Source organism: Cryptomeria japonica, chromosome 10, assembly GCF_030272615.1.
Source record: "Cryptomeria japonica chromosome 10, Sugi_1.0, whole genome shotgun sequence".
NCBI classification, from domain to species: Eukaryota; Viridiplantae; Streptophyta; class Pinopsida; order Cupressales; family Cupressaceae; genus Cryptomeria; species Cryptomeria japonica.
This window is the reverse complement of record NC_081414.1, coordinates 630,182,557-630,254,645: the sequence shown is the minus strand read 5'-3', so window position 1 is coordinate 630,254,645 and position 72,089 is coordinate 630,182,557. Positions and strand designations below refer to the sequence as shown.

At 37.7% G+C, this 72,089-nt stretch overlaps 1 protein-coding gene across 2 annotated transcripts; it reads left to right on the top strand.

Annotated features, from left to right (window-relative positions):
* The first annotated feature begins 36,258 nt into the window (after nt 1–36,258).
* LOC131036166 (F-box protein SKIP24) lies at nt 36,259–59,726 on the top strand. Of its 2 annotated transcripts, XM_057967985.1 has the most exons (5): nt 36,259–36,366; nt 36,586–36,793; nt 58,573–58,746; nt 59,058–59,220; nt 59,350–59,726. In XM_057967985.1, exons 2-5 carry the CDS (start codon nt 36,597–36,599, stop codon nt 59,521–59,523), a joined length of 708 nt encoding a protein of 235 aa, XP_057823968.1. In that variant the 5' UTR covers nt 36,259–36,366; nt 36,586–36,596; the 3' UTR covers nt 59,524–59,726. The 2 variants fall into 2 exon arrangements, with proteins under 2 accessions (XP_057823968.1, XP_057823967.1); XM_057967984.2 differs by lacking the exon at nt 36,259–36,366 and having other exon boundaries at nt 36,387–36,793.
* Nucleotides 59,727–72,089: the final 12,363 nt, after the last annotated feature.

Genomic DNA, 72,089 nt, shown 5'->3' with positions numbered 1-72,089 from the left:
TACGCCATACATCCTTTAAGGTAATGGATGCCTCACAAGTCGGAAGATGAAAAGAACAAGTCTCAGAATGTCGCCGCTCTATCAAAGTTGTAATCATGGCGCTGTTGGTCGTAACCTCTGGCAAGTGTAAAACATGATATAGACCAAGTTGTTGGATATGCTCAATCTCCTCATCAAGTAAGTCAGCTCGAAGATCAAGTCCATTGGGTCTGCTTTCTCGACAGTATAACACTCCAATGTTCTCTTGCAATGAGAAAATGTTGAAAATATCAGATATTGGATCTCGAAAAACAAAAATATTTCAAAACGCATGACAAAAAAATTACATTTACGACGAATGCGTGATAGTTATGACTAATATGGTACAATTATGGCTCTTGTGTGACGTTTAAAGTTAATGCATAATGATATGAGCTCTTGCATAACAATAAACACTTATGCATAATGATATACACGAATGCGGCATGTTTAATACTAATGTGTGACATTTAGGATGCATGTGTAATAGTTAAAGCATTTGTGGTACAGTTAACACTAATGCGTAAACATTGACAAGTGATTGTGTGACACAGTACAAAAATTGATCATGGAAATTTTTTTGGAAAATAGCATAAAATAGGCATAAAATCGGGAAAATTTTGGAAAAATACCATGCCGCCAATCCCAGGAGGTCTTTGATATGAATGTACTCGGTCACACAGGTGCTTTCGAGCTCTATAACCAGCCATGGCGATCAAATACTTAGAAAAAAGCACATAAACTACAGAGAAAACCAAGGAATTATCAAATTGCAAATGAGCAAATGAAAACCTAAAAATCTCTATTTATAGCTCAAAATTAGGGTTTTTTGACACCTCGACACCAGTGGTCCCCGCCAGCTTCAAATACCTTGTAGCCTACTCAAACGATCTCGAAATCGCACGAAATTTCACCAATTGCTCGTTAAACTGATATCGAAAACATGGTCTCAATTTTGGGAATTTTTCGACCACCTTTTCCGAGGGGGCATATTTACACTATACAACAGTACCGAGGCATACTGGGGCAGAATTTTTCCTTTTCTTTGAAACAATGTCGTTCTAACTTTGTCTCAAAGAGGGGCAAATGTAGACACCTAAAAATGTCTCATTGATCATGTACTAATTATTCCTTTAATTGATTAAATAATTCTTTAATTATTTAATTGAGTTAATTAATCTTATTCTTCTAATTTCATATTTCCTCATAATCTTACTAATTATTCTATTTCCTATTCTATCATCATTTAATCATTTTAACCATTTTCTAATGTTAATTAAATATTTATTGTTTAATTAATTCTTATTAATTCCCCAATTTAAATAATCTTTATTATTTAAATAAAATTACTAATTAATTCTCAATTTCTATCTCCAATCATCTAATCATCAACCCTCTTCTAAATATTAATTAAATATTTATTATTTAATTAATTATGATTTAATCCTTTTAATTTAAATACTCTTTATTATTTAATTAAATTCTATTTCTACATAATTAAATAGTTTCTTTAAATTATTTAATTAACTAATTAATTCTTTCATTTCCAAATCCCCAAATTCTAATTTCTTCCAAATTCAAATACATGTGCATGATTTCAAAAACTAAATTGAAAATCAAAGTCAAGTTCTAAATATATTCAAATGCTAAATTGAATTAAATAAATTCAATTATTTGAATTAAATATCATGCAAAGATTAAATTGAAAATCTAAATCTAAATGCAAGCACATGCTAAATTAATTAATTAATTAAATCATTTATCTCTTCAACTTCTATTTCCATCTTTCAGTTAGCTTTTTTCTAAATTAATCTTTCTTTGTCATCCTCTTTATTTCCTCCAATCATTCTTTTTCTTCCTTCAATCAGCTTTTTCTCAATCAGTTGACTCAATTAATCTATTCAATCTATTGAGTTTCACTCCTCCAAATCAGCAGTTCAACTATCAATCTTCATTTGAGCTCACGAGTTCCACCTCTTGATCAATTTGTTCCACCTTTCAATCAATCTTCTCCAATTTTCTATAAATTGAAGATTCAATCTCCATTTTCAAGAATCACGAACTTCGAATCTTTGCGTCACTTGCAGGTTACCAGCGCAATATCTGAGAGCCATGATACCACAGAGAAGAGAAGAGCAATGGAAGCGACATGCAATCTTGGAATAGGGAGTTTCATTGAATTATTATAATTCTTATTTCTTGATATTTGCATTATTTCATTGTTTTGTTTGTTAGATTCTTTGATTAGATAGGGATTCATGATTTCCCTTTATTTCTAATTAATTGATATTGTTATTAAGAAGAATTTTACATGCATATACAGGAAACATGCCTAAACACATTAGTAGCATGGTCCCCAACAAACTTGTCTAACTCCCTTGTTGTTTTGATTGTCAAGACATTAAATTTAATGATTCAAACCAACACATAAACTATGCCTCACTGGACTCACATAATAATTATTAAAGCATTGATTAAAATATATTAATTTTTTTTATATACTTATTTCATTTAACTAGTAGTTTATTTAAAATAAAATATAAAATTTAGTGTAGAATAGAACATTAGTTCTGATTAATATGAAAAATAGGTTTTAAGGACCTGAAACCTTTAACATAAGAGCAAAAGATAGTTCAGCAGAGAACAACAAGACCAGCAATGAAACAACATACAAAAGATTGGCAAGAAGGCCTGTAAACCAAATGGACAACAAAAGAAAGGAACAACAAAGTGAATAAAACCAGATAAAAGGCCTAGACAGCTAACAACAACTACAGAGACTTAAGAAGATCAGCCGCCTTGATGACCAACTAGTCATAATTTGCCGAAGCAACTTTGAGCTCTTCGATTTCCTTGTTTGGTTTTTTCTCCTTCTTCTTGCCTCTAGTCCTCGTTCTTGGTCCTTGCACATCTCCCATGCCTTCCATGATAGGTTCCTGCTCCAGGGATTCCTTCTCATTCTCCAGCTTACTGATCAGGACTTTGGTGTTGTCAGCCGAGGCCTTCAGAATGTTATGGCTTTGTTCAAGAATGCTTCTGAGACAGGTTTCAATTTTGTTGAGTTTGTTGTCAATGTCCACCATTCTCTGGTCTGTAGCATTATCATTGGTTTTTATCTCCTCCGGGGCCTTCTCCACTTGCTCAAACCTTGGGTAGAATAGAACATTAGTTAAATATTAATATATTTTATATTGTAATATAATTTATATAATTTTAGATTATATTATGTTTTATTTTATAATAAAATTTATACAAATTTAAATTATATTAGATTATATTTATATTTATTTTATTTTTTATTTAAATTAAGGATACATATTATTTTGTTAATGAATTTATAATCATTTTCTTACATAATAATATAGGTCACATTTTTAAAATTGCAACACTTGTAACACTACCTTCATGAAATTGAAAATTGACTGTTAGAAATATGTGGATTTTTTTTTTGATCAATCACAATCATGTGTGTGGGACACATGGGCCTCGAGTAGACTTGAACCCAAGATCTCCCATGTAGGAGGCTTGCAGCTAACCGCTGCATTGTGGGATCATCCCCAGAAATATGTGGAATATTAAATGAACAAAATTACAAAATTAAATTTGTTATTTAACTTAAATATATTTATTTATTATTGTATGATAATTTTATTTTTATTTTTTTTGTATCAAGTATCATAAAATATCATTACAAAATTCAACAGACTAGGCTAGAAAACACACAGCCAGCTAGCAGATAGATCTCATAGTGACAAAAAAAAACCATGGCAGGAAGGTCAACGAGCCATATCATCTGAGCATTTTACACAGGTTGCGGCTGAATCACAAAATTATAGAGTTGGATGTCCCATATACAAAATATATCATAGAGGAAAGATGTTGTCAACTAACTAAAGAGGAAGGAGGAGTCAGGATCAATATTATCTCCCAAGGGGGGGAGCCACATAGTCCATCCTAACTCTCCCTTGCACCACACCAGTACATTTCCTTCAGAGAACTGGTCTCTATAGGGGTGGGTAGGCAGTCCTTCCAGTTTCATCTCAATGAAATCCTCTCTTTGTTGTCTTGCCTCCATCTCCTGCATAAATCTCATTAGCGCCTACTCAAAGTGTGACTTGTTGCTTCCCATTAGGTCCCAAGTGAACCCATGGGACAATTCTTAGATGAAGACGTGTTCTATCATTCATCCATCTGTCAAATTTGTCCTCATCAATTCGTAGAACAACAGTGACTTGCATAGCAACAAGGTAACAAATGAGTCTCCTAAGAGACTCAGTGAGGTATCTACCCTTTCCAATCAACACATCATCATTCCTAGATTTTCAAATGATCCAAAGAATTTCCAAAGAGAGAACAGACCAAAAGAGATTAGCATATTTATTGCCACCTTTAATATAACCAAGTACCACCTCATCAATAGAAAGACATTTATTATCAACTGAAAAACCAAACAATTTCCACACCTCTTTGGCAAAATGACATTCAAAAAAAATATGTAGCACGGACTCAAGGAGACGACATAATTTACACAATAGGGGGTTTCCATTATTGTCCCTAAGAGGGAGCTTGTGAAGCAAAATTTTCCAAGCAAATAACTTATTTTTTGGTTCAGTCGGAGCAGACCAGAATCTCAAGAGATTAGAGTGCCACATTTTAGAATCCCAGGTGAGGTTCCAGATATTGTTGAGATGGGTTAGGATATATTTGGAGTCATCAAGGGAAGAGTAGATCATTTTGGCCTTCATTAGAAGGAGGGGAGAGCCATCGCCCCAACAGAGGGAGGAGATTGGGGAGAGCGAAGAAGGGGCAGGTGAGGAGAGGATGGGTTCAAGTGTAGTCTATTACTACTTACTAAGTTGCCATTAGTTTTATGTCCAAAGTCATTCTATATACTCTAGTCGGTTACTACTACCAAAATATTCAGTCGGTAAGCATAGAGCAGTCGGTTATAGAAGAAAGTAGTCACAGAGCCTAGTATACACTGAGTTGTCTATCGAGTTGTCTACCGAGTATCACTAATGTGTCTACCGAGCATCAAAAATGATATACCGCGTTAACACACACTGAGTGAAATGTGTTACCAAATTCATTGAACCTGAACCTAGACACACATGGGAAACGTGTTACAAGATCGAGGAACAAAGAATCATTATCACATTGGAAATTGCACTTAAAGATTTTGTATAATCTTGAGGTCATCTATCCAATGAAATATCTTGTATGGTTATTCATTCGATAAATCATGTTTGTAAGAACAAAGCAATGAACCAGATCACCAAAATAAGAGATCTATTTATACAGCATGAATTGGGATCAGTTAAAGGGATATATGAAGCAAGACATGTGTGATAGATAAGGAAGCACTGAGTATTGTGACTGTCAGAGACACAGAGGTCACCGAGAAGGATTTCAGAGAACAGTCAAGGAATAGAGTAAACAGAAGGGTTTACCAAGTTACTTTATGGATTACTGAGGTATGCTATAAGCAAGGTAATCTCATTTTGAGCACATAGAATCTTCTATAACATTTCAGATGTGAAGTTGCAGATATTTGTAAAGATTTCATTGTAATATTTTGAGTTGTAAGAGAAACCTTTAATAGGGTAAAAGACTCTAACAAACTCTATAAATTGTAAAGCCTTTAACCAGGTGCAGCATTTAGAATAAGTGTTGTAAAATCCTTTAGCAAGGTAGATCCAATGATCTTGATACTCCTAACAGGGTAAGCTATCAGAAATAGTTGAACATGTAGCTCTAACCGAGCAACCTTTATTATTGCAGTAGTGAAGATGTGGGTGCCATCCCCACCGTAGTTTTTCTCTCTAACCAAGAGTTTCTGCGTAACCAAAATATATGTGTTATGGAGTGAATCATGTATGATTATTATTTATTTGTTTTAGCATTATATTATGTTACAACAATTTTTGGTTTATGCATAACAGTAAAGTTATTGTTGAAAGAAGGATTTGAAGTACTGGTTCACCCCTCCCCTCTCAATACATTAGCTTTCCATATTGGGCCTAACAATTGGTATCAGAGCTTCAATCTTTGGAAAAGGGTTTAACAGCCTAAAGAGAAAGATATTATCAATGGAAGGCTACAGACAATCTCGGAGAATTGCGAATCTTCAAAATGAATTGGATCATGCTAATCAAGTGATTGCTGACATGCAGGAACAAATGCAAAAATCTCTAAAAGTTAGAAGAATATTATCTGATGATTTACAGGACTCTCAAGAGTTAGTGGAACAAATTGAAACATCATTTGAGAACAGTATATCTAAAGAGACTGAAGAAATGGTTGAAGAACTGAAGGAAAAGAACAAAGCACTGACTAATCAACTAAAAGCAATGAAAAGAGGACATGAACATTTCAGCACATAGATGACTGAAAATCTGGATGCATTGAGGACAACCGAGGATAAAGTAAGAGATCTAGAAAGAGAAAAACAACAGCTTGAAGCATTAGTATCTGAACAGAATGATGAAATCACAAGGTTGACTAGGATTCAACAAAATCTGTCAGATCAATTGGGTTATGCACATCATGAAGCAAATCTGAAAGATGATGAGAATCAAGCATTGAAACTTGAAGTATCAAGGTTGACCGATGAACTTGAAATAGAGAAGAAATCCAAAGAAACACTGAAAAAGAGTTATGAAGCATCAAAGATGTTGGATGAGCAACTGAATACAAAAAGACCCAACAAAGTTGCAGGACTCAGTTACAAAGGAAAAGACTCTACCGAAAAGGGAATCCACACTACTGAGAGAGGAGAATCATCAAAGCAAGCTGGAAACAAGAAGAACATCAAAGGAAAGAAGCCTATTTGCAACTACTGTGGAAAACAAGGACATACTGCTAATATGTGCCAAATCAGAAAAGGTAAGCAACCGAATGTCACTAGGTCTAATGGTTATTGTCACAATTGCAATAAATATGGTCACACATCTAACCAATGTAGGACAAAGTCTGCTAGCAATTATTAGAAGGCAAAATTCAAAGGATTTTGTAAAAACTGCAATAGATATGGACATAGTACCGAGAAGTGTTGGTTTAAGCAAAAGAACTATATGTGGTCTGCACATCGAGCAAATACTAGAGGCTACCGAACTCACACAAATCCTAACCAATAGTATTCTGCAGTACCATGGGATTGCAATAAAAGGATATGGTGTGAATGTTGTGGAAGATATGGACATATAAGTGCCAATTGCTTTATAAGGTTTGGAATGAACAACTGAAGATCATGGAGAAATCCTGGTATGGCATGTTTTCACTGTCACAAAGTTGGACACTTAGCTAGAGATTGCAGAGATCAACCTAGAGGAGACACTGAGGAAATAAAAGGCAAATTACAGATGATTTGGAAAAAGAAGGAAATTGTGTCAAATGAAGAAAGCACCTTATCTATCGAGTTAGGTGCACCTATTCCAAATTAATCAATGAAGGTATGAAGGGACTACATTCTCTCAAAGGCTAAATCTTAACAATTCCTATTTTATCATGTACCTAATTCAAAATCTGCATAACTAAAGATGCATTAGGAAATTTGAAATTTTTTATCAAGTCTTTTGGAAGCCTGTCTAGTTGGTAAATACATGAAGTCTGGCTACTCGGTGAAAGCATAAAAATGAAGTGGTACCGAGTGCATTTAATGTTTTCTTACCTAACTGCACAGAGCCTGATAAGGTAAAATTGTGTACTTAAAGCTTTTGCACGGTCATTTTACACTTACCAAGTTTTCAGAGAGCAAAGCAAAGCGATTCAAAGGCGATCAAACATCCTCCGAAATGAAATTCAAGATATTTAGATCAATCGCAACGCATTGTTAAGCAACTTTACCGATCATATCAGTTGTGAATACCTGTTAAGTGGAAAGCGTCTGTCATTTAAAAGTCTTCAAACCCTAAGAATCTTTTGTTAGTATTTATCCAAAATTTGCAATGGCACCTAAGATCCAGAAGCCCGTTGTTGTTGAGATCATTGAAAAGCCCTCACTGAAATACTCTCTAACTCCCAAAGTAGCATCTGAACCGGATGATAAAACTGCATTTTCACTCATTCCGAATAGGGTTTTACTAGTTGATGATGTCAGATTCTTCACTAAGTGTCGTGTTGAGGAACTAGGTCATGTTGAGATCAAGGACACATATGATGAATTGTGTACTGATGGGAAATTGGTTAGCAAGTATGAACACATTAAAATCAAGGGATTGACCGAAGGCCTAACCTATCCCCATGTCTTCAAACCCCAATGGGTCAGGTTTGTTCTGAGCAGAGTTCATGATGATTTCATGTGGTTAGAGGAGCAACCATTCAAAATCACCAAGGAAATCATCCATTTGATCACCGGTTACCCTATTTTTGATCATGCCCGAGCTCAGAAAATGATATCACAAAAGGAATTGATCACTTTAACTGGAGTTGAATCTGATTGCAGAGGACTAAAACTGAACAATGTCACAGATGCAGAGCTGAAGTTTGCAATTAGAGTCATAGGTTATTGTTTCTTTCAATCGGCAAGGGAAAATAGTGTACCCTATGTAGCAGTCGATTTACATATAAAATTGTGAAGAAAGGAATGAAAATTGATCTATGTGAAGTATTGTTGAAAAACTTGTTTGAGAATCTAAACACCATAAGGAAGCCAAAGAAGAACAACTCAGCTAACACACTGAAGTTTGGATCACTTTTGGTATGCATGTTTTTCTATTTTGAGAAATTCTTTCCATCAATCGGTAATGTAGTTTGGGAGCTACACCGACCAATCACACATCAAATCAATGACTTCATCAAATGGCTAGGTGATAACTTTAATGATATTATGGATGATTACTTTAGCAAGTTTCAGGAAAAGATGCATAACAGGTATAGAATTCCACCCCAGTTAGTAGAGAAATACAAGGATGACATATGCTTTGAAGTAGACACCGACTACTGCTATGTCAATGCTAAGGAACCAAGAACTCAATCTTTGCTACCTATGGGTTATGAGATTTATTTTGACATCACACAACAACAGATAGATGCCTTTCTTACATTACCAAGGCATGCTACCGAGCTGAGATATGGTACATATAAAGAAGTTAAAGAGAAAGTTAAGATGAGTATTGTAGTACCCAAGGCTACAAGGAAAGCAACAAAAATGATCAAGGCATTAACGAAGAACTTTGGAGAAGGTTCTTCCTCCACACCTATCAAGGGCACTCTAGTCATCACCGAGGAGGAATCTGAAGCCCAAGAGGCAGCTATTACATTGAGCACCGAGTTGCCTAAAGGGAAAGTTTTGAAAAGGAAGAAATAGGATACATCAAAGGTATCACCGATTCCTTCAGTAAAGCGCCCAAACACAAGATCATCTGCAGCGTCACCGAGTAAGAAACCAAAGGTAACAAAAACTTATAAGAAATCTACTCAGAGACTCATTTTGACTAAAGAGTCTAGTGACACCGAATCTGAAGACAAAAGTAAATTTCAGATTGTCAAGAGTAAAAAGGAAGATGTACATAGTGTTGATAATTTTTGTGCAAATCTGAAACAATATGGTGGATTTGGATCATTTAGATATGTTAAGTATGAATCCAGAAATGATGATGAAAAGAGACAAATAGAAGAAGTTGTCATCTGCACACTTCTAAAATTCTGATTGGTCCCATTGGAAGTATCTAATTCTCTTCCAAAAGAGTTGTATTTGCATATTGATAACAGGTGGAAGTATGCTATGGACTTAGAGAAATAGATGAGAGAAAGAAGTCGGGTACATCTCTTCTCAGACATGTCGGTAGATGAGATCAATGAACATCTGAAAAACTACCACACAAACTTCCTAGTCAAGCAAATAGCCTTGAAATTGATGAATGGCCTTTATTTGGATGTAGAGAATGAAACCAAAGAAAAGTGGCAGGAAATCTTTCGAATCAAGAATGTTGGTGAGTAAGTTGAAATTGAAATAGTTGATGTCACCGAGCAAGACCCTGCTGACACTATACAAATTGATGAGGATATCATGGACACCGAGGCACAAGAACAGGAAATGATAGAAGGGAATGCATATGCAAAACTGGTATCCAATGAGTCAGTTTTGGAACAAGTTCATCCCTATCCTCCGGTCACTCAGCCTGTTTCAAATGAGGCCCCTCAGGATACTGAACAAGGAACAGAGGGTCACAACTCTACAGAAGGAGAAGCTACTTCTCAGGCCACTGAGGAACAGACTTCTCAAGCTCCTTCTAGCACTGAAAATGTTACAACTGAGACCCCGAGCAAGGATTCACTGAAGGCTACATCAGAGGTTCAAGAAATTGACAAAAGTGTTGCCTCTACCGAGCAACCTACCGAGAGTCAACAAGCCTCCCAAGCCATTGTATTAGTTCAACCGGTGAAAGCTAAAGAAAAGAAAATGAAAAAGCATAGTTTCAAATTAGATTTGTCAAAACCAATAGTTTTGCCAAATGTAGACATATCCAAATTAAAAGGGCAAGCACTCATTGAATCTGGTGAACTATGCAAAGCCAAAGCAGAATAGGAAAAACAAATGGCTATTCAAAAGAAAAATAGAGTACTTCAGAAGGTGAAAGCACTATTAACAAATATGCTACCTGAAGCTAAAGTGACAAAAGATGTAGCCATCCATATTCAACTGGATGAACTCCTAACTAAAATAGAGACATCTGGAGTAGACGCATCTGAATATTTGAGCAAATTGAAGGACAAAGAGCTTACTGCTAAAATGATTGAAGAGGTACAGAAAGCCATTGCTATTGGAAAAGTAAAACTTGTCAAATTTATTGTTGAGTTGTCCCCTCAACTCAAGCATATTCTTTATTTATTTCAGAAACTCTGTACATTCTCTTTATTCATTAAAAATATCAAAAATAAAATAGAAGTGATTGAGAAAGAGATCACCGATCTCTCAAATAAGTTGACCACTAAGCCAAATTATATTCAGCATTTCTATACAAAGTTACAAAAGCTCATGGCTCAACAATTGGAACTTAGGAATGAAGAGCACCAAATCAGGATGGACATTATGACTCTTCAAACCTTATTCATTCCACACTTGTCCTCCATCCAAGAGCAGATCAACAAGGCTACCTCCCTATCCACTCAGCCAGAGGGAAGCACCTTAGATGGACTAATTTCACTGTTAGCTGACATTACAGCTCAGAATTCACTCATGGATAGTGTCAAGGATGCCCTCTCTGCCACTCTCACTGATGCAAGGACAAAGTATAAATCCATTTTTGATCAATTACCTCCACCAAATGGTAACTAAGTTTTGATGTTTGTCAAAAAGGGGGAGTATATAGTGTATATAAGATAATTTTGACAGGGGGAGTAGTGAACTGAGCAGTGAACCGAATAGTGACAACCGAGCAGTTAATATAGAATATTGATCACAGCACATGCATAATTAGAGTTTTGTATAGTATATTGATAAGGGGAGTATATCTGAATATACTATTTATTGACAAATGTATATACTATCTGATTAGTCAAATTTTGTAAGTATATAGATTTTTGAGTTATGACTTTGAAAGAAGTTTTGTCAAACATCTCAACTAATGTCAAAAGGGGAGATTGTTACTACTTACTAAGTTGCCATTAGTTTTATGTCCAAAGTCATTATATATACTCTAGTTAGTTACTACTACCAAAATATTCAATCAGTAAGCACAGAGCAGTCAGTTATAGAAGAAAGTAGTCATAAAGCCTAGTATACACTGAGCTGTCTACCGAGTATCACTAATGTGTCTACCAAGCAGCAAAAATGATATACCGAGTTAACACACACCGAGTGAAACGTGTTACCAGATTCATTGAACCTAGACACACATGGGAAACGTGTTACAAGATCGAGGAACAAAGAACCGTTACCACATTGGAAATTGCACTTAAAGATTCTGTATAATCTTGAGGTCATCTATCCAATGAAATATCTTGTATGGTTATTCATTCGATAAATCATGTTTGTAAGATCGAAGCAATGAACCAGATCACCGAAATAAGAGATTTGTTTATACAGCATGAATTGGGATCAGATAAAGGGATATATGAAGCAAGACATGTGTGATAGATAAGGAAGCACTGAGTATTGTGACTGTCAGAGACACAGAGGTCACCGAGAAGGATTTCAGAGAACAGTCAAGGAACAGAGTAAACAGAAGGGTTTACCGAGTTACTTTATGGATTACCGAGGTATGCTATAAGCAAGGTAATCTCATTTTGAGCACATAGAATCTGCTATAACATTTTAGATGTGAAATTGCAGATATTTGTAAAGATTTCATTGTAATATTTTGAGTTGTAAGAGAAACCTTTAACAGGGTAAAAGACTCTAACAAAGTCTATAAATTGTAAAGCCTTTAACTAGGTGCGGCATTTAGAATAAGTGTTGTAAAATCCTTTAGCAAGGTAGATCCAACGATCTTGATACTCCTAACAGGGTAAGCTATCAGAAATAGCTGAACATGTAGCTCTAACCGAGCAACCTTTATTATTGCAATAGTGAAGTTGTGGGTGCCATCCCCACCGCAGTTTTTATCTCTAACCAAGAGTTTATGCGTAACCAAAATATATGTGTTATGGAGTGAATCATGTATGATTATTATTTATTTATTTTAGCATTATATTATGTTACAACAGTTTTTGGTTTATGCATAACAGTAAATTTATTGTTGAAGAAAGGATTTGAAGTACTGATTCACCCCTCCCCTCTCAGTACATTAGCTTTATTGTTGAGATGGGTTAGGATATCTTTAGAGTCAGCAAGGGCAGAGTAGATCAGTTTGGCCTTCATTAGAGGGAGGGGAGATTCATTGCCCCAACAGAGGGAAGAGATTGGGGAGAGCGAAGAAGGGGAAGGTGAGGAGAGGATGGGTTCAAGTGCAGTCTTGAGGACATTGTAGGTTCTGGCTTGGGAAACGGGGAGGTTGAATTTTGAGCTAAGGGCATCCCAAGAGATCAGGGAATCATCTTTCAATATGTGTTCAAAAGTAACCAGTCCTAAGTTGTGCCACTTCAAGGTAGAGCATCCTTGAAGGCAGACCAACTGCTTTCCATTATGTAAAGTATTTGATGGGGTACACCTAGGTTGCTCAACACTTCACCTAGTTGGTGTTGCTCAATTTCGCCAACTCACCAGGCCTAGTTTCTCTCTATACCTTAAATTCCTTCTCAACCTCTTTTAGGGATTGTTTCTTATTCTTTCTAAGGTGTTTGCCTCAAGTGTTTTGGCTAGGAACCCCACCAATTTGCAGTGCTTCTTAGGGTGCTCAATTATGGCTTCTTGGATTCAAGTTGTCAAAATGACCTCCCATCATTGTAAGATGTTGCAAAGGTGTGGAGGTGTCTACTAACATGTTTTGTATGCATTTTGGGTCCATTAGTAGCTTGCAATCATTAGGTTTCTTACTGATTCCAAAATCTTGCCTAGAAAAGGGCTACAAGGAATTAGCCCTAATTAGGCCTCCAAATCCAGTTTTCTAGGGCTTGAAGGAAAATGATTTAAAGGACCACCAAATAAGTTTGGATTTTCTTCAAAGTTACACCTATCCCTAAAGGATTTTTGTGGTTTTGGCCCCTAGTTTCACCGTCCAATGCATGAACTCCAAAATGAGGGTTTTGAAGGGTTTAGAAGGCCCTTAACCGGTAGTGAATGAACAAGTTGGGGTTTTGGTATCAAAAGGCTTTGTCAAAGCTTCTCCCTACATAGACAAGTCTACTCGAACTCCATGAACCCCTCCAAACTCTTAATTGGTGATTTGGCACACACCCCTGCACTTAACACTTCATTTTCACCTTATTTCCTCTAGCCGGGTTGCTCCTAAACTCGCTTAGAATAAGGTGACAGTCATACTTAAAATCCTCTCCAACACTTGAACCTACATATGTACACTATATAGAGTGTTTCCCATCATGTCCCAACAAGCTGTGATGGCAACACATGTGGAACTCATGGGGCAACCATATTTACAAGAAAATTGTTATTTACAAGCCAAAACTGGCTGTTTGCAAACTTGAACAAGAAAACACCAATGAACAGTATTTACAAGACTCTAAAATGAAGCAAAAAATCAATAACACATAGGATTAATTCAATCCATTACTGGATCAATGGATTCAATCCATATTCAATTGCAAAATGAGTAAAATCAAGCCAAAATGTTGCCAACAAGACTGAAAATGAGTAGTTTCAACTGTTGAACTTGCATCTCACACTTCTCCAACCTTGGTAAATGTGAAAGAGATGGTATATATATGTTTCCCACATGTGGAGTCATCCTAGGGTGTTAAACAATCCCTAACTCCAACGCTAACCAATTCAGGACAAAAGTTGTCATGACAACTTTTTGCAACTTTGCAACTTTTGCACTTTTGGTCTTTCCAACCTACAAGACTCATTCCAAGTCATCACGAATGAGTTTTAAAACTTTCCTCATACCAATTTAGCCCTCCGTAATTCTTATACCAAGTTTTGACACTTTTGACCATCAAAGAGGTCGATTGGCTACTCAAACTCACTATTTACACAAAAATGCAAACCTAAGAAGAATGAACTCAACCTAGGCCTACATTGACACAAAATACTAACTCTTGGACCCTCCTGGAGTCCTTATTCACCACTGACTTGGCTAGGGTCAGTACAAGCCAAAATTGTGAAAGCTAATTTGCCTAAGTCCTAGGTGCTCCTGCACCATTCTCCCAAACAAAAGAAGATCATGTCACCTCTTTAGGAATCAGATTCTAATCAATCCCAAGCTTCTTAAACTTTGTCTCCATCACCCATGTAGCTTCAAAATCATCCATACCCTGCCATTTGATTAGGTGCTCCCAATAGGCTTGATGCCTTGTCCTCTTGGCGATCCTTGAACTCAACACCTTCTCGGCCTTTGGATTTGGTTTGGCTAGTAACTAAAGGTTATTGACATCAACTGAAACCTCTGAGTGACTACAATCTGAACCTTGAACTAGTCCCTTATATGCAACTAAGTCTGCTATATTGAAAATCGGTGATAGGCCTATGTCACTAGGTAGATCCACCTTGTAGGCATTTTCTCCATACTTGGCTAGAATGGCACATGGACCTATCCTTCTAATTTATAACTTGTTTGGCACTCCTTGTTGTAGCCTTGCTTTGTTTAGGCGCACCATGACAAGATCTCCGACTTGAAATTGTAGGTTCTTCCTCTTTTCATCAACTTTTTGTTTGAGCTTTCTTGTGTTCTCCATCAATGCTTGTTTAACTGAATCATGGACCTCTTTCATTGATTGAGAAAAGTCCTATGCATATCCACTTCTTGTTTCTACACTTCCTAAGTCTCTCAACTCCAAAATGCCTCTTGGGTGCACACCATAGACCACTTTAAAATGGCTCTTGCTGGTAGTCCTGTTTATGGTGTCATTATATGCATATTCACCTTGTGAGAGTACTTGATCCCATGTTTGACCATCTTCCTTACTAAGGCACCTTAACAAGTTTCCCAAACTTCTATTCACCACTTCCGTCTCCCCATCTGTTTGAGGATGGTAGGCTGATCCAAAAGAGAGTTTGGTGCCAAGCTTTTGCCATAGTGTCTTCCAAAAGTGACTCAATAACTTGGAGTCCCTATCCAAAACAATGCTCATGGGTAAACCATGTATCCTCACCTCCTCTTTGAAGAACAATTGAGCAATTTGGCATGCATCATGAGTAGTCTTGCAAGGCACAAAGTGGGCCATTTTGCTAAATCTGTGCATAATGACATAAATGTTGCCATATCCATGCTTTGTCCTTGGTAAACCTACTACAAAATCCATGCTAATGCATTCCCAATGTCTATTTGGTATGGGAAGAGGTTGGTATAAACCGACATTTGTAGAAGTACCCTTGGCCTTTTGGCAAACTATGCAAGTCTCCACATATTTCTTCACATCTTGATTCATCCTTGGCCAATAATAGTATCATTGAACCAACTCTTGAGTCTTATTGACTCCAAAATATCCACTAAGGCTACCATTATACTTCTCTTGAATAAGGTTTTAACTCATTGAGCCTCTAGGCACACAAAGTTGCCCACCTTTGAACAATAGTTCATTTTACAAAGTAAAATCAGAATACTCACTATGGAAGTGATTTTGGTACTCCTTACACACCTTGTAGGCACTTTAGAAGTCTTCATCCTCTGGGTACAAGTCTCTAAAACTGTCCATACTTATGCTTCTCATTTGGATTTCTTGGACTGTCAAAAGTCTTCTACTCAATGCATCAGCTACCCAGTTTAACTTCCCTTTCTTGTGCTTAATGGTGAATGTATAGGCCTGCATATACTCCACCCATTTCATGTGTTTATGACTGAGTTTATCTTGTGAGTTTAGGAAACTCAATGCTTGGTTGTCCGTATAGACTACAAATTATTTAGGGAGGAGATAGTGTCTCCACTTCCTCAATGCCTGCACTCAAGCATATAACTCAAGATCATAAGAGGAGTACTTCCTCTTGGCATCACTTAGCTTCTCACTATGGAAAGCTACTGGTCTTTCTTCTTGGCTTAGGACAACACCTACTGCAACATTGCTTGCATCACATTCTACAATGAAAAGTTTCTCAAAACTAGGCAACACTAGTATCAGTTGGGTAGCTATCTTCTCCTTCGAGGTTTCAAAACCTTTGTTTTCTGCTTCACCCCATTGAAACTTTGCCTTTACTCCACCTCTAATGGTGTCTAACATTGGTGCACATATATCACTGAACTGCCTAATGAACTTCCTGTAGCACTGAGCTAGTCCATGGAAGCTTCTCACCTCTGTTGTTGTCTTAGGAGTAGGGCAATTTACAATGGCTTCAACTTGCTTGGATCCATCTTGAGGTTTCCTTGAGACAACACAAACCCAAGGTAAACCAACTCCTACTTGACAAACTCACACTTATCCAAATTCATGGTTATCTTTTCATCATACAATCTTTGTAATACATCTTGCAAATGATTAATGTGATCTGCCCTATCCTTACTGAAAATGAGAATATCATCAAGATATAATACCATAAATTTACCTATGAAGTCCTTCATCACCTCATTCATGAGTTTCATGAAGGTTCTTGGAGCATTGGATAAGCCAAATGGCATTACAAGCTACTCATAAAGACCCTCGGTAGTCTTAAATGCAATTTTCCATTCATCACCCTCCTTAATCATAATTTGATGATAGCCACTCTTAAGGTCAATCTTGTTAAAGTACTTGGCTTCCCCTAAATAATCCATTAGGTCTTATATTCTAGGAATAGGGAACCTATATCTAATGGTGATCCTATTTATGGCTCTAGAATCAGTACACAATCTCCAAGTACCACCTTTTTTTGGTGCTAACATGGTAGGGACAACACAAGGGCTAATACTTTTCCTAATTAGGCCTTGGTCTAAGAGCTCTTGGATTTGCTTGGCAATTTCAACATTTTGTTGAGGAGTCATTTTATAGCCTACCTTATTAGGCAAGGATGCTTTGGGAATGAATTCTATTTGATGGCTTATGGTTCTTTTAGGAGGTAAGGTGGTTGGTTGTCCTTCACTTACTATACCTTTGAATTTCTTCAACAAATCTTGCACCTCTAATGGCAAATCTTGCTGCTCTTTCTTGTCTTCTTCTCTGGGCTTCATCATAAGTGCAAACCCTATACCTTCACCTTCCTCAAGTGTCTTTAAGAACTATTTTGAACTCATCAAAAGAACATTAGGACATGTTACCCTCTTTTCTCCTTCCTCAAGGATAGACTGAATCTTGAATGTGACTCCATCTTTCTTGATTGAGTATGCATTCTTGGCTCCATCGTGGATAGCTTGTCTATCAAATTTCCATGGTCTTCCAAATAGAAGATGGCATGCACCCAAGGGTAATACATTGCATAACACCTTATCCTCATACCTTCCAATGGTAAAATCCACCCATGCTTGCTCATTGACTAGGACATGTTGGCCTTTGTTCAACCAAGTGACTCTATAAGGATTGTTGTGAGGTATCCTTTGTAATTTGAGCTTACTCACTACCTCTTTTGACACAATGTTGTCTATAGACCCTGAATCAATGATCACTTTGCACACTTTATTCATAATCTTGCATTTGATCCTAAATAAGGACCTTCGTTGGCTTGGCTCTTCCCTAGCCGGTTCTTTGATCAATGTTCTCCTTATCATCAAGTTGTGACCTACCTCTGACTCTAAGGAAACTTCTAAAGTTTTTCTGCTTGAAGACACTTCTTGGAGATAACTCACTCTTCTTTCACCACCATGTGATGATGATCCCTTCTCTGGACACCTGTATGCTGGATGACCAAGTCGGTTGCAAAGGTAACACTTCATTATTGCAAAGTATGAGGAACCTCTACCTTGGCTACTAGTTCTTCCTCTAAAACCACTATTGGATCCCCTTCCTCTATAGAATCCTCCTTTACTGTTGCCACTATCTTGTTGCTCAGTGAGTTTAGACTCTCCTTGTGTCCTTTGTTCAGAACTTCTTCCACCAAAGCCTCTTTTATGGCCTCTATTGTCTTTTCCTCTACCCCTGCCCCTATTGTTGCTTGAGTCATGTCTTCTTTTCAGTTTTTCCTCCACCTTAAGGGCAAGTTGATAGGTTTGATGGAATTTTTTTGGGCTCATTAGACTAATTTCTTCTTGGATGTTCCACCGTAGACCATTTAGGTACCTAGCAACCTTGAGACTCTCTTCTTCCACCACATGAGATCTAAGGCTAAGTTTATGAAACTCCTCCGTATAGCTACTGACATCAAGATCTTTTTGTCTTAAGTTTTGCCTCTTCCTATGAATTTGTACTTAATAGTAATCAGGGAGATAGACTTCTTTGATTTTGACTAACATCCCTTTCCAAGAAGAGATGGGTGCTTTGCCCATTTTCTTCCTTTCATCTTGCACAAATTTCCACCATGTGAGAGGAGCTCCTCTCATTCTTGACTTGGCTACCTTGACTCTTTGGGCTTCAGTTATGCCTTCACATTCAAAATGGTTCTCCATGCCTTCTATCCATTCTAGAACTACTTCTGCCTCCATCTTACCAGTGAACAATGGCAATCCTTCTAGTGATTTTCCACTCAAGGCCTTCAATGCCTTCAAGAAAGGTTCTTTCTCTAGGATAGGATCAGGTTCACATATCTTGTCTATCTCTGACACTTCTTTACCCTTCCCATCGGCTCCTTCCATCTTTACCAACACTTCATCTGCCTTGGTTTCCACCTCTCCAAGCTTACTCTCCAATTCTAGCAACTTCTCCTTCAGGAGTCTATTCTCTTCCTCCTGATCATCCACTTTCTTTGCCAACTCTACATTGGTCACCATGTTGTTGTCTCCTATAGATTCCACTGAGGACATCTACTCACTTAGCCCAAATCTTATAGGCTCTGATACCAATTTGATGGGGTTCACCTAGGTTGCTCAACACTTCACCTAGCTGGTGTTGCTCAATTTCACCAACTCACCAGGCCTAGTTTCTCTCTAGACCTTCAAGTAATTCTCAACCTCTTCTAGGGCTTGATTCTTATTCTTTCTAAGGTGTTTGCTTCAAGTGTTTTAGCTAGGAACCCTACCAATTCACAGTGCTTCTCAGGTGCTCAATTATGGCTTCTTGGCTTCAAGTTATCAAAATGACCTCCCATCATTTTAAGATGTTACAGAGGTGTGGAGGTGTCTACTAACATGTTTTGTATGCATTTGGGGTCCATTAGTGGCTTGCAATCATTAGGTTTCTTACTGATTCCAAAATCTTGCCTAGAAAAGGGCTACAAGGAATTAGCCCTAATTAGGCCTCCAAATCCGGTTCTAGGGCTTGAAGGAAAACGATTCAAAGGACCCCCAAATAAGTTTGGATTTTCTTCAAAGTTACACCTATCCCTAAAGTATTTTTGTGGTTTTGGCCCCTGGTTTCACCGTTCAATGCATGAACCCCAAAATGAGGGTTTTGAAGGGTTTACAAGGCCCTTAACTGGCAGTGAATGAACAAGTTGGGGTTTTGGTATCAAAAGGCTTTGTAAAAGCTTCTCCATGCATAGACAAGTATTCCCCAACTCCATGAACCCCTCCAAACTCTTAATTGGTGATTTGGCACACACCCCTGCACTTAGCACTTCATTTTCACCTTATTTCCTCTAGCTGGGTTGCTCTTGGACTCGCCTATAATAAGGTGACAGTCATACTTAAACTCCTCTCCAACACTTGAACCTGCATATGTACACTATACAGAGGGTTTCCCATCATTTACCAACAAGCCGTGATGGCAGCACGTGTGGAACTCATGGGGCAACCATATTTACAAGAAAATTGCTATTTACAAGCCAAAACTGGTTGTTTGCAAACTTGAACAAGAAAACACCAATGAACAGTATTTACAAGACTCTAAAATGAACCAAAAACTCAATAACATAAAGGAGTAACTCAATCCATTGCTGGATCAATGGATTCAATCCATATCCAATTGCAAAATGAGTAAAACCAAGCCAAAATGTTGCCAACGAGACTAAAAATGAGTAGTTTCAACTGTTGAACTTAAATCACACACTTCTCCAACCTTGGTAAACATTCAAGAGAGGGTATATATAGGTTTCCCATGTGTGGAGTCATCTTAGGGCATTAAACAATCCCTAACTCCAACGCTAACCAATTCAGGACAAAAGTTGTCATGACAACTTTATGCAACTTTGCAACTTTTGCACTTTTGGTCTTTCCAACCTACAAGGCCTATTCCAAGTCATCACAAATGAATTTTAAAACTTTCCTCATAACAATTTAGCCCTCCCTAATTCTTATACCAAGTTTTGACACTTTTGACCATCAAAAAGGTCAATTAGCTACTCAAACTCACTATTTACACAAAAATGCAAACCTAAGAAGAATGAACTCAACCTAGGCCTACATTGACACAAAATACCAACTCTTGGACCCTCATGGAGTCCTTATTCACTACTGACTTGGCTAGGGCCAGTACAAGCCAAAATTGTGAAAGCTAATTTGCCTAAGTCCTAGGTGCTCCTGCACCAGTATTCATCAGTAACAGGGGTGTTGTTGATAATAAGGGTTCTCTCAACTTGGACAGATCTATATGGTGGAATACCCAAGCCCTCCATATAGACTTGAAGACTTCTAATCCCGCAGGAGAGATCTCAAAATTACCAGCAATCAGGTCCCACATAGGCAAGTTTTTCCAATTCTTTGCCTTTTTAGGGGTGGAGCGTTGTATATTTTGTCTGATTAGAACTTTCCAAGGTTCATTGCCATCAAGGGCTTTAAAAATCCACTTGGCGGCCAAGGCAATGCCCTGAATTTTGAGTTCTTTGAGGCCCATACCCCCCTGCATCTTAGATCTAACACACCACTCCCATTTTACAACATGCTGCTTCTTGTTCCCCTTCCCATCCGACCATAGAAATTTCCTAATTTGTTTTTGAAGATAATTGAACTGGTAATTACTGAATAGATAGTCTGAGGAGCAATAGATGTTATACGATGACAAGATTTTTTGACAGACCTAAAAACGACCTGCTAGGGAGAGGAAGTTCCTGTTCCATTTGGTGAGTTTTTTATCCACCTTATTCCTGAACCACTCCCAAATTTCTTTCAGATTCGAGGAGACAGAGAAAGGAACACCCAGATATCTAGTGATCATGTTCGGTCCTCCCCATTTCAAGTCAAATTTTGTCATCCAGTTAGGAGGGGAATCAGTCCATCCTAGCAAGGTAGATTTATGGAGAGCAATTTCGCTACTTGAGGCCTTACAAAAGATTTCAATATTGTACAATAGAGAGGATAAATTCTTCTTGGAGCGCTAAGTTAAATCAAAACATGGTCATTATGCATTGTAAACCATGCCCCAAATTTGGGCGCTAAAATAAAATATAAAATTGTATCCTAGCTGACTTGAAGGAAATGTAAAAGATGATTTATATAACAAGATTCATCTTAGATCTCAATTCATTCATTCGTCACTCAAGCAAAAATCTCTTAAATAGCGAATTCTGGTTATGCAACACAGCAAGATACTTTGCTCTTCAAGGTCAGCGAATTGTCTTCATCGAAGAGGTCTTCCAAGTGTAGTGAATTGATCTTCAATCTAGCAATTCAAGTCCTTAAGGTTGGCGATGTGATTCTTAAGGCCACCGAACATCTTTCTTGAAGGCAACAAATATTTCTGAGTGGTAGCAGTCATCATTTAAGATCAACGAATCATCCTTGAAGGCTGCCAACATCACTCTAAGATCAATGAACCTCATTCCTATGACAACAACAGTTGTATTTTAGATAAGTTCATCACTTCAGCTTGCCCTAGGTTAATCACTGTGATTAGGTTGTTGTCAAACAATAAATCTCATTGTAAAAGTTATATTGGTGTTACATAATAAAGATTTGAGATTAGTGGTTGGGTTTTTCACCTCTAAGAGGGAGGTTTTCCTAGGGTATCTGCGTGATTTGTGTTTGTTCTTCATTGCATTCTAATCTTTGTTGTTTATTGTTTAATCTGATTGCTAAAATCAACATGGTATAAGAGCTTTAGGTTTATTATAAAGTAATCAGATTATCAGTTATCCTTCACTTTCAGTTTGTTGTTTTAGTTTTGCAAGATGGTTATAGGACTGAAGGTAGAGGACAGACTTGATGGTGCTCTCAACTTTATTTCTTGGAAAGTTCGTGTTCTTCTTGCCCTTGAAGAGGTTGAGCTGTTACAGTTTGTGGAAGACAAGGATCTGCCTGAACCCTCAGATCCAGATGAGTTAAAACAGTTCAAGAAGAATGCTCTTAAGGCAAAGACGTTTCTAATTGATTATGTAAAGGATCATCTTGTTCCAGTAATCTCCAAGTTATCTTCAGCCAAGGAGATGTTCAAACACCTAGAAGGAATTTATGAAATCAATAATATCAACCGGGCTCTTACTCTGAGGATAGATTTTTGAAGATAATTGAACTAGTAATTACTAAATAGTTAGTCTGAGGAGCAATAGATGTTATACGACAACAAGATTTTTTGACAAACCTAAAAACGACCTGCCAGGGAGAGGAAGTTCTTGTTCCATTTGGTGAGTTTTTTATCCACCTTATTCCTGAACCACTCCCACATTTCTTTCAAATTCGAGGAGACAGAGAAAGGAACACCTAGATATCCAGTGATCATGTTCGGTCCTCCCCATTTCAAGTCAAATTTTGTCATCCAGTTAGGAGGGGACTCAGTCCATCCTAGCAAGGTAGATTTATGGAGAGCAATTTCGCTGCTTGAGGCCTTACAAAAGATTTCAATATTGTACAATAGAGAGGATAAATTCTCCTCTTCCAAGGTTAACAAAATAGTTGTATCATCAACAAACTGAACATTGATGATTTCCTCTTTATTAGGGAGAGAGAGATGCCTTTGACCCTGGGGGTTATATTGCAATCCTTAAGAACATAGTGCATAACATCAACAACCAACACAAATAAGGTCGAGGCAATTGGACAACCCTATTTTATTGACCTAGAAAGAACAATATTACCAGATCTGTTTCCATTTACATCAACAACAACATTGGCCTCATAAAGTAATGTTTGAACTATCCTATAGAATGTCTCCGGAAACCCCAAACTTACTAACATCTGAATTATGAAGCTCCACTCTATCCTATCATATGCCTTTTCAAAGTCAATCAACAACATGGCCCCGTTCTATCCTGAGTCCTTAGCCCACTCGAGAGATTCCTAGCAGGTTACCAAATTTTCTAGGATATATCTGCCTTTAACAAATCCTGTTTGGGTGGGGCTGATTGTCTTTGGAAGGATTTTAATCAGCCTATTAGCCACCACTTTGGCCAATATCTTATAGGAGACATTTAGTAGTGTGATAGGCCTCCAATTCTTTAGCAATGTCTTGTCCCCCTCCTTAGGGATGAGCTTGATGACCCCTTGGTTGATTTCTTTGCCCAGGGTTCCTTTATTAATAGCTTCCAGATATAGGTTGTGGAGGTCACCAACAATCCACCTAATGTTCTTCTTGTAAAATTCCACCGGAAAGCCGTCCGGTCCAGGGGATCTATCATTGCCCATTGAGGAGATGACCTTTTCAATTTCCTCTTTTGAGATGGGTTTCCCTACAAACTCATAATCCTCCGCATTAAGCTTAGGTGGGATCAATTCCTTAATGAGCACCCTAGCAGCCCTATGTTCATCATTTAACTCTTCTGCAATGAATAAATTTTGGTAGAACTGGGTGAAGCACTTTAGGATCTCCTCTGAGTCTGCAATATAGGTATTATTATCCCAGATAGCACTGATGTTCTCTTTTGCCTCTTTGACCTTAAGCAATTGGAAGAAAAATTTTGAGCCCTTGTCTCCCAATTCCAGCCAATTTAATTTGGTCCTGGTTTTCAACCCTCTAATTTTCTCAGTCTGGATCTTCCTAAGGTGGTTTTTGATTGACACCAGGGAGTTAGTAAGGCTTTCATCATTAGGTGAGTTCTGAAGAATCATCTATGCATTACAAAGATCTTCCTGAAGCATCCTTTCAACCCGCCTAACATCCTTGGCTTTCTTTTTCCCTACTATTTGGCAGAGGGTGGTCCAACTTTTAATGTTCAGGTTCCATTTATCAATATTAGAGAGTTGGTTCTACTCTTTCATATTAAAAAGTCTGATGAAGGCCAGGGCAGAGCAGAGATCCTCATCCTCCAAGAGCCTAGTGTTTAAGGTGAAGGAAGGAGGTCTTGAAGAGGGGGGGTGACCAGAGGGGGAGAGGTCTATTCCCATTAGTATGGGGTGGTGGTCTGACAGTGTGTATGGGGAGACAGAGTAGTGATCTCCATTAGCTCCTTTACCAATACCAAAGTGGTTTTTATTGAAGTAAAGTCTATCCAGCCTGCAATAGATTCTCTTATTCAACTGCTAGTAATTACACCAGGTGAACCATATAGTGTCCAGTTGGCCTTTCCTTCCAACAATTGGGTTTACAAGATGTAGTTTATTGATCATTCTGTCCCATTGCAACCTTTCCATACCCTTCCATTCAAACTTGTTGCCTCCTTTTTTTTTTATCATTGGCAGATTCAATCATATTTAAGTGCCCCCCGACAATCCAAGGGATGTCTTCCAGTCCTGCTAGGCAGTGCCACAGTTGCCCCCTCTCTCTATAGTCATTAGGGGCATACACAGAGAAGTATCGAAACTTCTGGTCTTCCAGTTGAATAGAAATCCAAATAGCCTTGGCATAGGGGGATTGCCCCTAGTTGATCACTTTGCTAGCCCATCTAGGACTAAGTAATATGGTTGTACCACCTTTACCCTTGGTACGATTAGTATGAAAGGATGTAGCCTCCCTCCAAATACACTTAAGATCGATTTGCAGGGTGAAGCCAACAACTTTTAGCTCTTGAAGAAGGAGGCAATCCATGTCCTTATGTCCATTAAGGAATCTTTTGATGATATATTTCCTATCAGGAGCCTCAAGGCCCTTGATGTTCCAAGAGATTGTTTTCAACATGGCTCACTTTGTTGGGAAGGGTCCGTTTGGGATTTAAATCCCTCAAAACATTTAGGCCACTCCTCTTTATTTGTGATATTGCTAGCATCAAATGCAATAGAGGAGCAAGGTCTACCTCTCTTTTTCCTTGCCTCGGATATCTGTTCAGGGCCAAGGGATTCCTTCCAAGAGGCGCTATCTTTACTATTCTTGGGGGATCTCTTCCTTCTAGACTTCCTGTGTTTGACCATAGTAAACCCTTCCTGTGCATCTATCAATCCTTGTTCAAAATTAGTGTATCTAGGAGTGAAGGGGTCCATGTTGATCCCCTTGTCTTGTGTAACAGTTTGCTCTGCATTCAAGGCATCAATAGGTTCTACTACCAGGGTCTTGCCTAGAGGCCTATGAGCCATTGGATGCACCTAGAGGATCTACTAAGATCTCATCCATAGTAAGGTTAGGTCCACCAGTTTTCACATCGAGGGTAGGAATCTCATCAGTTTTAATTTCAGTAGGACCCCTATATGCAGACAATTCAAGGCCCTGATTAGAGGCCTTGCTAATGGTATCTATTATAAGTGGAGCACCCCTATCCATGTCCTCTAGGCTAGGTATCTGCCACGAGGAGGCTTCAATTTCCAACTTATGCTTATGAAGGTCTTTCTCAAGAACCTTCCTAGCTTCAACAACTCTTCTCAATGTTTCCAACACAAGTTGTTGAGCGTTCTGGGCTCTCAGACCCGAGTGAAGTTCGAGGTTATCAACAAATTTAGAGGGGTTGAAAAGTGGGGGATGGGCGGTAGAAAGGGCACCTTTAATAGCGTTACTATAGTTCATGATAGAGATAGCCATCAAGGGGGCTGAGGAGGAGGGGGGGGGACGGATGGGTGAGGGGTAGTCGATGGTGGGGGGGAAAAGTCAGATGGGGGGGAGTGGGGGAAATATCTTGAGCAGGGACAGTCGGAGGAGGTTCAGAGGGAGAAGCTCGGGGCTCGGAGGGTAGAGGACCGGAATAGAGGTTTTTGACCCTACTAGAGTTTTTATTCAATAAAGGGCATTTGCTTCTAAAGTGACCACTTACTTTACAATAATGGCAGGCATCTACACCACCCATGTACTCAATTGGACAACATAAGGTTTTATTATCAAGGGATATAACAATTTCGGTGGGGTATACAATACCCGGTTTGAGGGCTATGAGTAACCTAGCATCGAGATGTGGAAGAACCGAGGGGGAGGAGTCAATTTTTACAATTTTTCCCAAGGGTTCGACAATTCTATCTATACAAGACCAGAGAAAAGGGGGAATATTTTTAATGGTTATCCATTTTGGACAAGAAAGGGAAATAATTTCATCATTACAAGCCTCAGGGTCCCAACGTATAGCCCTGAAAGATGAATTTCCTACAGACCAGAACTGTTTGTTGACAATCTTGCTTTGGCTTTCTTTATTATAAAAAAAAATTAAGAACAGGCCCTTTTGAATCATTCTACAAAATGAAAAATGAAACCCTAGCTTATTGACCCACACATCTTGCAACCATTTGTTCATGTATTGAAGATATGGTACATTATTTATATCAAAAGCGACAAAAAAATAGCTAAGTCCCTAAGCCTCGAAATCTCAGAAGAAATAGCAGAAAGCACTGAACCATTGGGTTTAATGATGATGCGCTTGGAGGGGGAAACCTCACCTTCTTCTCGCGCGAGATGGGTATCATGCTGCATCGCAGTCTCAAATCTTACATCAACCGGGAATAGAATCTACTTGCCCTCCACTGCCTGGCTGAAGGTCTTCTGTCTCGCATGCTCATTCTCGGTGGCATGGAGAATGGGTAGTTTCACCTTGCTTTGGACATCCTTATTGGCCTCCATTAGTTACGGTAGGCTAGCAGTTATTGCTTGAGGGCTGCCCAACGAAGCCAGGGAGCCCTCGCACGCGGTGGCGGCCTTCAACCAACGACACCCTCAAAAATTGTGCCCTAGTTGTAGAGCACCCTACCTACATAATATTTTAAAAAGTCCTTATTGTTATTTTTTTTTTTTTTGAACTTTATTGAAAATCAGACACAAGAATTACAAAGAGAACTAGAGCCCCAAGGCCCCAAAAATGAACCACAAACCCAACCCAAGATCAACTAGCTTCATAACTATCCATGTCCTCAGCAAAAATCTTTTGCAAGTCCTGACAGTAATCCGAGGAGAGATGCTCCCAACCTTCAACTTTCCAATCATTACCATGTTCCGAGGCCCACTTAGCCAAACAATCAGCTGCTCTATTCCATTCACGAGGAATGTGGATGAAAGACACCTACTCCATTAAAGAACTAATTTAAAGAATCTGATGAACAATCCCTACCATCTGCCAATGAATCCCACTCACCTTCTGCTCTATCAATAGGTTAACAATAATTTGTGAATTTGACTCACAGATAACCTTCCTTCGTCCCAACTCCCAAGCATGCTCCAAGGCATAGAGAATAGCAAATCCCTCCATAAAATTATTAGATTGTTACCCTTTATACACCGAAAAGAAGAAAACCACCTCCCCCATACAATTCCTACCAACACAACCAACCCCAGCAGGGCCTGAGTTACCCCTAGAGGAGCCATCAATGTTAATCTTGATAAACTCATCCTGAGGGGTATCCACCTTCCCACCCTTTGAACCTTCTTCACAGCACGTCTACCTCTCCTAACACAAGCTGAGGCAGGAGACAACTCCTGCAAACCAAACCTACTCACAATATCCGCCTCATCTCTATCCAAAAGAAAATTCACCTCACATTTAGCTTCCATCGTCTCCTGAATCATAACAATGATTCTATTCCACACTTGCTGAACTAACAATTTGACCTCATGAAAGATCCTCATGTTCCTCTCGAGCCAGATCTGCCAAAGTATGAAAATGGGCCCAATATACCAAACAGTCTGGAGGAAGGAGGAGAAGATAAGAGGTCTGCCCAAACTGCTCTAAAACCCCCCAAGGATGCTAACACAAGGATACTTCCACACCCCCCACTAGTAATGCCAAATAAGCAAAGAGAAGGGATATATGAAGAACAGGTGTGAGGAATCTTTCTCCCCATTACCACACAAAGCACAAATAGAAGGCCCCAAGCATACCCACTTGTGAATATTGTCCCAAGTTAGGCATCTATTCAATGCCAAAGTCCAAGCGAAGCAGTTACACTTTGGCCAAGAAAAACTATTCCCCACCTGTTTCCACCAATGCATCTCTCTTGTCCCCAGTCTTCGGTTCAACAGTTCCTGGTATCCACTAGCCATAGTAAAGATGCCCTTAGGATTCATAAACCAAGCAAGTCCATCCCTACCCTTGAGGGAACTATAATGTCTACTCGCCAGAAAGCCATGCAACTCAACACACTCTTCCTCCATCCCAACAACCTATCACTCATTAGGAGCCTTCCACCGCTCCAACTCCAGCCACCCACACCTATAAATAGCCTTGAAGTCACTCACCCTTGACCACCCTACCTCCAAAAACCTTAGGTAAAGATTCCCAAGGTTAGGAAACTGATCAAGGATGGGGGGTATCCATCCCAAGAGTCATTCCAGAAAAGGACCTCTTCCCCCCTCTTGCAAATCCAAAAGAGTCCTTCCTTATTGAGAGAATCCCCCTTCTTGAGAGTATACCAAATTGTTGAGCCCTTTCCCTCAAGTGGATATCTTGGAATTTCCTCTATCGGGATCCTCTGCATATATTTGTAGGCCAAAATCCTAGCCTAGCCTCTATCCTGCTCAACACACCACCTCCAATACAATTTAGCTGCCAGAGCCTCCCTAAATAAAATAGATTGCCTTAAATCAAGCCCCCCTGACTGCTTCATGCTACACACTAAGTCCCAATTGACAAGACTCCATTTGGATGAGGATAGATTGCCTGCCCATAAGAATTGCCTTGCCAGAGAGTCCAATCCCTTCAAGAACCACTTAGGAGCCACTTGTAGTATACATCGATAAATCAGAAGAGCCTGAACCATCGATTGAATCAGTTGAACCCTCCCAACAAAGGATAACCATTTGTGTGTCTAGTGTTCAACCTTCATGCGAAATTTATCCAAGATACCCTACCATGACTCCCTAGGAGGGTTACCAGGAGAAATAGGAATACCCAAATAATTCAAGGGCAGAGAGCCAACTTGGAATCTCAAGATAAGAGCAATCCTCCTTTGAATAGTTCTAGGAGTGTTGAAGAAGAGGATAGAAGATTTATCCTCATTGATCAATTGGCCCAAGGCCGCAAGATAAACATCCAAAACCTTATGTAGATTAGTAGCTTCTCTAATCCGAGCAAGTCCCATCAGGTTCGTGTCATCAACAAACTGCAAATGAGACTACAGCTGCAAGTCATTACCCCAAATCCAACCCTGAATAATACCTAGACCCACATTATGCTTAATCGGCCTCCCCAGACCCTCAGCCAAAAGAATGAATAAGGGGAAAGGGGGTCCCCCTGGCAAAGACCCCTAGAAGCACCAAACAACTCAATATGATCTCCATTGATTGGCACAGAGAAAGAGGTAGACGTAACACAACTCATAACCCATTCGATCCATTCAGCAGCAAAGCCAAAAGCCTTGAGGATCTTCTGGAGGAAGGACCAACGAACTCTATCGTAAGCCTTAGCCATATCCAGCTTGATAAACATAGCTTTTTCCTTGGAGGTTGCCATAGAATGAATGGTCTCTGTAGCAATGACCACACCATCCAATATTTGACGCCCTTCCACAAACCCACTCTGCTCCTTAGAGATAACATCCCCCAGACACTTATTCAACCTATCCGCTATTAGCTTATAAATGATCTTATAAATCACATTGCAGAGAGAGATAGGGCAAAACTGGCCTAACCAGTCGACCCCATCACACTTGGGGATTAGAGCAATGAAAGTTGCATTCAAAGCCTGAAGCATCTGCTTATTCCTTTGGGACTCTTGGACTACTTCTAGTAAGTCCAGTGTGATAATATCCTAGAAATCTTGAAAGAATTCAACCGAGAACCCATCCAGTCTAGGAGCTTTTCCCTTCCTCATGTGAAAAACAATCCTCTCGAGTTCTTCCAGCAAAATAGGACACATAAGGTGCTCATTCATCTTCCCAATAATAAGAGAAGGAATGCAAGCAAGAACTTGATTCTCCTCCACCGATTCCCCCTGAGATGCCTCACTAAAGAGGGACCGGAAATACTGTAAAGACTCCCTAGAGATCTCTTGCAAGGATAAAAACTGATCACCTCTATCATTGACCAGAACAAGAATGGAATTTCCATGTCTTCTTGCTTTCACTGAGTTGAAGAAGAAAGCAGTATTCTTATCCCCCACTCGAAGCCAATCAATACGAGCTCTCTATTTCCAGTATATTTCTTCCCTAAGCTCCCATTCCTCTAAAGCCTTGACAACCCTATCCCCCTCCCTAAGCAAGGCTTCAAACAAACCATGCTCTCTGATTTCACTGGTGATGCCATTCAACACTATTTGAGCAGCTTTCGTAGCATGAAATATGCTCCCAAAACCCTGACAGTTCCATTGCTTGGCAAAAGTGTACATAGCAATGCCAAAGGCCAGCCTCCCCTTCCGCCACCACTCCGCTGCAAGATCCTGCAAAGCAGGATCCCAAAGCCACATAAATTGGAATTTGAACGAAGGAGAGCAAGTGACCCAAGCAGAAGAAGAAACCAACTTGATGGGCCAGTGGTCTGACCCTCTCCAGTCAAGAATCTCAGAACTTGTGGACTACCCCCCTCCAACCCAAAAACTAGAAACCAAATATCGATCCCTCTCCGCAATCCAATACTCCCCCACCCTCCTATTGTTCCAAGTGAACAAACCATTACCAGGCTTAATGTCAACAAGATTCAACAATGATATACTATCCCGAAAAAGGAAAGAAGAAGGTTCCAATCACATAACACCCCCCTTCTTCTCACTCAACTCAAGGATGGCATTGAAATCTCCCGCCATAATCCAAGGATGAAAAGGGACCAGCCTTCGCATATAAGAAATACGAGACCATAATTTCTGCTTACCCTGAAGATTAGTGGGGGCATAGATGCTAGTAAACAAGATATAATCCCCAGTCTCAAGACTAGAGACAACCCCGAATAATGAAGATCTGGAGGCAACCCACTATATAGGACGAATCCTTAAAGGGTTCCAAAGACAGGCCACCCCTCCAGAGGAACCAACTGCCCCAATACACTGACACTCGCCTCGCCCCAAGAGCTTCGACACCAGACCCATCATACTCTCCACTGAAAGTTTAGTTTCTTGCAAGAACAAGGCATCAGGTGAATGATTCCTAATCAACTCCCAAACCACTTTTTGTCTAGGGCCATTGTTCAAGCCCCTCACATTCCATGAAAGCACAATCATTTTGGAGGATTGGAAAAGTGAGAATTCAGAGTCTTTACTGACCCTGACTCAACCAAATTCTCCCCCATCAATTTGATCTTATCCAAATCCTTCTTTTTGCCAACCTTTGAGTTCTTCTCCGAAGCACTTTTCTTAATATATTTCTGATGCAGACCTAGGTGAACGAAGGACTTATTATTTTTAACCCCAGCTGGTTCCAATTTCAGAGCTGTTAGAGAACCCTCCCCCCTAACCAAATTCATCTCCGAACCAGGAGTGAGTCCCAACTGGACCCCTACTAGCTGGTCCATCTCCATTTGTTGGCTTCCAACCATTTGCAGAGCCTGGGTAAAGTCCTCAATTACTCTTTCTGGAACCCCCCCTGATGCACCTTGATCCAAAGGGGTTAACCCCAGATTCACTTCCTATTGGCTAAGGTCATCTAAGGTCTCGAATCTGTTAAAGGTATCCTCTTCCTGTCTCTCCTGTAAGGACCTCTTTTGTCCTCAATTCATGTTCTTTGTCTTAACCGAGACAAAACCATCAACACCCACTACCTCAATCGACATAGCAACTTTTCCTTTATCAGCCCCATCTAGGCTATGGGTCGTCTACTAAGATTGACGCACCACTAGTTTATATCTAGGGCACTTGCGCTGTAAATGACCATACTCGTGACCCAAACGACACTGAAATGGTAAAGTCTCATAATCTAACTGTTGAACCCAAGAATAAGAGCCCGCACACACATATCTATAGCATCTGGCAAAGGTTTACTAAGATCAATTTCAACACAGATACGCACAAAGGTCATTACCTTTCTCCCCAGGGTTTGCATTGAAGATCCCACTGGCTTCCCAAGCAGTGCGACAAGCATTCGTAGCACATCCTCCCGACAACATTCCACTGGAAAATGTGGTAAACGAACCCACACTGGAACCCTATTCAGGAGCTCCTTTGAAGGGTTAAACCCCGCATGCCAAGGTTTGATGAACAATCCCACCTAGTTGTAAAAATATGGGCCTCCTTCAAAAACCCTATTGCGATCCTCCATGCAGTTGAAAGTAACCATGAAGTAGTTGTTTGCTAGCAACATAATCTCCATTTCCCCTTCTGGTGCCCAAGTCCTCTGCGCCCAGTTTTCCAAAAACTGCAAAGAAACCCTCATTCCCAAAAGCTTGCAATATAGCGAGTGTTTTGAAAAGTATTCAACATCTTCAACTATCATCTCGGGAGGAATAACCAGCCTCGACCTCTCACTGCATCTCTCCAAACAACCATTAATCTTCATAATGCGAGAGCTACCAACACTACCAGACCTTGATTTTGAGAAAAAAATATTATTGTTAAAAGTCTTCATACTATGGGATGGGGATTTTGAGCCCACTGCAGCATGAAAATCCATGACGGGAGGTACCTTCGATGCCTCACCACCAATAATTGACATTGGATCTCAAAAAAAAGGAACCCACACCCTAAAGGGGCACACTAGAAGGCACGACACCCAAGACCCCACCCCTCCCAAACACCACCGAGAGGTAGAGCCAACCATAGCCCCTTGCCCCACTGGAAACCCTCGGCTTGCAGAAAAAGTTGAACCCCAACCGCGCACAACAAACACCCCTCCCGTAGACCACTGCTCCACCCCCCACACCCTTGTCCGCTCCCTGCCCTGCATAGTCCTCCACTGCCCTCCCCTGACGTACCTACAAGCACTTCCGCCCCACGAGCTAGGGCATCGATGCCCTAACTCGACAACCAACATTCCCCCTGCACGGACGATGCCATCCTATAAAGTAATCCGTATGATATTTTAAATTAATATAATATAAATTATTAAATATATTTTAAAGTATTATTTATATTAAATAAAACTGCATATTTGTATTTATTATTATTTTATGTTTTTAATGTTTATGGAACCATTTTGGCTTTCTCTAATACTTTAACTATATATTTATATTTACTATGTTTTTTATTAATAAAGCAGTTAGAACAAGGGCACTGACCCTTTACATAACAAAACTATTAAAAATCATAGTGTAGAAACAACACTATAACAACAATTAACAGTAACTATCAGTAAAAAGGAACCAAGTCTTTAGAAATAAGAAACAATAGCAGATAACAAAAAACAAACTATAGGGGTGCCTTGCGCACCCCAGTGGCATCCATGACACTATTCCGTTCTTTGGATATGAACTTGTAGAGGTCCCTAGCCTCTTGCTTGTCCTCCTCAGTGTCCGTAGAACGTTCTCTCAGTAGAGAGAGGGTGAGCGCGGAGCTGTGTAATACCTGCACATGGAATTTGTTAAGGCCCACCATTTGGGCTTCCCAAGCCTCCATCTTATTCTTGAGCTGGTTGACATCATCCTTGATAGTCTTCAAATCAAGCATAGGGTTGAGGTTTTCAATTCTTTGCGTGATGTCCAACACATCCGTGCTCAACTTTTCCATTTGTTGAAGAGTAGGGACACCTTGGGGGTTCTCAGCAGCCATGTCATCTGTAGTCTCTTCGGTCTCTTTGGGCACATCACCAGCAAGGGAGTTATCACTATCATTAACCAGGCCCATCAGGGGGATTGATTGCATCACTTGTTCAACCATTTTAACTTCGGGTCCAAGTTACCAGAGTCTAGGGCTTTGCTATCGAAAATTTCCATGCCCATAAGACCCTCAGTGCCCGTGTTCATAGGAGTCGTATCCTTAACATCAATGGGGTCCTGGGTTTGCATTTCAGAGTTACCCATGTCAGCGGCAACATCAGTGGTCGAAACCATGGGGTCCCTAGTCATATTCACATCCGCAACATCCCTATCAAGGCCCCCCATAGTGGTAATAGGGTCCTCTTCCTCCTTGTCCCCAATGGGGTCCTCCTCGGAGTCCAGATTCTCGATCATCGGGGTCTTCTTTTTGCGGCTTTTGGAAGCTAATCTGGAGGATCTCCTTTTCACCTCAAAATCAGGGGAAGGATTGTCGTTCTCAACATCCTCAGAGGAAGAATTGTCATCAAAGACAATGTGTTTGCGTTTAGCAGGGGTTTTACCTTTTCCCTTGGACAGGGAGTGAGAAGCACTAGGAGAGGCAGATAGAGTTAAACTGGGGGAGACCGCCGATAAGGAAATTGCCGAGGCGTAAGCAGGCAGGGACATGGTGGCCATAGCAAAGCCCTCATGGGGATAGTGGAAGATTTTAGGGAAAGCCCTCATGAGTTTTACTATGTTATATATTTAATGTTTGCGGAGTAATGTTGACTAAAAGTGCTGTAAACTTAGTTTCAATTTGTAAATATTCAAGCGAACATGTATCTTCCAATTGAAAGAAGATCAAATGTTCAAATATTCTTTTCACAACTTCCAAAACTAGTATACCTATATTTAAAAAATATATGTAAAATATGCCGAGAGATATCTTATAATAGAAGATAATCACCTGTAAAATAAATGTTCTTCTAGTGGCGAGGGTTCTATTTTATTTGGAGTAATAAAATAACACCTCCACAAAAGTTGAAATATGACATATTTCATGCATTTATCTGTCATTTGCATGTCAAATTGTTTCAAAAATGGATTTTTGTTTATGAAAATTTTGATGTCATTGTAGATGCCTCTCGACATAATCAATAGAAAATAAGTATGTTCAAATACACATAAATTAATGATCTTAACACCACTACCCATTATATACTCTCTCTATCTCTATCTCCTTACCTCTTTATATCTCCTATCTCTATCTCCTTACCTTCTCTCTCTCTCACTCTTCCACCTCTATCTCTCCCTTTTTCTATCCCTCTCACTTCCTCAACTTGATTATCTTTCCCATTTAGAGGTTTTCTTTTAATTGAGTTTGGATAAGTTATTACTTATCTATTGAAACCTTTGTTGCACAAACATCATTATGATCAAAATTATGAATTTTGGTTTTACTGTATTTTAGTATTGTTAGACAAATTTACAAAAAAATTAAATTAAATATAATACAACAATTTTATTTTATTATTTTTGAATATTTATTTATTCATCTCCAATTCTTTTTATACAGAAACCTACAATGTCATAATATATTTCAAATTATTTTATTACTAATAATAACTCTTCTCCCCCTCCTCGTTGTCCAACAATACCAGAGAAGACTGGCCACTCAACATGATCCTACTACTCCATAGGTGGTAAAGCAGACTCCGAGGCAATATAATAGTAGGAGGGGGTAGTATTTTTTAGAAACAATAACAATTCTTGAAAAAATGAATAACAAATTCCATAATCACTAGTAGCGAATCGTAAGAAACACTCTATTTCAAATTATTTTATTACTAATAATAATTCTACAATTTTACACATAAATAAATATTTTTTTAATAAAGAAACCGTCATACCACTTGTTTTCTGTTTTGGAGTCTAAACTAACGAGGAACCTACTAATATCTAATCTCCAAGGTAGGCCTCACTTCGAAAATTATCCTAATTTACGTGTTTTGGAAGAATGATAGAGTTCCCGGTTTATAACTTCACCGGCTAGAGGTAAAGTATATTTACCTAAATCCCAGAGGTTGCAAGCTGGAAATCAAATTTATTTTTTCGGTCAGCCAATTAGATTCGTAAACCAGAAATACTACTGGAAGCATTTATTGACTGTTGAAATATATTCAGTAGTAAGAAATCATCTATGTAAAACTTTCATTATCGGCTTTAGCCGATTCCGTCCTGAATTTCATTACGTTCTAATGTCCGCCATTCCAGATGAGATATGGATGCAGATAATGGACATCGGCGTACAACGCAACATCTTAAATTATAGAGACCTATCATCACTTGCAATCTCTTCGCGAAGGCTTTGCAGACTAAGCAATCACAGCTTCCTCTGGGAATTGCTGTGGACGAAAGACTTTCCTTCTGATTCTATTCCAGAATCTCTTACTAAGGATTTGAAGTCTCTTTACAAACAAAAGTAAGTGCAAATTCAAGATATTTTTTACTCTTTTGGGTTACTATTTGAAATAAGATATTTTTTGCTCTGTTGGGTTACTATTTGAAATAACACTTCGGTGCCTAATGATTACCTGTAAAGGCTATTAGGTTTTAAACTGCATGAATAAATTGGTAAGAGGTTTTGCAGTGAAGTGCTTGTTTATAAACCCTTATTTAGAATTTCTAGATGACGCGTTTCCTTCGGGTCGGAAAAGAATAATTGAAATTGGGTAGGAAATTGAATTGCATACGCCATATAACTGATTTTTTAGAATTGCATGACGATTTGGAATTGCAATTAGGGTTGACAATGTCACTTATAGGGTTTTTTGCTTTTAATGGTATGGACTTGAATACAACGTTTTTTTTGGGCAAGATAAATCTAGAGCGAATTTTATGAGCCACCTCTAACGCTGTGTGGGGTAAACCTGATGCACAATTTGAAGATTTGTAAATTTGGGTTGAATAGTACTTCCAAGATTTGTAAACCCTACTTGAACCAAGATTTTAGTACTTGTTAACAAAACTCGAATTGCATTGATAAGGTTTGTAATCATGGATCACTTACAATGTACCCTGTAGCTGACATATCACAACCTCAATACATGTTTATCAGATCCATTGTGTGCTTTATCTCAGTGACGGGGTTTTGAACATTGGTCATAATTTTACAAGTTGTCACCTTTCCATTTACACCATAACTCCTTTGATATTTTAATCCTATGTGTTTTTGGCGATCTTCTTTCCCCCCAAAATGGGGATCACACAGTACATTTATTTTGCAAGCAGGTCAAACCGCTGAAATTTTGACATTGACAAGCAAGATAGAAGGAATTGGAAATGTTTGAAACTTCTAAAATCCCTAATACATGTTATAGGAACGCTTTGAAAACAGTGCTGAGATTTTCCTGAAACTTATTCAAATCTGAGTTCAGGCAATGGAAACTTGATAAATCTTGACAACAGATGGAAAATTTTGGGATTTTTTTCAATCTACTGGAATCTATTCTATTTCTTCTTTAGTAAACTTTCAAAGTATCCATGATGGAGGTTTGCTCTCAGGAATTCAGAGATTGAGTACTATCTTGTGGTCTACAAGTGGGGAACTGTTACTTATTCTCAACAGGTATAGTCAGGTTTGCTCTCAGGAATTCAGAGATTGAGTACAATCTTGTGGTCTACAAGTGGGGAACTGTTACTTATTCTCAACAGGTATAGTCAACTAAACTTTGGAGCCCTTTGCTCTAAAACAAACAGATGGGATATGTTCTGTCATAAATCAAAGTTTCAGGTGACTTTATTTTATTTTAATAAAATACTTTTCTGGTAAAAATTTCCAAAAACTTTTACTCCACTTTATTAACATCAACTTGTTGGTTACTAAAAAAGTAATAGTATTTGGAGTTTGCATTTAAATTAATAAAAAGAATGTAAGCACATGAACATATGGCATTTGTTGGGTTTAATATAGCAGCAATAGACTAATAAAACAAAGTAGGTTTAAACTTTTATGCCAACAAAAGAAGTCCAGCCACATTCCTGTGGAATAATGACTCAAAATATTCTGTTCTTCTATTGATTTCTCTGTTTTTCCATTGGTTTCTCCTCTCGGCTTCTCTAACAACGCTCTGCACAATGTCATGCTTTCCCCCAAAAAACAACTCCACTTTTTCGGCACTTTTCATGCCCTCATTTGTTTCATGGAAGACAACGCACTGGAACTAAATATCACCATAAACTACCGTCCACTCCATGCAAATGCTTAATGATCAGCAAAAGACTCCAAAATTCCAGCATTAGGTCGGCCTCATCTGACATAATCCCCATGAAAACTCAAAATGCTTATTTACAACTCCTCATAGTTCCTTTTCAAAAGGAAACCCAAGTAAATTTCATATGGAGTTATATGCATTCAATGATCCATTTGAGGTTAACAAAAATTATTCAAAGCTTACCTTTCCACTATCATGACACTCTTGGGCTAACATTTCATTTAATCATCTTCCTTTTATGATTTATATTAAACAATTTAACTTTCAATATAATCTTTTAAATAGGATTGGGTCAAAGTAACAAGAGGAGTCTTCTAAGTCCAGAATTGCATCAAAAACCTTTTCAAACCAACAACTAATTGTGTATCCACATAGAACACTGATTCATTAGCAAAGACGAGGAAAACTAAACATAGGCTTGCACATCAAGCATACTAAACTAATAACAATAGATCACTTTAAAAGCAACAATGAACCACATAATGACTTTATGCAATGAAATATCCTACTTAAAATCAGATTTATATGCTCAGAAAAATAACATATAATTCCAGATTTTCTCTTCAAGTTGCTCACAGCCTCTAAAGCATACCAGAACAGAAAAAATTACAGGTTTAGAATAATAATTGTATTCAACAGTATTTCCAATTATCACAGTATAAATCCTGGTTCTTTATAGATCTCAAGAACATAATTGATTAAGGAGGCAGATTGACATTAACTATGCTCAGATCCTCAAATACACTTCAAATCATAGACTGACATAAATTCAGATCCAAGTGGGATCATATCTACTTACAGGCCATTGATTATACACATCTGATACATTTTATATATACTTTTTCCAAGTTGATAGCCGTATTCTGAAGGGTGGACCAATTATGGATGGGGCGCCATGGAAGTGGTGCATCCAACCACAACTATTTTCTCTATGTCAGTCGGATCTGATAAACTCCAGGAATACGCGACTGGAAATGTCTGCTTTCTTGCTTGAACCCACCACTGCCAATGTTGCAGCACTTTGCAGCCATGTAGCTCCTGTAAGATGCACCCAGAATGTAAGGAAATAATAGTATATGTGTGTGTGCACGTGCGCGCTTTCTTGCTTGAACCCACCACTGCTGATGTTGCAGCACTTTGCAGCCACCTCCTTATCTGTGTAGCTCCTGTAAGATGCAGCAACCAAAATGGAAGGAAATAATAGTAATAAGCTATAGTAATAATAGTATTAAAAGATTTTATAATATTATATATATTAATATGCGTGTGTGTGTGTGTACATACATACATACATACATACATAAATACACACACACACACACAATCAAATTCACTATTAAGCAATTTCCTTTGATAGTCATATTAGGAATTTGTGGGGAATGTATGCAAACCATAGTCTCAAGGGGAGATTCCCTTGTATTGCGAGAGCATGGGTAGGGCTTAGTCCATCCATTGTGGGTTAGTGTATTTGAGGGGAAACCTCAAGCCCAAGGGAACTCATTTGCCCTTTGGCCCATGGCGTATGGCAGGGTCAGAAGCCGACTCCATCCCTCAAGCTACCTTGGAGATATCACACCCTCCTTGATGAAGCCGAGGAGCTTTCATTTGCCTCCCAGCCCATGAATGCTGCATCTCAAGGTGGCGTGCTTGATAAGATGCATGAGGATTGCCTTCCTCAACAAGCCTGGGAGTGCTCATTTGCCTCCTGGCCCACGAGCCTACAACTTGGGGTGGTGTAACTGCTGCAGGGTAGGACAACTCTCTAACTGCTCATGACTTGAAAGGTTGAAAACACCTTCCTATTTGCAATTCATTCCATTTGGATTCCAAATAGACTATTTCAAGGAGACTACGACTAGTTTGCAACTTTACAGTTATAAAATTCACATAATATAACCATCCTACATTATTTATTCATAAATCACAATATACATCTTTTATATTATATGCGTTAATTAATTATTCTAATTTAAAGCCGGAATAATAGATATATTCTATTAATCTTTTAAATTCCTTTCCTTTACTTTATTTACTTATTTTTTTTATGCTGATCTCTTTATCTGCTATTTCTGCCTTAATTCCAGATCAGACTTACTTTCTTTATTGGATGCCAATATTACTATAGCACGGACATATAAAATATGCCTTTAATTCTATTGTATTGGTAGGTTTACTTTGATCTAATCTGCTTCTATAATATAAATATTTTCTGTTCTTACTCAGTTCTGATCCTTAATTTTTTTCTTCCTTATTTTCGTGATCATTCCATCTTTGATCCTTCATGGATGTCCTACTTCAAATGAATTCTTCTCGCTTTTATATCTTCCAATATGAGGGAGAAGTCATGCCTCTTCATTATCTCTGCCGTTTCGAAAGAGTCACAACTCTTGAACCTTAATATATTTTAATAATTGTTTATTCTAGGAAATCGGTGTCTTGAAGTATTTTCTTTATTTAATTTAATGATCATTCTTTCCCTTAGATTAATATTAAATAACTCTCTTATTTAAACTGCTGTTATTTTTAAGTCAGCTGTCTGGAGTAATGTCTAAAGGCTGCGATTGATTTAATCAATAATGCTGCGATTCGATTTAATCAATAATGCTGCGATTCGATTTAATCAATAATGCTGCAACTTCTCATTTTGGCTGGGACATGACATTGGAGATTGCTTGTCCTCAAGCAATCCACACCTGCATGACAAAACTGAATGCCAGGATCCCATATCAACCTCAGACTCTCTGCTTTTCCACCCCACTGCGTCACTTTGATATAAACATCGTTCACCCAAACTCCATCAACATTCTTATCAATCTTGGAACAAGGAAGTGTGAATTTTTCTTGATCTTCCATATAATCAGAGAGTATAATCATAGGAGTTTCTAGATAATGCTACAATTCTTCTTTGTGGCACTCAAACCCAAACACACCAATCAACACAACATCACATCTAATTTGTTGCATAGTATTGCATGGACCAACTGTTCTCATATATTGCAAGTCGTCATTGCCAAATGCAATTATCTCCATACCTAAAGTTTGGGTTGATGTTGCCTGGGCATTAGTCTTTCTTGTCATTGAGGAGTCCTCCTGTTTGACATCTTGAGGTTCTGATCTCTCTTTTTGCTCTACAACCATTACCTCATCCTTGACCTCCTCTTGTGCTTCTGTATTCTTTATCCTTTCAGGTTCCACCTTTGCTGCTTCTGACTGTTCTTCCTCCTCTTGAGTAATGCATTGAGGCATGGTCCTTTGCAATGGATCATGGTGGTCTTCTGTTATCCCCATCAAATTCTCAAAAAGAGGAAAATATATTTTTTGTTGCATATCTTCAATATTTTCAATAAGGTCATTGTATATCTCATAACAAGAAATCACATGATCTATTATGACAGGGTCTTTCTCACTCATTATTTGCCATTTCCTTTGTGAATTCTTTCTTATTAGTTCTTCATAGTTTGGAAAGGAGAGAGCTGGCTTCAATCGTTCCAACTGATGCATATATTTTTTCATATCTTTTAGCAGTTTCTGCAACTTGAGATTTATAGTAAGTTACCATTGTAGTCTCTTCTCCACCCTTGCCATAAAGACTCATTGCAAGATATCTCTTAAGGGATGCCATGACCATTTTCCTCTTCAATCTGGTGATTCACAGGCTGGCAGGATTCCAGCTCTGATACCACTGAAATATCCCACTTAAAATTTTCAGATTTTTATGCTCACAAATAACAGAAAATTCCAGATTTCTCTTCAAGTTGCTCACAGCCTCTTAAAGTATACCAGAACAATTTTTTTACAGATTTAGAATAATAACTGTCTTCAACGGTATTTCCAATCATCACAGTATAAACCCCTGTTCTTTATGAACCTCAAGAACATAATTGATTAAGGGCAGATTGACATCATTAACTGTGCTCAGATCCTCAAATACTCTTTAAATCATAGACCGACATAAATTCCTCAAATATACTTCAAATCATAGACTGACAAGTCTGACATAAATTCAGATCTGAGCAGGATCATATCTACTTACAGGCCATTGATTATACACATCTGATACAATTCGTATCTACTTTCTCCAGTTTGATATCTGCACTCGGAAGGGTGGACCAATTATGGATAGGGTGCCTTGGAAGTGGCACATCCACACAATGATTTCTTCTATGCTGATCGGATTTGATAAACTCTAGGAATACATGATTCTGGAAATGTTTGCTTTCTTGCTTGAACACACCACTGCTGATGTCATAGCACTTTGCAGCCCCTCCTTATCTCTGTAGCTCTTGTAAGATGCAGCACCCACAATTGAAGGAAATAGTAGTAATAAGCTGTAGAAAGTGAATAGGTAGGGTAATCGTCCCACCTATGAGAGTTACTGAGATTTTCGCTCCAGCAACAACAACATTCGTTTAATGCCTTGCAAATAAAATCCTTCCTCTCTTAGCTTCCAAAACCAACCCATATTAATATCAATTCTTCCTAAGGTCGGCCTTAGGGAATTAACTGCCCCCAAACACATTAGGGCAGGTTGGCCATACAACAATGCACATTTTTAATGATTATCATTGCCATAGTCGGCTCCCAACAATTATTTAATAATTTATGTGTTTAAAATATGGTGGTTGACCTTCTGTTAAAATTGGGGTCATTACATGCAACTATTCGAAGGCAACAAAAACTTCATTCACAAGCTCACGATTCTGGAGTTGTCATAACCTGGCCATAAAGCCCATTGTTATCTGCCCAGGAGCAAGAGGAAAAATATAATAAAAGAGGAAATAAGTAAAAGAGCATGAGATTGGCAATTTGTTAAGGGATGTTTATCTTAAAACAAGCATTGTTTCCCAGCAGCCACAAGTTAGGAAGAGACAATAATTAAATTGAAGGGGCGCCTCTCTATAGAGTGGGACATTCTTAGCAAAAGTTGTCACCATACGCCTCCCTTTAGGGATATATAAGCCAGATCTTCACTTGGAGAAAGGAATCGATCAGATCAGAGAGTTTTAGATATAAATTGCATTCAGAAATAAAGCAGCCATTTATATTTAGCAGGATAACTGGTATGGAATATAATTAAGTCTTTTATTTAATCTCTTATATGAATTATTGATTTATTCATTTGATTAACTTGACAATCCACCAAGGAGTTAGAACTAATAATCATAGAAGAAATAGTCTGCAAAAAATCGCGATTATACCCAATTAACCCTGAATCCTGGAGCTAGCCGATTTATTCCCCGAAAAAATCGTTGACCCAATTTTCAATGATTTTTTGCATTTAAATCATGTTAAAAACCCCAATAAATGTCAAAAAAAATGAAAAAATCATTGTAAAAACTTGCAAATCCCTAGAAAAACTCATGAACTAATGAATTGCTTAGAAATAGGGTTTGATCCTGAAAAATAAATTGAATGAATGATTCAATAATCGGATAATGTATTCAACAATATACAAGCGTATATATAGAGATTACAAGACGGCGTTCTAAATTAAGAACAAGTCGTTTAAAGTGAACTGTCAAAAAGCTAAATGCTAAATAAAGCTTAAAAGCTAATTAACTAAAAAGAAAAAGCTAAATGCTAAATAAAGCTTAAAAGCTATTTAACTAAAAAGCTAAATGACCATTAAACAAGGAACTAAATATAGGTGACTAAAATATAATTAAATATTCTAATACTCTCCCTTAATGGTCATTCTATCTACTAACTACCCTACAGAAGACACTGCAGGTCTTTTGATCACAAACGAAAAGAACACTCTGCTATGGTGGAGACCCTTCCTGGATCTGAAAAGTGTTAATGACCAAGAATACCAAAATCCATCCAACTTGACGTTGGGTAACCAAACTGAAACCTGAAACCATAATTTTGAGGAAAAATCTGTAAACCCTCCAAAACTGAAGATACAAATCATCATTTTTGTGGAAAAAAATGGTAAAAACCCTTGAAATAATTTTTGTGGAAAAAATTGAGCAAAACCCTGAAACATTGCATGGCAAGACCCAAAACACCACGTGGTAAGACACCAAACGTCACACGGTAAAACATCAAACATCATGCAAGAAAACACCAGACAACATCAGGTGGTAAAATACCAGACATCACGTGGTAAAACAACACTCCTTGATTTTTGAGGAAAAATCAAGCAAAACCCTCCCATGATTTTTTTATGGCGAAAAATCAGAAAACCCACGCAAGCTTTGCAGATGACAGATAATATTTTTTAAGGAAAAAATTCTAAACCTTGCGAATAATTTTTGAGGAAAAAAATGCGAAAACCCTCCCATGATTTTTTGTGGAAAAAATTAGTAAACCGGTAGACAATTTTTCAGGAAAAAATTGTGAAAACCATGGGACTTGTAAGACAAGGTCTGGCCTAAATTGATTTGATAAAGGTAACGATATTCAGATATCGTGAACATGCACTGTTTCCAGGTGTTGTGGCAGCTGTTGAACTTTTGACTGTGTTCCAACATGATGTTGGTCAAAGATGCCATCGCAAAAATGGAGGTTGAACAAGGTCAACCTAGTGAAAGCATGAGACAGAAGAATTTGATTAAAAAATCAGAATAGAAGTAGCTGCGCTAAAAATCTGAAACCCTGGAGTGGAATTCTGGCATGAAATTTGAGGCATAGAAAACGAGGCACCCAGAAAAATACGAGACCAACCTAAGAAAGCTCTCGAAAAACCCACCAAGAATCTAAAAACAAAATGCAAATCCGACGGCTCAAAAATCAAGGCATGGAAAACGATGCACCAAAAAAAATTTGACGATGACCCAATTGAGGTCTCAAAAAACCCACCAAGAATCTGCAACCAAAATAAAATTTCGACTTGAACTGAAGGGTCAAAACCTTAGTCGAAAATTGCAGAAACCCCAGGAAAATTTTCAATCTGCAAAAAATAACCTCCAAGTTGCAGGCCTGAAAATCTTCAGAACCTTAAAAAAAAACATGAACTGCTGCCCATCACAAAGAAATTCGCCCACGAACTAGAAACCCTCGAAAAGCCTTCAAAAAAGCAAAATCCTTTTTTTATAAAAAAACAATAAAAAAATCTGGAAAATATTCCAGAAAGAAGGCCATGAATTTTTATTAAAAAATTCACCAAACTTTAAAGAATCCCATCGACCCGCTTTGATACCATGAAAAATAAATTGAATGAATGATTCAATAATCGGATAATGTATTCAACAATATACAAGCGTATATATAGAGATTACAAGACGACGTTCTAAATTAAGAACAAGTCCTTTAAAGTGAACTACCAAAAAGCTAAACGCTAAATAAAGCTTAAAAGCTAATTAACTAAAAAGCTAAATGACCATTAAACAAGGAACTAAATATAGGTGACTAAAATATAATTAAATATTCTAATAGATCCAAGACGGAATTAGAGTCAATGTTGAATCAACGTTGAAAAAGTTTACAATTTTGTCCATTTTTGGGGGGTTCATCATTCCCCACATTACACTTGTTCAAACCCACAAGCTCAACGACTCAACAAAGGCAAAAAGCCCGCGAGCTCAATGGCCCAGTAGGGGTTTGAACCTTGGTGGCTGCCTCACCAATGGAGTGTTTCTACCACAACACTAAAAGTCCGAAGACTTATAATATATATAGATGTTATATGATTTTTAATTTATAATTGATATAGTTAATTTTTCCTCAAAAAAAGACGTACAACTCATTATGTGAGAAATATATCCAAAGTTCTCCACGAAATAAATCTGAATGACAACAAACAAGCTTACATAGTTGTAATAAAAGAGCCTCCAAAACACAATCATTAAAATGTCTCTACCTAAAATAGTAGTTGCAAGCTATGTATTGTATTGCCAAAACCAATGGCTTGCTAATCTTTGAATATTACCTCATATAAAAGACTTACCAATTGCCATCAGGGGATATAAAGCTTTGCAACTATGGAATATGATTTGATAAGCTTTCTCAAATATTGAACTACCCCTAGAAAACCCCCTGCCTCAATCACAATGAAAGTCTTGGATCACTTCAAAATGGCTTCCACTTTTACTAAATTCCTAACAATAGCTGGATCTCTGTCTGATAAATTTTGATCTCAGCAACTTCATAGACGTAGCTAATCTTTGATCTCAGACTTAGACAACTATTTGGTGTATTTGGTGACTGCCCTTTTAAAAAGTTAAATGAGTATTGCCTATGTAATCAGCAATATGAATATAAACAACAAAATCCTATTTTCTACAATTTTTTACAATTTTTTAAAATCCAATTTTTTACCCTTTTCTTTCAAAAAATCTTTTACTTTTGGTTTGCCGACTTTTTCCCCAAATGATTTTTGTTGCTATGATATAAAGCATTGCAATTGTGGAATATGATCTGATAAGCTTTCTAAAATATTGAATTAACCCTACAAAACTCCTTGCCTCAATCACAATGAAATGCTTGGATCACTTCAAAATGGCTTCCAATTTTACTATTTGTCTGTTAATTTTTGATCTTAGTTACTTCATAGACTTAGCTAATATTTGATCTCAGACTTAGACAACTATTTGGTGTATTTGGTGACTGCCCTCTTAAAAAGTTAACTGTATATTTGCCTACGTAATCAGCAATATGAATATAAATAACAAAAAAATATTTTCTACAATTCATGGATTAAACTCTATTTTATTCTATTTATATCTCTATGCTGTAGAAATGCCCTTAAGTTTTTAAAAAAAAATAGTTTCTCTCTTTTTCTACAATTCTTTATGTTTTTTAAATCTGATTTTTTCCCAATTTTTCCCCCTTTTTCCAAAAAATCTTATACTTTTGGTTTGCCAATTTTTTCCCCAAATGATTTTTGCTACTATGCAATAATCATTCATCAGATTTAATAGAGCAATCTTATTAGAAATGGGCAAGGAAACACACTAGGGATGCAGGAGTACGGATCCTACCCATTAAGTGGACACCTGTTGATTTGATTACTTGTGGGCCCCCATTGAGTTGGTTGCTTGTGGGCCAAGGGGCTGGATTGAGTTGGTTGCTTGTTCGACGCTCTTGGGCTTAATTGTGGAGGATAGTCTCCTGGCATCCTATGTTGTTTTCCCCTCATGTTTCTAATATGGTTGAGAAGCTATATCGTGCATGTCTACAGTAGGAAACTACATTATGATTGGCTTAATGTTAGTCAATCATTTTCCTAGATTCAACTACTATTGTTTAATTTAATGAAAGAATACTCTTGTGAATAAATTGTATTATTTTATTATTGTTTTTGGGCAAATTTCAGGTATATCCCATAAGGGGACATTAATCAAGTAGACCCCTACTTGCCTATGAGTGTATGCTTGACATACAATCAATTTCCACGTCTGTGCAAGTGTGTGTGGATTTTGGGAAGTTATATGGTACAACTGGTTCATAGTCACAATCTGCCTCCTCCCACATGATGCTATCCCACGACAAGTGAGGGGGAAACTCAAACCTGTAGCCACCTCATGACAACAAACAGTAATTAGTTTGAGACAACATTAAATGATTATAATCACAAATTGGTAATAGCAATTTAAAATGTCAGCTACATAAGATGTGAAATAACCAATTTCATCATATTATTCATCAATTATTCAAAAAATGACTAACATGTGCAAAACATTATGAACAACTTGATATTGGCTCAAAGCATGAATATTTTACAAAAACAACAAAATAATAAATGTTAGAATAACATATAGATTATAATGTCATCACATTTAATGCATCATATCTAAACATTGATAACACACGTATTTAACTAATTTATTTAAAACATTGAAGATTAGTAAATGAGAACTGGATGTGACAACATGCATGTGAGAAAGGTGCATGGCAAGCAAAGAGTGCATGGGCGGAGAAGAGCACATAGTTGGAGAAGTGCACATAGAGGAAGGTGGCATTTTTTACGAAATAATAAACCAAGCCAATGAGCAAGAAGCTATTGATGGTGAAGATCGATTACAAGTGCAAGAAGAGTAGAAGGAAGCAATGAACTTGAGGCAACTTTGTAGAAGCTTTGAACTTGAGGTAGTCTAAGAGAATGCAGACCCAAATATAGTTAGAAAGAATTACCAATCTAGAGGTAGTAAGGTAGATTGCTAAACCAAGGTAGACGTGTGTGACAGTTGTGAGAAACAAAGAAGATAAGAATGACAAATTTCCAAGGTGATTGGGGTAACAACAAAGCAATAGATGAAGAGACATGGTATTCTGAAATTCAAGATTTAGCTATAAAGGTTGAAGGAGAAGTCGCAATAGGTGTTTTTTTGGCCAATAGGGTTGCTTGGTAGCAAAATAATGAAGGTGGCTATTGCTAGATATTTAGGGATGAGTTGAATAGTCAACAAGATATTGGTCAAGTATTAATGTAGATAAGTTGAGAGGTTGATGAGGAACTGTCGAGGTTGCTATCTACCAAGGAACCAAACCATGAATGGGTAGGTTGTAGTTTTCGGTTACAGGTTCTTGTAGAGGGTGCAAAAGAGGTTAGGCCATAGGGCTAGACTTCAAAGTGAATAATGGATTGCAAGTTGAAGTATGATGGAAATGGCCACTATGTATGGAGCATGTGAATGGGAGCAAAAGAGCTTGTGTTTGTGTGTAAATTGGGCACAACATGGGGCAAAGAAACGTAACCGTGTAATTCCTTCCCAAGATTAAATAAAATCTATGTATTCCCATTCCACTATTCACTGCAAGAGTTCCCATTACGTGTATGTGTGTGTGAGTCCATGGGCTACATGCAAGTTCTTTCCAAAATGCAGAAACAAAATCAAATTCTCTCCAATCAACAAGTTTGCTGGTTTCGGTGGTGAAAGCCTTAGCTAGTTTATGGTGGTTTCACTTTAGAAATCACATTGAAGCTTCAATCAGAGTCTGTTGTTTTTTGTAGAGACTTTGAGGTTTGCTGATATATGTTGAAGTTTTGGTTTGATTAGTGTGTTGAGATGTTTGCAGAGTTTTGTTGTGATTTGAAGGGTGTTACAAACTTACGAGTATTCATTGTTGGGCTGTACAACTGGTGCTTTCTTGAAGATGCCCTAGCAGGGCCACACATTTTTTCATGCTTGTAGGGGTTTAATATGAGGCCGAATCCATCAAGAAAATTTGGGTTATTATCTCCATGGTTTGATGACTTGATTTGGGATGGTTTAGTTGTTGTTTGTTGCTGATATGAATTTTAGCAGATGGCTGTACCATTTGTAGGTTATACCTTTTGCCAGGTGTGAGTCTTTTTGGTTAGAATGCGTAGCTTTGGTAAGCCTATTTCAGTCCTTGAATGGCACCTAACCTTTGGGTATCATTTGCCACTGCTTTGGGGTTGGGCAAAGGCATGTAAGGAGAGTTTGGTATTTTTTACTGTGAATTGCCTCTATACTAGTGCTTCACTATTGCTGGGTATGACAAAGAACTCACTGCAGACCTGCTTGTATCTCTTGAAAGGTGTTTGAAGAGTATCCAAGTCAAATATTTTAGTGTTAATCCGTCATGGGTGTTTGGGATTGAGTTCCATGCTAGTTTAGAGCTTTACCGACCTTGCTGCAAGCTGATTGCCATGTGTTTGTGCCATTTGTCTCTGACTGTACAGGGCTGAAACTAGAAATCAGTCCTCTTCATGCAAAGTTCGTTAACAGCTGGGTGCTGGGCATGAAAGGAAGTGTAATTACATGAGACCTTGCTGTTATGACCTGCAGACCTACAACAGATGACCTGCAATAGTAATATTAGACAAATAAGACTTTACACCATGTTAACTTTAGTTAATATGGTTTTTTGTGTAACTAGGATAGGAAAATAAATAGGATTCGGATTGCCTTAAGGCATCATCCGAATCCTTATAGGGCAGGGCCCTATCTATTGTATTTATATGTAATGTGTAAAACCATTAAGGGCTGGACCTAACATGTAAAGGGGCGCATCTCTAGGTCCAACGTGTGGACCTATCTCCAACACACACATTTTGTGGCGTATAGTCTTATGTATTGATCATTAGGATGGTCTGGGCCCAAATGATTGTATTATTAAAAGGACACATCCCTTCTCCAAACGTGTGGTCCTATATCTTATTTTAGCACATCTCTATGTAGCATGGGCTCTTGTAACGTGGAAACTATATTGTTTAGGTCCCATGCTTATGGTGGCGTGTGGAACTAATATTATAGTGTTGGCCCCAAGGATGGATTGGGCCGACCCAAGATAGGTCTCACCTCTTGTATATATGCACAAGCATATCACTAGTTGTAAATGCAATCAAGCAATCCGAATATTAGACTATCAATGTGAAGACCCTATGCTCTGCAATAAAAGGTCAATGCGAATTCTGATCAAGGAATTAGCGAATTACTTCTGCCATCAGCATTTGCCATACATGCGATCTTGGACAGTGAATACATTGAAGAGGATAGCGAGTTCCTCTTGAAGGTCTACAAACACCATTAGGTCTGCAATCTTCAGTGAAGAACTACGAAGAGCTGGAAGCTGTATGCTGATGATATTCTTATATAAGAAAGAGATAAGTCTGCTATCTTTTGCTGTTACATTGTGCCCTAGCTGGGTTACGACTGTAACTCTAATTCTACCCTAGGTTGACAGTTATATCAGATAAGTAATCTGATCTTTATTGCCATTGTTTCTACAATTAATAAAAGGATCTAGATCTAATTTGTTGCTGGGTTTTTCCTTCAAGAGGGAGGTTTTCCCAGGGTATGTGTTGTGTCTTGTCTCTTTTGTATTCTTGCATTCACATTGTTCTCTGCAATCTGATCACTAAAGTTAACATGGTATCAGAGCCTAGGTTTGCATGTGCAATGATCAGATTTACAGCCTGGACTTCTGTGTGATGGCTAGGGTTTTCAGATGATTACTTGCACAGTCATGGTCCTTCATCTGCATCAATGGATTCCTCATCCTCTTAGCATCTTAGAACCTTCAAAGGTGACGAATCTCAATTTATTTCAAGGGAGATAGGTAAGTGAAGTTGTAGGTGAATTGAAGCTACCTTATTTTGATACTTGCTGTCATCCTTATATATTTCTGCTATCATATACCTGCTATCACTTATATATTCAATGTATTCATGGCTGAATAGTGATAGTGTATATATATGGATGTGTATTAACTATTAGGATCGGAGTATAGGTAAATGTCTTCTATCTATATGTCTGAATCTGTGTGTTGAGGGTTTGTAAGGGTTGGTGTTTTGTTTTACTATATCATGTCTCTAAGGTAACCTAATGTCTACTCTTGAAGATAATGTTTTCAGGTTATGTCTCTCTGAAGAAAGCATTCCTGCATGACCTGAGAAGCCCTACCTCAATCAGATCTTGTCATCGAACTAATTATGAAAGTCTACCTTTCATCTCTCTCTTTTAAGATGCTATGGGTCCACTTCGTAAGTAAGAATGAATCATCAGGTCCGTGAATTCCTTATTTAGATAGGGTTTTAGAGGGAGTCTTGATATCTTTTAATATATCATTTCATTCTTGGGTTCTAATCATTATGGTTTAATAGAGGAATTGATAATATATATCTAATGTATATTCCTTGTCTATGGCAAAATGTTTATTTATCATGATACTAACCTCGATACATTGGGCGTATCATCCACCCTCTGCGGAGTGCAAGGTGGTAGTGCTCGCCCACCCTCTGCGGAGTGCAAGGTGGCGGTTCTTTCTCACCCTCTGCGGAGTGCAAGGTGGCGGTTCTTTCCACCCTCTGCGGAGTGCAAGGTGGCAGTTCTTTCCACCCTCTGCGGAGTGCAAGGTGGCGGTTATTTCTCACCCTCTGCGGAGTGCAAGGTGGCGGTTATTTCTCACCCTCTGCGGAGTGCAAGGTGGCAGTTCTTTCCACCCTCTGCGGAGTGCAAGGTGGCGGTTATTTCTCACCCTCTGCGGAGTGCAAGGTGAGTTCACCCTCTGCGGTGTGCAAGGTGACAGGTTGTTCTTCTCAGTGAAGAAGCTTATGTATCCTCTGCGATTGTGCATGATTTATGTTGTATATATGTCTGAGTGATTATCCTGCAAGTGTGCATATGGAAAGGTCTCTTTCATCCTCTGTGGATGTGCATGATGAAAGATAATGGTGTTATATGCAGGTCCCCAGGAAAGTGTGAAGTTATGAAGAGTTGGCTTCTTCCTTTGCAGGCATTGCAAGGAGAACGTCATGGAAAGATTCATATTGTAATGTAATTGTGTGATCAGATCACAATGTGTATATTGTTTGTACTCTTAGGGCTGGGCCCTAAACCTTGTAAATGTTCTTGCCATGGGTTTGTCCATGTGAATTTGGTTATGTATTTACTTTCCTCCCTAGTTAAGAGGGAGTGTTGGTTTTTTGTGTAACTAGGATAGGAAAATAAATAGGATTCGGATTGCCTTAAGGCATCATCCGAATCCTTATAGGGCAGGGCACTATCTATTGTATTTATATGTAATGTGTAAAACCATTAAGGGCTGGACCTAACATGTAAATGGGCGCATCTCTAGGTCCAACGTGTGGACCTATCTCCAGAACACACATTTTGCGGCGTATAGTCTTATGTATTGATCATTTATGATGGGTGGGCCCAAATGATTGTATTATTAAAAGGACGCATCCCTTCTCCAAACGTGTGGTCCTATATCTTATTTTAGCACATCTCTATGTAGCATGGGCTCTTGTAACGTGGAAACTATATTGTTTAGGTCCCATGCTTATGGTGGCGTGTAGAACTAATATTATAGTGTTGGCCCCAAGGATGGATTGGGCCGACCCAATATAGGGCTCACCTCTTGTATATATGCACAAGCATATCACTAGTCGTAAATGCAATCAAGCAATCCGAATATTAGACAATCAATGTGAAGACCCTGTGCTCTGCAATAAAAGGTCAATGCGAATTCTGATCAAGGAATCAGCGAATTACTTCTGCCATCAGCATTTGCCATACATGCGATCTTGGACAGTGAATACATTGAAGAGGATAGCGAGTTCCTCTTGAAGGTCTACAAACACCATTAGGTCTGCAATCTTCAGTGAAGAACTACGAAGAGTTGGAAGCTGTATGCTGATGATATTCTTATATAAGAAAGAGATAAGTCTGCTATCTTCTGCTGTTACATTGTGCCCTAGCTGGGTTACGACTGTAACTCTAATTCTGCCCTAGGTTGACAGTTATATCAGATAAGTAATCTGATCTTTATTGCCATTGTATTCTACAATTAATAAAAGGATCTAGATCTGATTTGTTGCTGGGTTTTTCGTTCAAGAGGGAGGTTTTCCCAGGGTATGTGTTGTGTCTTGTCTCTTATGTATTCTTGCATTCACATTGTTCTCTGCAATCTGATCACTAAAGTTAACAGTAATTACATGAGACCTTGCTGTTATGACCTGCAGACCTACAACAGATGACCTGCAATAGTAATATTAGACAAATAAGACTTACACCTACTTGCTCCAAACTTTTGTTGGTGTTTTGATTAAGCTAGGTTCATTCTTATCCTAACATTAAGGATGGGAGGTGGTTTATGACTTGGTGAATAGTGGAAGTTATTGTTTTCATAGCTACCTTGGAGTGCAAAGGGTGATCAGCAGACTTGCACGGTTTTCCCGCTCTGTATCAGACCTCTAGTTCTTTGACTCTTCATCTATTTCAAGGTACTTTATGTTGGTCTTCATATGTCTATTCATTTCTTAAATTGGAATGCCAGTTTTAATGTTCATCCTATAGGAAACTTGTCACAGCAGATGTACAAATGTTGAAAATAATATCAATTTTATTTGACAGCAAACTGCAAAGTATCTTGTTTGCATTTATATTGCATGCTTCTTGTATAGTTCCATTGGCAAAAAGTCAAAATTTCCAGGGTGGTTATTGTAATTTTGTGCCCTAGATCAGTAATCAGATTTATGTCTTTTAATTATGCCCTAGTTTGTTAATCAGATTTGTAACATTTTAGTAAATCATAATTCAGTAAACTCAGAAATGAAAGAAGTAAACAAGAGACAAACACAAATACCTTGGGAAAACCTCCAAGGAGGAAAAAACCCAGCATTAAAGACCCATAGGTCAGATTATATATTCTCTCTTAATATCACAAATACAATACTTAGCTTCCTTTTCAGATCTGATCCCTTTTGTATGACAGATCTGCACTTATGAGCTCTTCAAGTCTGCACCAAAAAAGGGCCTATGCCCTCTTGGACAAGTTCGCACAATCCTAGACAAGTTCACACAATCCTTGTGTAAATTTGCACCTTTTACTTGCAGAGCTAATTCGCTGAATGCATGAATGAATAAATTGTATTTGCAAGATGACTTTATTTATATGAGTCCTTAGCCTTTATTAATATGCAAGTCGGCCTCCCTTCTTTTGGCGCCAATTTATTTATTGTGGCGTGGAGTATTTAGGGTGGCGTGGAAGTATAGGGCTGGGCTCAATCTTGGGGGCACGTTACCCCTTTAGGATAGGACCCAGTCCTAAGTGGGTTCGGATGTTGCCTCAAGGCAATCTGAACCCATATTTACCTAGTTACAAACAATAGTTATTACAGTTGCCATCTCTCTCTCTCTCTGGCCCTCCCCATTCTACTTCTCTCTCACACAATCTTCTTCTCCATCTTTCACTTTCAATTTATTTCTGTTTTTCTCTGATTATATATATTTCTTTCTCTATGTTTTTCATGAATTTGTTCATTTATTACTTCCTTTTAAAAATTTATCTGTCCTCCTTTCATTCCCTTCTTCTATTTCTCATCTTTCCTTTTTGTATGTGTTTTTTTTATTACTTTATTCTCTTGTTTTGTCTGTCTGTTTTTCTTCGTGTCTATATTTTCTTGTATCTCCATCTCTTTCCCTTTACTTTTTCTCTAATTATCTCTCTATTTCTTTTTTTCATTATTTCTCGTGTTTCTATTGCGTTCTCTTTATTCGTTTTATTTCTCTGTTTTTATGTATCTTTTGTGGATTTATACATTATTTATTTATTTCTCATTTTTTTATATTCATCCTTTCATTCTTTCTCTCTTTCTTTTTGTCTATTTATATCATTTATTTATTCTATCATTATTTTCTTCTCACTCCCTCTCTCTTTCTCTCTTTATTTTCTTTCATTATTTCTTTGTATCTTTATCTTTATTTCATTCTTTCTATTTTATCTCCGTCCTTTATCCCTTATCATTATCTCCTTTTTCTATCTTTATTTGGCCCTTTCTTTCTCTTATTCATTCTTTCTTGCGATTCTCTCTCTTTATTTTTTTCTTGCTTTATAGTCTACATTATTTCAATATTTATTCCACTCTTTTTCTCTCTATTTCGCTCTCCATTTTTCTCTATTTAACTGGCTTTCACTCTTTCTCTCTGCAGTTTTGAATTTTTCTGTTTATCTCTCTATTTCTATATATATATGTCTCTTTTTTGCCTTTCCTTTCTATATTTTTTTGCCATATGGTTGATTTTCTATTATTTCTTTCTTTCTAGTCATTTCTCTTTCTTTATTTCTATATTTTTTTTATTTCTTTTTTCATTCTCTATGTATTTATGTTTCATATTTCTTTTCTCCCTTTCTAGATTTAGATTTCTCTCTCCCTCTCTCTTTCTCTCTCTCTCCCTAAATTACTTTTTCTTTTTTCTTTCTATCACTTTTTCTTCGTTTTTCTCTCTCATTCTCGTTGATTATTTCTATTTGCCTTTCTAGTTTTATCCCTTATTTGATGAGTTTTTCTATTTTTATCACTTTTTCTTTGTTTTTCTCTCTCATTCTCGTTGATTATTTCTATTTGCCTTTCTAGTTTTATCCCTTATTTGATGAGTTTTTCTATTTTTATTTCTCTCATTCTCGTTGATTATTTCTATTTGCCTTTCTAGTTTTATCTCTCATTTGATGATTTTTTCTATTTTTATTTAGATTTCTCTCTCCCTCTCTCTTTCTCTCTCTCTCCCTAAATTACTATTTTTTTCTTTCTCACTTTTTCTTTGTTTTTCTCTCTCATTCTCGTTGATTATTTCTATTTGCCTTTCTAGTTTTATCCCTCATTTGATGATTTTTTCTATTTTTATTTCTCTCATTGTCGTTGATTATTTCTATTTGCCTTTCTAGTTTTATCTCTCATTTGATGATTTTTTCTATTTTTATTTCTCTCTATTCTTTGTTTTTATCTTGCATTTTTTTTCTTTCTCTTTCATCCATCCATCTTTTCTCTCTTTCCTATTAAATTTATTTCTTCATTTCTTTCTTTCACTTTTTTCATCTCTATAGTTCTTTCTATTTTTATTTTGTTCCTTTTTTTCTCTTTCTGTTAGAGTGTCTTTCTTTCTTTCTTTTCAATCCTTCTCTCTATTGCCATCTATTAAATTATATGTCTATCTATTTTTCTTTCATTCTTTCTCTTTCTCATATTCTTTCTTTGTATTTGTCTTCCCTTATCAGTTTTTTATTTTAAAATATTTTATCTTTCTGTCTTTCAACATTTGTTTCACCTTTAATCTTTTCATTGTTTCTCCTGTATGTCCTGGCCTTTTTTTAGTATTTATTTCTTTCCTACTTTACCTTTCCCTCTTTGTATTAATTTTTTTCCATTCTCTTTTCTCCTCTCTTTTTTTACTTTCTTTCTTTATTTCTTCTCCCTCACTATCTAAATTTTTCTCTATGCCTTTTCTTTCTTTCTTTTGTTGTTTCTGTTTGTCTCCTTTTTCTTTCATCTCTTTCTTCCACTCTTCTTCACATTGTCCATCTCTCTTTCTTTTGTTCATTGTATCTATTTTCTTTCACTATAGTCCATTCTCATTTTTTTCCTTTTATATTTCCTTCTTTCCCTCTTTTATATTTTGGTTCTCTTCCTCTCTTTTTGTCTCAGTGTCTTTCTTTCCTTTATTTATTTCCAGTCTTTCTCTTTATCACTATATATCTATATCTCTTTCGTTTTTACTTCTTTCTTTCTCTTGTTCTAGACACTAGACCCCTAGGACTCTAGAACCTAGACCATTGAACCATGGAACTTCAATCTTAGACACTAGAGCCTAGACCTTGTGAACCATGGATGTTCAATCTTAGATACTAGAGCCTAGACCTTGCTTTTAGACTGTTACACTAACATAGATGCCATACCCTCGATATTAGAACCCAGAACTTGGAACCTAGATCCTAGAACTTGAACTTTGGACCATTGGACCAAGAAACTTTTACCCAATACCTTGAACCTCAGGATCCAAGGCACAAGATGCTAGACTGTGGACATTGGATCGTGGATATTGGACCCTTAAAACCTAAATCTTGAACTCTACCCTAGCTCATGCAACCTAAACCCAAGAGCTAGGACCTTATATGCTAGACTTAGAACTTACACCCATAGGCTCTAGATCCCTGGACTAATACCCTCAACCTTGGATCTTTCTTTGTTTCCATAATTTGTTCTCACCTTTTCTCATTCTATCGCATGATATCTTTCTCTCTTTCTCTCTATATCTATCTATCAACATTTCCTTTTTTCTATGTTTTCTCCCTCTTCTCCTTTTTTCTTTCTTTTTCTTTTTCCTTTTATTGGTTCTGGGTTTGTCTATATTTGTTCTCACATTTTCCTTTAAATTATGCGTGTGTTTTCACACCTCTGGATCTTGAACATGTTTTATATACTTTTATATGAACATGTCTGCACCAATTCATTTCCAGGTTTTCTTGAAAATTGATGTTATATATTTCTGTTCCTCTTTTGTATGATAACTCTGATCAAGATTAAGATATAATATATAATATCTTTTGTATGAACATGTCTGCACCAATCTATTACCACCTTTCCTTGGAAATTGATGTTATCCATTTCTATTCCTGCTTCTGTTTCTGTTTCCATTTCCTTGTAAATTAGGCTTTATTTAAAACTTCCTTGCTATAGATGTGAGGGTGAATGTTAGTGTTGGAAAGACTGTTGGATGCAAGTTTGTTTGTAAGTCATTCTTTTGTGGTTTTCATTTAGACAAAGCATGTTTACATTATTGAGACCATGCCACAGGTTTGAAAGAGTAAAATCAACTAAAATTGCTGCTCATAAAAGGTCGGTTTTACGAGTTCAAAGTCAGGCACTCGTGCTTGAAAGAGAATGTAAGGATCTAGGAACCCTACTGAATGGAGAAAGGAGAAGACTGAACTCTACTTTGTCAGAGTTGAAAAATATTGAAAGGGCAAGGTAGGTTTTTAGTTTTTATTATTTTTGTTTTGTAGGTGTCAATCATCTACTTAAATAAGAAGAATCTATGCATCTTTAAATTTGTAATTATATATTGTTGTTCTTCTCTGCAGCCTAGACAAATGCCTTTTCGCTTTATTCTTTTTTGCTGCTTGTTAAGGAAATTCATAAAATTGCAATTCTAGACTATTCATAGTACATTAATTGTTTGAGCTTAACTGGAAATGTTACTCCTATGCCCAAGTAACATAAATTCATATTCGTAGAATGTGTGCCAAGTTAAATTCATTGAATTGGTATTCTTAATGCAGGCAATCATCTGTGGCATTAAAGATTTGGCAGCCAGAAATTATTCATACGAGGCAGCAGGATGTTGTTGAACAAACACCAGTTCGTACAGATTCTCGTATCCACTCACTGAAGATGGAGATAGCTGTGTGTAAAGAACGCATTGAAAGATTTAGCAGAAGCATTGTAAGATTTTTCATCTTCTGTTATTTAGTTAGTTTTTGAGAGGATATATTTAAATCTATTGCATGTGTTTTTCAGTTGCTAATAACTTGTGTAAAGTTAAACACTTGTTTGATGATTAAATGTGAGCAGTGTGAAAAGAATAGTTTGATGGAAAGAGTTAAAAGCAAGCTGGAGTCCTTGCAATACAAACCATTGCCAGAATCTTGTATATCACGCTTTCAGGGATCGCCAAAGAAGGCAAAAATTACGGATAAAAGGATAGAGAATGCTATCAAATCTGATTTTCGCTCTTTGGGAAACTGACATTACTTATCTTATTCAAATGGAGACATGAATCTCACAAGTGTTCAGTATATATTATAGATGAATTAATGGTTTTCTTAGTTGCCCTGCATGGTAAAGTTCTTCATCATATGCATTTGTTTTATGCACCTCAAATTTTATAGGTTGTGAAAACCTGCAATTGCTTTTTCTGTATAATATTATGCTTTTATATTTGCTGGTTATGCTTAAATTCACTTGGTATATTCTAGCTTAGGGAAGCTGAACATTTGAGACTACATTTTCATGAAAATTGAATATCAAGCAGCAAAGCACTTTGTGTTTCAGAAATCAGTATTTTGATAAGATGCAGTGATTTTTGGGATATTCAAGGGGGTTGATTATGGGGAAGTTGAGGATTTTCTTTTGTTGCTAGTCTCAGTCAGAATGCAATGTGCATACTCTGCATAAACTGACTTGAATTTCTAAACATTTTTGGAGAAAACTGTGTAGAATTTTTTACATGTGTAAAAAACTGATGTAAATTTTTTTATTCAGTTTCTCCAAAAATATTTACAAATTCATGAACATGGATACTCTAGGGTGTTGATTATGGGGATGGAGAGGATATTCTTTTGTTTCTAATCTCATTTCAGAATACAACGTGCATAATCTGTATAAAACTGACATGAATTTGTAAACATTTTGGGAGAGAAGTGTGGAATTTTTTGCACCTGTGTAGAAAACTGTTGTAAAAATTTCTACATGGTTTTCTCCAAAATTATTTAAAAATTCCTAAAAAGGTCACTTTTCCAAATAGTGTACATAATCATGGTAATATTCTCTGCATAATTTTCAGTACATTGAATTCATGATGAGGCACTCAATATCAGCAAGATGTTACATGCCCCAAGGGCTGGACAATCTTATCAAAATAAATGCAAAATGCAGGTTGTGCATAGAAGTTCATCCAGCATAAACTGGAACATCCATACAATATTTTTATGTTTCTTCCCTCGAGAGCCCTAAGGTCCTAGATTCCATTTATTTCATTTGTTATCATTCTATTTAATTGATCTCTTATGGGAAGAGGTAGACTGTTTGATGAATAGGGAAGGCAGGTGAGCAAACCACAATAAACATGATCTGTTGTAGGATCAATTAAGGTGCTCAGGGATCATTATGCCTCTGGGAGGTTGAGTTTTTTGTTTGAATATCTCTTCCTGTCATCTTCAAAGTAACTTGTAATTACTTTTCTGAAGATGTATCCTTGTCATCTTGTTGTGCCTGGGAGGTCAGTTCTCAATGATTGGAGAGGACATTGTAAAGTGCAGTAAGCCCACTCTGATTATTTTTTTGAATTTAGTAGATATTAAAACTGCCTCATCCCCCATGTTTCAATTTACTTTACCATGTGAGTTTTATCAAATATTTTTATGTTTCTTCCCTTGAGAGCCCTAAGGTCCTAGATTCCATTTATTTCATTTGTTATCATTCTATTTAATTGATCTCTTATGGGAAGAGGTAGACTGTTTGATGAATAGGGAAGGCAGGTGAGCAAATCACAATAAACATGATCTGTTGTAGGATCAATTAAGGTGCTCAGGGATCATTATGCCTCTGGGAGGTTGAGTTTTTTGTTTGAATATCTCTTCCAGTCATCTTTAAACTAATTTGTAATTACTTTTTTGAAGATGTATCCTTGTCATCTTGTTGTGCCTGGGAGGTCAGTTCTCAATGATTGGAGAGGACATTGTAAAGTGGAGTAAGCCCACTCTGATTATTTTTTTGAATTTAGTAGATATTAAAACTGCCCCATCCCCCGTGTTTCAATTTACTTTACCATGTGAGTTTTATCATTTAGTGTAGTTGTAGGATAAATGAAACCTTTATTTCTCCCTTAACTTATTTTCTAAAGACCTCCTTCCTTCGTTTAACAAATCTTTAATGAATTGATTGGTTGGTCACTTTTTTTGTCGAGTTCCTAAACACACTTTGCCAGGAATTTTCTATCATCTTTCAAGTAGGTGGGGTCTTAATGTTCTTCGACCACAATTAAATGGTTATTGCTCTACATGGTGCCAATTTGTCTTACTAGCTATTGTGTAGTAAAATGAAGCCTGATTGAAATATCCTTAGGATTTGTCTTCCCATGAATGTGAAGAGGCTAAAACATTTTTTAAGCGTTGAAGCAAGAAGCATTTTAATGTTTATATCAAATTTCATGTGCTGAATAACTGCAATTGGCAAGTCTTCAATGTGCATCCTGTTAAATGGATCGGGTCTTTTCCAATGTAAAGGCTTCAACTTCTCATTAAGCTCAGAAGTCAGAAGCAACTTTCCTGTCAAACTACATGGACAAAGTAATTGCAATTGATGTGTCCTTTGGATTGACACTCCATAATGAACTGCATTTCTTCATAAAGCAAGTTCAAGAACTATTTGACCTTCAGGTTTTTGTATTTACTTATTTCAGAATGGTCGAAAGAAAATTTGATTGTCCTTTTTCATTTGGTTATGGGTGAGAAACTATATGGATGAATTGCATGTAGGAAATGTATTTATGCCTTGGGTCTCGATATCTGTGCTTACAGTTGTATTTTGTTCATAACTTCTTGAATCCTCTAGATATGAAGCTAATAGCTAGTAGATGTATGCTACCAAGGAGCCAAATGATGGTGAGGAGGATTAGGAACATGTTTTTGAATGAATGACATTATTGCTAGATGAATGGAGCTCTGCTTTGGACAGATGAATTCAAGGAAAAGCATCGACAAACTGCAGTCTATTAATCTTTGGATAAAGCTGGGTGGCCACTTTATGTTTTCATATTCAACATGCAAGCGAATTATGGTGCATAACATTTTTAAGACTCCACTATCTGTACTTGAAGTTTAGATTGCCTTAAGTCATTTGATATTTGAAAATCAGTGGAGACTGTACTCTCTCTCCCAATAGCTGTAGCCTGTATGTGTACTTGGAGTCTACTTGAGATTTGTGTTTTGGGTCATTGACTTGAACCACTATATGGAGTTATAAAATTCTGGAATTGCAACTAGGTGTGAAAAATAGATCGGATTAGATTGACCAACCATGCTACTATTGCAGGCCAACCCTAAACAGAAGTCTGATTAATACCACTGTTATCTAGACAGAGTCTGATTGTAACCACAGTTATATCCCTAAATAGAAGTCTGATTAATACCACTGCTATCTACTTATGACTGAGCAAATCTTCTTCCAAAGTGAAAAATACATATGTTTTAATTCAGAATTCAGGCTTGATTCAATACAGAATTAGTTTCCATGTGTGAAAATACAACTTTGAAGTCCAACTTGGTCACAGTAAATCCTCGTATGACTGCTGTAGCGCCAAATTCAGGGCAGGGTAGACTCAGTGAAGCCCCTGTTTGCCTTTGTTGTCTGGTTGCTAGGTTTACACTAGGGCAATCTGGTGGCAGGAGCTCCTAATACTCTGCATAACTCTGAATTTCAATAGCTGCTGCTGATTTGCTATTAGGGTTTCTCCTCATGTTACATGGCTACAGATCTGGGCATGAAACAGTTTGTCTTTGGCCTCTGCAAGAAAATTGTTAACGCTGTTATCCACCTTTTGTCAATAAGTGATGATGATTCAGATATGAAACAGGTGATGCCTTGACTGTTGTAGGAATGGCAGCTATCGAGAATGGCTGATTGAGTGGCCTGGAGGCCTGATGTTGCTGTGAGGGTTTCCTTCACCCTCCCAAGAATAGCGTACAATCTGACAATTAAACCTGTGCTAAGTTATAATAGTAATCTCAGACTTGTATATGCAATTAGAAGGAAAATTGACAGGATAAGGTCAGGGATTTTGTACCAAACTTGATGGCTGCTAGGGTTTGCATCCTGGCAAGCACAACTTCAAGAAATTACTCTAAAAAATTATATCGATTTTCCAGATGATTGTGTCCAACATCCCAAAGCAAAATATATACTTGTTTGGAAAAGGGTGCTAGAGCCCAAATTTTGGCGCCACCCTACAAAATTCAAATTTAAACTTTATTTTATTTTATATTTATTATTATTTAAATTATTTTACTTATAAATATTTATTAATTAATATGGTGTTAAAAACACCTTTTATTTCTCTATTGGGCCTTCCTAGCTAGGAAGGGACATTGTAGTTCTCTCTTATCCAAATTGCTTGCCCTCAAGCAATTGCAGATTTGGGTGCTATAAAATCTCCACTTCTTTCCATGTAGCGTCTTCAAGTGGAATGTTCTTTCATTTATCATAATACTCTGGAATGACCTTATTATTCAACTTCATTTCTCGTATGCTAATGATTGCCTTGGGTTTTGTTGTGACCTTTTTCACACATTGCCCCATTGCAAATGGGGACCTCCTGTTTTTGCTTTTTAGGGTTTTGCCTTGGCGTCACAACATCTAATCACCAGTCTTTTTGCAATGAGGAGTTAGAGTTTTAGATGGTCATCCAAGTTAGTTAAGGAAATCATGCGTAGAATAGTGTTTGGACACCATCAAAGTGCTCAGAAGGCTCGAATGACGAAAAACACAATTGCTTTGGGTCAATTTTGACACCTTCCTATTTTTGTGGGATTCTGTTTTTTTTTTTTTTTTTTTTTTTTTTTTCATTTTTTCTTTTTCAGCTTTTTTTAAAGTTGACCTGGGATTGGGTCACTCAGGCCTTGGCAACAGGGTTCCTATCTTCAAAATAAAAAAATTGTGTCTCCAAGTACAAAAAGCAAGGGAAAATCTCCAGACAGGGTGTTGTTCTAGATGTTCTAGACAAACATGGATTTTTGATCAAGAAAACTCATCCAAGTGTTAATGGCAAAAATGGAGAAGACTGTTTTGAGCCATCACGAAGTCCGCACAAGGTAGGAGTTTCCAACGTCCAAGCTGTCATGAAGTCCGCTCAAGGTAGGAGTTTCTAACTTCCAAGCCATCATGAAGTCCGCTCAAGGTAGGAGTTTCCAATGTCCAAGCTGTACACAAGTGCAAAGTCTGTGAAGGAAAAATTCAGAAAAATGGCTAAGTGTTGATACCTTGGGGAAGAAAAATTCAAAAAATTGACTGTGTTGATACCTTGGGGAGAAAAAAATCTGAAAATTGGCTGTGTTGATACTGTGGAGAATAAAATTTCAAAATTTGGTTGTGTCGAGGAAATGTCTTGCCTAAGCGCCAAGACAAAGCAAGACAATGTCTTAAGCAATGGCAAAGTCCGCCTAGATAAATCATACAATTGGCTTGACCAACTGTCAAGTCCGCCATGCCACAAGTTGGAAATGTCCAATCTATGTTGAAGTCTGCCCAAAGTGGAATCCCACATTTGTCCTGCCAAGTGAGAATTCTGCCTAGATGAGAGGGAAAATATCCAAGCCATGCTGAAGTCTGCCATGCACAATGTACAATCGGCTAGCAAGTCCGTCCAACCTTGGCTCATGAACTATGAACTCCGCCTTGGCCAAATGGCTTGCCAAAGGTAAACTCCGCCAAAGCATGGCCTGAAGAATGTTGAAGTCTGCCATAAAGTGGCATGGAAACAATTAACTCTGCCCAAGCAATGAGCAAGGATGGCATGATGTCATCCAAAGTCCGCCGTGGCAAAATAAGGAAATGTCTTGCCAAGGGTAAAGTCTGCCACCTCTAAAGCACAAAATGGCGCAAGAAGTGCAAACTCCGCCCAAGATGACATGAAGCTGATGAAGTCCGCCTTAACACTTAGAGGAAATTGGCTGGCCAAAGCTAAACTCCACCCAGCATAAGGCATAATTTCGCCTAACATATAAGCAAGTCCGCCTAGAAGAGGAAGTTGAATGGCATGATGAAAGTTTAGAAAGTTCGCCAAGAAGAGAGAGAAATTGGCATAATGAAAGGGTAGAAAATCTGCCAGAGAGAAATGTGAAATGGCACAACACATGGCAAAGTCTGCCATGAATGAAGATTTGACCAGGTTTGGAAGTTAAGGAAACTTGCCCAACACTAAGAATATTTTTCAAAATTCGCCCAACACTTCGGAAAATTTCCTAGACACATGAATTTTAAAAAAAATGGATTCCTTGCAAATACATGGACAAGGTGGGAAGTGGCACCAAGAAACAAAAATAGAAACTTTCTTTGAAGTCTTTTGAATGGATTAAGTTGCCATTTCGAGGAAGATGAGAAGGAGACTAGGTTCGATGAATCTACCAAAAATGTAAAGATGCTAAAAAGGATCGAACTTTTCAAACATATCAATTTCAACTTGCCATTTTCTTTCTCAAGTTCGAAAGTTGAAAGGTCTATCTCTCCAAGTGCAAGAAAGGAAGGGAATTTCCAAAGTTCGACCCAATTGTTGGAATTTGCCAAGAGGAAACAAAAAAAATAGCTAAGTGTGGAGTTTTCCACAACAAAAGAGTGAAATTTTGACTAAGAGTTTTCCACAATAAAATCCTTGTCCAAGGATGGAGTCTGTCCTACTTAACACAAGCCAAATTCGGAATTGAAGGCAAATCCACAGGCAAAGTTCATCCGAGCATAAAGATGGCCAAAATTTTGGCTAAAGTTGAAAAGTCCGCATGAAGGTGTTACAAAATAAAATTGAATAGCCAAAATTTGGCTAAGTATGGGAAATACTTCATAGAGAAAATTCCAATTTCCTCCATCGTGGTGAAAGCACAGAGGAATTCTTCTCCAAATTCAAGGGACTTGAAAGAATTTCAAGGCAATTAGGAAAGAAAATTTTAATAACTTCAAGTCCCGACATCTGCTCCAAGGGGAGACTTCTAGACCTCAAAGATTCAAATGCAGGTGAGAAGAAGAGATCAAAATCTTGAAAGGAATCCCAGATCAAAGCTAGGAAGAAGTAAGTGCAAAGGACATAGTTGTCGGCAAGGAAAGATATTCTAAGGCAAGTATGTGGAAGAAGAACAAAGGAATCAAGGAGGACATCCAACACGCTAAGGTGGCGCCTCGTCATCTTCCAACCAATCAAATTGTTCCAAGTCAGCATGTCCTAGTTCAATGAACCTGACTTTATCCATGGAGGCTTCTAGAAAGCATACATCACAATGCAACAACTTTCTATTTTATTATTGGTTTATATTTAGCAGAAAGACAAGTGTCCCCAAATGTAATTTTCTCATTGGTCAAGGGGTAGTTAGTTGCAACAAACCCTAATTAGGGTTTTATTTTGTAATCTCGACCGTTGATTCGAAATCAATCCTGGCCATTAAATTGTAATTGAAGAGCCTATAAATTGAGCTCGTCCCTCATTTAACATGGGAGCATGTTGCAAAACATGTTGAGATAAGGAAATTGTTGTTTATGACTGCCAGAGTAATAAGTAATGTATTGTTCGAATTGATAGTGATTACTTCTCTTATTTTGGATTTTGCATGGTTCTTATCCCTCATCATAATTTAGATTTTATTTCATGTATGTTAGACGAACGCAAGATTTGATAAGTATTGATTTATGTTGAATCTTCTGCTCATACTTTTGATGAACAGATGATTTTTGTTCATTGTGCAAAGTTAGTCTGAGCTTACTTTGTGGATGCTTAACTTCTGTTTGGATAAATATTGTTCGGTTTGATGGTAGTTATTCATCACATGAAAATCATATGCAGATCCCTTGAAGATTGCACCCACTCTGTGTAGTTGTCCTAGCGTGGCAAAGCAAAGCGTGGTTATTGGTTTCACCTAGTCAATACCGTCTCTTGAATTCTTAGGAATAGAATAGAACTTCTAAACCTTTATCTCTTTTTTAGTTTTCTTGAAGTCCATGATCTGAGACCCAAATGATAGAGCTGCATTGTCTAGACCTTCATTGTGAATTGAACGAGCCAAGCGTAAGTCCCTTTGTGTACTACCAGCATATCACAACGCCCATTGAGCTTATCCACACGTCAAGACCCGACAAAAGAAACCTTGGAATCGCCATATGATCTTCTCGCAATCTTAGCATACGCGGTGATTTTGTTTAAGAGAGGATAGAGTGTCTTTGGACATTTTATTCTGTGTTCGGTGGGTAATAAAACACACACCAACAGGTTCCAAAATCAACATACCTTCGTCATCAAGTGGAGGCAGCTGTAATGAAGGAGTGACCTTGAGTGACCTTGAAAGGAGTCATAACTATAAACATGTCATGAGTAGAATTGTAGCAATACCCCCCAAGGTGGAGCCACTTAACCCAAGCTGTTTGCTACACTGTAACATAGTTCCTCAAGTATTCTTTCTTCCATTTGTTCACAATTACCCATTGGTTTGAGGATGATAGCTAGTGCTTGGGGTCAATTTCGCACCTATTAATCAAAAGAATTCTTGTAAAAAACCTGATAAATCTGATGTCTTAGTCACTTACAATGTCCTTTGGAGCATTTTACTCTAAAGATATAGTATCATAATGAGTGTAGTTAGCAAGTCTATCTACAACCACATAGATGCAATCCTTACCTTGCACTTTTGGGAGTCTTGTGATGAAATCCATGGAGATGCTCTTCCAATTTTGATTTGGAATGGGTAAGGGTTAAGGGTTGCAACAAACCAATTGGAAATACATGCTCTGTTTTATTTTGTTGACAAACCACACACTAACATGCTTCAAAACATCACCTCTAAGCCCCTTAAATGAAATAGACTCCCTTACCTATTTGTATGTCTTGTAGTACTTTAGATGACTAGCAAGTGGTGTGCCATGGCATGCCTTCAAAATTTTTGTTTCATCTTTGATTCTGATACATGTTACAACAAATCCTTATAAAGAATGAGCTCATCAACTACTTTGTACCTTTCATCTTGTAGCTTGCCATCCAAAATGTCAATAGTTAATGGTTCTTGGCATATTCAGCTACTATAGAAACCTTCCAATCAACATAGACTTGTAGTTTGCTTACCCATTTTTGTTGTCTATCATTCAAATTCTTTTGATTGAGGAAGAACTTCAAGCTGTTATGATCTACCTTTTTACCACAAACTTTCCACAAACCAAGTATTGCTTGAATTTAGCTAATGCATATATGATGGCTATCATCTCTTTGTTATAAATAGAGAAGCTCCTTTTTGTCTCCTTGAACTTCGTACTCTCAAATGTTATAGGTTGTCTATGTTGTATTAAATTGCATCGATCCCCTCTATTGAAGAATCATATTCTAAAACAAAAGGAAGTGAAAGATTTGGGATAGCCAAAAATAGGACATGAACTCATTACCTCCTTGAGCTTGTCAAAATCTTTTTGTGCTAAAATGCTCCAAGAGAAGGGCACCTTCTTTGTCAACTCTGTCAATGAGGGTGAAAGATGTGAAAACCCCTTGAGAAGCTTTTTGTGATAGTTGTAAAATTCTAAAACTCCTCTCAAATGTTACAAAGTCTTGGGTCTTGTGATCATCCACGCTAATGCCTTGGGCACTAATCTTATTCCCCAGATATAATATCTCAGTCAAACCAAACTCACATTTGGAAGCTTTGGCATAAAGTGAATGCCGCTCTAGTTTGCTAAGCACCTCATCTATGTGCCTCAAGTGATCTTCATATGTCTTACTGTAAATCAAAATGTCATCACAGAAAACTAGCACAAATTTCTTTAATTGTAAAATAAATAGCTGATTCATGCATGATTGGAATGTGGCAGGTGCTTTAGTTAGCCCAAATGGTATGGCCGTGAACTCATAATGTCTATAATGATACTTAAAACTAGTTTGTGCACATTCTCATCTTTGACTCTTATTTGATGATACTTGATCATAGATCAATCTTGGAGAAATGCACGACACCATGAATCTTATCTATCAACTCATCGATCCTAAGTATGGGGTAATGATTCTCGATTGTCTTATCGAGGGCTCTATAATCAATGCACATCCTCATAGTACCATCCATTTTCTTAAACAAACACAATGGAAGAAGCAAATCAACTAGAGCTAGGTCAAATGCGTCCCCATGTCCAACAATTCCTTAATTGCCTTCTCAATCTCCTTGTCTTTGAGGATGACGGTAGGGGGTAGTGATGATTGATTTTACTCCTTCCTCTCAACACAATCACATGCTAAAGCCCCTATCTAGGGTAAACCTTGAGGAATTTCATTGAATTGCTTGTCATGTTTATACAGGATGGATTAGATGTCAACATGATAAGGTCTCCCATCCTTGGAGGGATTTGTATTTGTAATCAGATAGTGTTGCTCAAGCAATTTGGCCTATACAAAAAGCTATCTCCATCCTCTTAGCTGAAATGATCATGGGACCATCATAGCATAGGCCATGAAGAACTACCTCCTTATCGTTGGAAATGAATTTCTATTCCAAAGTCAAATAATTCTATGTACTTGCCAAGTGAGTGCAATGCACTCCCAACACCAAATCCGTTTAATTTATGTCAATCACATAGAAGTCATCTCACATCTTGTGCCCTCTTAGAGTCAACCCCAATTGCTGAATCCTCTGGTTGCATGGAACTCTAAACCCATCAGCCCTTGTAATATTTATTTCTTGAAAATCTTTTGCCGTCAAAGTTTCAAACCCATTTAGTCACCAATCCCTCATCAATGAAGTTGTGGGTCACTCAACTATCAATCAAAACTGTCATCTTACGTCTCTATAAGACTCCTCTAACTTGAAGAGTAATATCTAGGTGCTCTTAAAAGTGCTACAAGTGTGCCACCCAAATGCTCTCCTCCCTATTACTCATGCTCAACCTCTTAAGACTAACCTACTTCAGAATACTCTTCAAAAACCACCTCTCTATAGTGTATTTGCCATTTTCCCAAACACCTGTGACCTAGATGCCATGGCTCTATACAAGTGAAGCATACTTTTTTTCCTTACAAGTTCATTGTTGGATTCCTCAAGCGTATTTGGTTTTTGGGGTAAGGTTGAAGGAAACTCTTATGAGGAGGCTTCTTATGCTAAATTGGTGGTGCATTCTTGGAGTAGAATTTGTTTTTGGTCATGAAATCCTCCAAGTTCAAAGTTCTTTTGATGGCCTCTTGCACGTAAATTGGATCAAATGCCATTACCAAGCCCTTAAGTGGTTCAGATAGGCCCTATACACAAAGCATTGAGTTTCCAATATCACATCTAAAACCATCATTAATGGCCTTTGAAACTTTGCCACATAATGCTTAACTATTTATTCGTGCCTCAATTGTGCTAACTCCTTGAAATGAATCTGTGGAGCCATTTTGTCAAACTTCTCCATCAATCTTTGGCTGAACTCCTCTAGGGTAGTAAATGAGCCATCTCTTTGGGTCACCATGCCATGGTACCACCACTCATGTGCTACACCCTTTAGGTGAAGGGTTGCAAACTTGATTGCTTCCTCCTCATACATGGGGTTTAAGGAGAAGTAGGTAGCCAAATTCTGCAACCAAGCTCTAGATTTAACCCCATTGGATCCACATCATAGGTAGGTATATCGTATAGTGATCTTTCTTAATTGCTTTTGTATCTCTCTTTAGCTGATCCTGATATCTTCTACCTCTACGCTGATCATTGCTTGTTTTCATATCATTATACTTATGAATGAAATGTCACGACAGATGGTTGGGTTTAGAGCACTATACTCTCCATGATACTTGTCCATCTCATCCTCATTTCTTAGTGGGGCTTGTTACTCTTCTTCAAGTGTGTCCTCTTCTCCTCTTTGTTAACATTTAGTTCTGAATATCTTGGTTGGTGGGTTAATCGAAACTCCATCATTGGCTAAGACTTCCTTTTGCACTATTTGGATTATACCTTCCAACACTTCATTGTTAATTCATTCTTCTCAATGTCCTCACAATCTCTGCAGACTCCCTCATGGTGGACTAAATTTCTTTAGCCAGCTCTCTGTTTTCATTCCTAATGACCTCCTGGAGGTTGATTTTTTCATTTCTATCACCACTTCTTTTTTCCTCTTTTCCCTTCTCTAGTACCTGATTTCTCAATATTTTTTTTGCATGAATATGTATCACACAAGCACAAGCTGGAAGAAAAGGTGGCTTTGATACCACTATTTTAACTCTAAACATAAGTCTAATTGATAGCAGTGTTATAATCTCTATTCAAAAGTCTGATTTCTACTTTTAGTGAATGGAAACTTGTCAGTAAAATTGCTTTTCAATTCAACCATCAAACTCTGATATTGGGTACCTAGTTAATCAGATAATGTTTTATATAACTAAGCAAATCTTCTTCTAAAGTGAAAATAAATGTGTTTCAGTCAGAATTCAAGTTTGATTCTATAGAAAATTAGTTACTAGGTGTGAAAATGCAACTTAGTCCAACCTGGTCACAATAAATCCTCATTTGACTTCTGTAGCACCAAATTCTGGGCCGGGTAGACTTGCTGTCTGGTCGCTAGGGGAATCTAGTGGTGGCAACTCTTAATACTCTGTCTAACCTTGAATTTCAGTGGCTGCTGCTGATTTTCTGTTATGGCTTCTCCACTTATGCTACACAGTTGCACGAAATAGTTCGTTCTTGGCCACTGCAAGAAAATTGTTAATGTTTTTATCCACCTTTTGTCAATGAATGCTGATGATTCAGATCTGAAACAAGTTATGCCTTGATTGTTGCAGGAGTAACAAATTCCCAAAATGGATGACTGAGTGGCTTGGTGGCTTTATGAGGGTTTCCTTTAGT

Coding starts and splice junctions, on each gene's coding strand:
- LOC131036166 (XM_057967984.2), top strand. CDS start 36,570: ATGTCCGCCATTCCAGATGAGATATGGATGCAGATAATGGACATCGGC. Junction 58,747..59,057: donor AAAAATATTGAAAGGGCAAG/GTAGGTTTTTAG, acceptor TTCTTAATGCAG/GCAATCATCTGTGGCATTAA. Junction 59,221..59,349: donor AAAGATTTAGCAGAAGCATT/GTAAGATTTTTC, acceptor AAATGTGAGCAG/TGTGAAAAGAATAGTTTGAT.